Consider the following 72,089-nt stretch of genomic DNA (forward strand, 5'->3'; position numbering starts at 1 on the left):
GGGCTCCCCAGAGATAGAGGAAAGTACGAGAGGTACCAGGGCGAGGCAAGTAGGAATCTTTATGTGTTGCACTAGCTGCTTGAGGATAAAATTGCCCCCTGATCCGGAGTCCACCAAGGCTAGAGTATGAAATTCCTGAGTGTCCATCTTGAGAGAAACTGGAAGAGTGAGAGGGGGATCGGGAGATGTGAGGCCTAGGAGAAGTCCCCCAACATGTCCTAGGCCCATGCATTTCCTGGGCATACCGGGCATTGAGCCAGAAGGTGCCCTGCCTCACTGCAATACAAGCATAGTCCTGTACGATGGCATCTGAAGTGTTCTTCAGTAGTGAATCGGCCTCAACCCAATTGCATGGGTTCTTTGGAAGCAGCCTTGGCTGGGTTAGCCATATTTTTGGGAGAGGGCGAGCACTGAGGAACTCGTGTAGGCAGAGGAAGTCTCTTGGGAGCATGTAATTCCCGGGATCGCTCTTGGAGTCGGCAATCAATCCACCCGGCCAGCTCGATGAGAGCATCCAGTGAGAGGGGCAGTTCTCGGGCTGCCAACTCATCTTTAATCCGACCAGCCAGGTCCTCCAAAAAGATTAAACGTAGACAATCCTCGCCCCAGTGAAGTTACGATGCCAGAGTGCGGAACTCGATAACAAAGTCAGTTAGGGAATGGGAGACACGACTGAGGTGGGGATATGATAGAAGTCTACAAAATAATGAAAGGACTTGAACAAGTTAATGCAACTTGGTTATTTACCCTCTCAAATAATAGAAGTACCAGTGGGTACTCCATGAAGTTAGCAAGTAGCTCATTTAAAACAAATCAAAAAAAATTAGTTTTTACTTAGTGCATAATTAAACTCTGGAATTCATTGCAGAAGAATTGGTTACAGCAGTCAGTGTAACTGGGTTTAGAAAAGATTTGTATAAGTTCCTAGAGGAAAAATCCATAAACTGCTATTACGGTAATTAATAAGCAATAGTAGCTTGTGATTTATCTAATTTTTAGGTACTTTCCAGGTACCTGTGACTTGGATTGGCCACTGTTGGAAACAGGATACTGGTCTTGATGGTCTGACTCAGTGTGGCATATCTTATGTTCATATATACCCAGAAAATATGCTTTTAATAACAGCTAGTATCATTTGCATTCCTGATGCAATCTGTGACCACCCTTAAAGCACATAAGCTGAGCACTCCTGCGTCAATCAGCTCTCAGATAGTTCCTTTTCCAACGTCACTCCACACGTTTCCATGGTTTAATGGTTGCAGGCCCTTGCTGATCCAAATGCAAGTCATGACTTGTGGGGAATCAGGAAGAGCTGCTGTCCTCTATGCTGTGCCTCATGTGGTGTAAGTCGCGTTTACAGTTAGTGGTGAGCAGGGCAGGTTGCTCCTACACTCTCTATGGCCTGCTCTTTGTATAGCATTAAGGCTAGAGAAACTGTTGTCAGCTGATGGCTTCATGAGCCTCCATGCAGCCTCCATAGTAAATGGGACTCAGTGCTGAATGTATAGGTCTACTGCTCCCAGAAGTCTCATGTGGTTGGCATCATGGCTGTTGTGTTGGTCTCTTGCCAGAAACTCATTTAGTGCCACCTAAGGCCTTGAGGAGCCCATGTCAGTACCTCGGACAAAGTAGGTGTCACATATGCCTCTGACAGGTATGTTTTATTTGTCCAGGTATAGATAATAAGTGCTGCTGTTGGACTCTGACAACGGACAAGCATCCACAAACATCGGTGTTGTTTGATGACAAACATTCCAGGAACATATTCATAGCCCATTTCTAGATGCGCAAAGTGCGGCAGTTAGTTCGCACTCAAAAGATAAATGTGTCACTGGGTGACTCGGTCACTGATATGCTCTGCAGGCCTCTGTCAATCTCTGTGTCTGGGGGTACTGTTGGACTCGGCGTTCCCTCCCTTACCACTGCAATCCATACCCCTGAGCAAGTCGTGTGTGCATTCATTTTGCACACACTATTTCCACTCTTGAGAAGGGGCGCCTCGGAAAGTTGACCGTATGGGCTGCTATATGAATGGCCTCACACCTTGTACTCTAAAGGTTCCCTTAGTCCGCTCACTGTTTATACCTAGCATTGAGAGAGGGGTGGAGGTGTGAAAGTTGCCAGCGTGACACATCAAATATGCAGTCTTACGGGTATTATTTGACATTTGCCTTTAATGCACACCATCCACCCCCCCACCCCCCGCCACGGAGGTTTTTCCACCTACTACTTGGAGTGGGCCAAATAGTTCAGTAATTTGGGGGTATGCAGGCCACCCAGAGCTTAAGCTGTCACAAAGGCTTGCCACTTTAGGGAAGGTGGTAGTGGATGTTAAGAAGCTGCCCACTGAACGTGGGTGAATGTGGGGATGCTGAATGGCAGGAACATAGAGTGTCAAGGACCACCTAATGCCATCGATCTTGGGCTGATTAAGATGAATGGTTTGAATGAGAGACTGACAGTGCAGGGGGTTGTGTGTGTGTGGGGGGGGGGGGGGAGGGTTGGTTCCTTAGTAGGTGCCTGAGGCCTGGCAGCAGTCCTATTTGAGAATCCATTTTTCCAGTCACTGGTCTCCTAAGCCTTCTCTCTGTAAATCATATCATTCAGAGTTGACATAGAGGCTGCCAGGCCACATTATTGGACACTCACTCTGTCTTCTGTATATGCCTGTCAGGTTAGGGCTACCTTCTTTCTTCAGCATGTTCCCGCTCCTCCTCGCTCTCCTGGGTCTGGGCATCCATCAGGAAGGCCCTCTGCAAAAGGGCTCCTGTGCTGAGGGTCCTTGGGGCTTGCTGGCTGGGCTGGCAGCTTCGTGGGTGAGAGCTGTGGAAACAAAACATAAGACATAAGTACCAATGGCAGTAAGTATCTTTTTTTTCATTTGGCATCAGAGGTGCACTTTGCTTCGTAAGCATTGTGAGTATCTTATGCCAAATGGTGAGAACACCTATTACAGCCTGCCCATTTACAGGTGAGGTGAACTTACTGTCTGCAGCACACGTGGTGTCCAGCTGCTCAGCCATGCCCTTCAAGACATCCTGTCTCAGCCTTTGCACCAATCGCTCCTCCATGGTGGTGAAGATGATGGCACAAGAGACTCCTCCTATGGTCCACAGTATATATTTATTTCTGCTCTTGATGTCCCGGTACCTGTGGAACACCTGCTCCCCACTTCATTGGACTCCACTGTGCCTGGAGATCCCTGGGATATGTTGCACCAGGTCTGGCCCTTGGCTGCCTTCAAGATCTTGGCTTCCATGGCATAATGCTGCAGGACCCCTGCAATGACCACCTCATTCTCCTACACACTGAACTTGAAAGCCCTGAGATGAGGGCGTCCTGCGGCCTGGCCGATAGAAGGGGTGCCACTTCCGCTTCTGGAGAGGTATCCTCACTCTTCCTCTCACTCCCCTCTCCCCTCCTTTTCTCATCCCCACCCCTACCCTGCCACCTCCCTTCCCCTCTGCCTTCTCTCTCAATCTCTAGCTTGCTGTCCTTCTCCCTCCGTCCTTGCCTGCCTAGCCTCTTCCCTCTCCTGCCTCCTCCTATCCCTTCCCTCCTGCCTATCTCTACTCCTGTCCATATCCCAACTCCTACTCCTCTTCATAGCACTCCTGCCCTCATCCTCCCACCTCCTCTCTTCCCTTCTCCCCCTCCTCTCTTCTCCTCATGCCTCTCTTCTCCTCTCTCCTCTAGCCTCTCATGCTCCATCCTCTTCACTCCTTCTCACTACAAACACCACTCCTCCACACTCCTCCAGCAACCTTGCTCCTCCACTCATACCTACTCCACTCCTCCACAAACACCTCTCTTCTCCACTTGCACCACTCATCCTCCACTTCTCCACCATCACTCCTCCATACCAAAAGACAGAAACACTGGACAAAAACTTTCACTCCAACAAAGTAGACAAAAGACCAGATGGCAACAGAAGATCACTCAGGTTCAGAAGATCACTCAGCTTCAGAAAAAGCTCTTACTACCACTAAACCACTAACCAACTCTCCTCTCTCTCCCATGCCTGGCACACCCTCAAAGAGGCAGCTACAGGAAGCCAGGATATATAAACTGAAAAAATAACACACCACACCCTAATCTATGCTAGCCGTGTAAAATGATGTGGCACACATTATCACAATGCACAACAGTGCTGACACTACTGTCCATGTGCTGACACAATGCACTGTGCGTTATTTACCTATGTGATGCAGTAGGCTGCAAATTATCCTGACCACGCCCTTTTTTATCGCGGGAGCTATTTTAGCTTTATTTATAGCTTTTTGATGAATCTTGGCCTAACAGATTTAGCTTTCAAGAATGGTGAGTTTAATTTTTTTCTACAATAGTCTACCCTTCTAAGTTTTAAAAGGCTACTGAACCTGCTTGGAAAAGTAGCAATGACTCTCTGGATGCGTTGCTTGCATGGGAACATTTAGGGAAACTTTAAAAATAGGCAACAAGCATGACTGTGTTTCTTCATTAATTTCTGAATAGTGTTAAAAGAGAGGGTTTAAAAGTCCAAGATTTCCAATTGTAAACAAATCAAAGAGGGTTTTTAAATGCTGTAAATGGTTGATGGTACTATTTAATGACATTTGGAGGATTGGGTAGCCTGCAATGCATTACAAATACTCTATGTTTCTTTAGGTTACATTGTTGTATCACCGGCACCAGATACATGCAAAACCTTTTGCACAATTAATGCAAGGTTAAAAAAAAATGTCTCTGATTATGTTGTCTGCTGGATGAGGGACTTTTGGGATTCTGAGTTGAAATTAATTATTAGGAAACATTCTTTTTTTCCAGTTTGCTATGTTTTATTCATATATTTAATTTCATTTCAATTTAATTACTTTATAATTATTTGTAAACTTGATTACTTGCAGTAATTAATTAAAGTTCCTAAAAAAAATTAAGCATTTCATTAGATGTTTTCCTCTGGAGTGTGTGGAATATGAAGAGAACCAACACAGAGAGACGTTCATTGCGGAGTGGTTTCCAACAGTTTGGTTGACAAAAGTTTTCATTCTCTTGCACGTGACCTTTGGACCTTTTAAAATTACCTAAGCCAATTTTGCCTTGAGGAAAATATCCCAAAGGCATGGCATAACTCCTTTCTTTGAATGTGATCTTTCTAAAAGCTTCCGAAGAACTTGATTGAGAATTAAAATCTGAACTCTACAATGGTTGTGCATGGGAGAAAACCTCCTATGGCACCGGTAGCCCCTGTGACATAGTATGGGCAAAGGCTATCGGCACCATTTTGATTACTGGCAGCCGACGGCGAGATCACTCCGGACCCCCGCTGGACCACCAGGGACTTTTGGCAAGTCTTGGGGGTCCAGCGGGGGTCCAGGAGCGATCTCCTGTACTTGGGCCTCGGCAGCAAAATAGGCGTGCCGGCGCGCGAGGGCCCTGCGCTCGTAAATCCGGAAGGATTTACGTGCGCAGGCCTTTTAAAATCCGCCCCATATTGAATAGCACTGGTCCAAGTACAGATCCCTGAGGCACTCCACTGTTTACCCTTTTACACTGAGAAAATTGACCATTTAATCCTACTTTCTGTTTCCTGTCTTTTAATCAGTTTGTAATCCATGAAAGAACGTCACTTCCTATCCCATGACTTTTTAGTTTTCTTAGAAGCCTCTCATGAGGGACTTTGTCAAACGCCTTCTGAAAATCCAAATACGCTACATCTACCAGTTCACCTTTATTCACATGTTTATTAACCCCTTCAAAAAATGAAGCAGATTTGTTAGGCAAGACTTCCCTTGGGTAAATCCATGTTGACTGTGTTCCATTAAACCATGCCTTTCGATATGTTCTACGATTTTGATTTGAGAATAGTTTCCACTATTTTTCCCAGCACTGAAGTCGGGCTCACTGGTCTATAGTTACCCGGATCGCCAGCCCTCTCTACTTGCCGATGGTGGGGACCCATAGTATCCCTCCTATGGGTAGCATCAACCCCCACATTGGCCCAAGGGTTCACCTCCGGCACAACACTTTCTGGTTCCCAGCTTCCCCTTTTCAAGACCAAAGACTCAATCGGTTCTCAGGAATATGGATATTAGCCTCAGCATCAGACTCATCCCCTTTACCATGTCAGCTTTCCTTTAACCAAAACTTTAACCTTGTGGCCAGAACAGCAGTCTGCTTTCCTGATTAATCCCCAGTTCATACTCGTCCTGTTGCCTGTCCAAACACCACTCTGGAACATTCCGTATACATATCATGCACTGATTACTGCATTGCCTTTTATGGAGAACACATCAAGAGTTTGAAGTTGATCCAAAATGAGGCAACACAACTGCAGACTGTGGTATTCACTGGCATACATTGCCACATTGGATTTGCATTAGCCTTATAGAGCATTGACCTGGCATATCTATGGGGGCATTTGCGCTCATATCTACCTGAGTACACGTTGGGATCTGAAAAAGACTGATTGTTGGTGATTCCATCTCAGAAATAGCAAGGTATTTATTTATTTATTTATTTAGCATTTTTTTTATATACCGAGGTATAGCAGAGTTGCCTTCACTCCGGTTTACATACAGAACAACATGTTACATTGAACGATGTTTGAAATTTAAAAATATCAAAAATTAACAATAATGAGCAAAAACATAACAAGGAGAATGAGTATAACAGGATAACACAGGGTGGAAACCCTGAGTAGGTGAACAGAGATATCTGGGAGCATTGAAAACAGAGGACATCTGCATCATGAAACAGGGAGATTGATTGAAGGAGACTATACAAAGGAGAGCTTTTTTCTACAAGGTGCTATGGAACAGGTTCCCATGTAAGGGGAGATCTATTCACAATTTTCTTACTTTACAGTGACAATGAAACACTTGGCTGTTTCAAGCTGTCTTTGATTCCTAGAGAGATAGTACCTTTTGGCCCTGTGTATCAGATGGAGTCCTGGAGACTTCCCATCATTAATGAATCCAAAAGATTGGATAACAGAAGCTGAGAATACCCTCCCCGTATCCCAATAGAAAAGAGATATTGACATGAGCTCAGGGAACTTAGGGACTTCTCAAGGGCCAAAAGCAGAAAAGTCAAGTTTTAACTTAGGGATTCCCTCCTTAGGGCCCAGTATGGGGAAGAAGTCAGTGAGGACCCAGTGATTCCCTTCCCCCGACCCCAGTGCAGAAGGAAGTCAGCATGGACCAGAAGATTCCCTCTGTATATATATATTTTTTTGCAGATTGCTTATTACTATTATAATTATTCAATTAAATTAGTTTATAGTAAAGTACAGGGAGAAAATGCCATTTTAAAATGCATTTGTGAAAGCAGCTGTTATGTTTTGGTATGGATGTGAACCCTTGACTGAGGTGACAGATGACTCCACCCACAGGGAGGAGCTCCATGGGCCTCAGTCAGTAGGCGCGGTCTCAGTGGCTTTAGGACACAGCTGTAAGAGAGACTTTATTGTAGAGAAGAAAGAGCAGAACACGTGGAGCCAGTTCTTGTGCAGAATCCGTGGAGCGGAAACTGCAGTAGAAATACAGTTCTTGAGCAAAGGGTATGCCCAGGGTGGTACCTCAGATGTGAATATCTGGTAGTGACCTGCGGAGCAAGGTATGTCAGACACCCTTCTCGGGAGTTAGGCAATTACCTCAGGTGTGCAGATCTGGTAGTGACCCGCGGAGCAGGGTATGTCAGACACCCTTCTCGGGAGTTAGGCAATTACCTCAGGTGTGCAGATCCGGTAGTGGCCCGCAGAGCAGATTATGCCGAGGATGATTGTACAATGATGGAGATACTGAGGTAGTCAGAGGTACAAAAGCTCAGAAGGTTCCTGAAGAGGTTAAGGCAGCAATCTGCAGCACAAGCGAAGGTGAAGCAAATCCTGCTGAGGAGGACGCGGTAGTGGCCCAAGGAACGGGGTACACCGCAGGGAATCCCAGCAAGGCTTGGTAGAGTTGATGTACAAAGAAAGAACTCATGAGACACGGTTCCACGGGGAGTCCTGAGGAGTACAACAAACAGGAGTTCAAGTCAGGAAGGCCCTCCGAGGAGCGGATAGCCCAGGAACGCGGAAGAGGAGCGGGTACTCAGAGCATTCAAACAAAGCCAGGAACTGGAACCGGTAGTCCAAGTGAAGTGGATTCAGCAATGAGGAAACTTCTTGCTAACTCATCAGTGCATAGGGCTGATCTGCTTAAGTACAGGTAGCGAGACTATGTCATCCGGAGGGAACGCCCCTGAGGTTCCCGCCATGACATGTACATAGCTGGGCCGTGCGCGTGCGCGCACGCCTATGTGACACCAGAAGCAAGATGGCAGTCGGCAGCGCCCACGCCATCCCGGGAATGCCAGGGAGTTTGGCGGTGACTGGCGGAAGCCGCCACTCATCCTAGATTTGATAGTGCAGCGAAAAAAGAGGTGAGCATGAGAGGTCGCAGACGGCTGTGACCGTCGGGTGCAACAGAAGCTTTATCTTCATATGTAATGGACTGAGAAATTGGTAGGTTTATAGCCTTCCATCTTATCAGTGACTACTTTCATTGTAAGATGCACTACATTAGATTTATTATTAATGGAATACTTCACAATTGAAATATATTGAAACAACGTATGATTTCATGGAATGTTTACAAGAGGAAACTCACTGTAACAAAAAAGACTTCCACTGTACTCTTCATGTTATCTTTTTCCATATCTGTCAAGCCTGGGTGCACCGATCTAGTGTTGGATACAAGGTACATATGCTTTTTATGGAGGGCAATGTTTTATTCTGAGTAGATTGTCTACTCAGATTATAGTGCGAGCAAACGGTCATGCTCCCAGAAAAACCATGCTGGAAACAGCTGCTTCTTGCCTAATTGGGATGATTCACAAGAGGGAACAGGGAGAGTGGGTAGCCCACATTAGGCTGCCAGAACCCCACTAATGTTTGCAACAGATCTGGAAGGGAGGTAGGGAAAGAGCCATCAATGCAAAGTGCTATGCTGCTCCGGAGGTTCGACTGGCAGATGAGGAGAAGAGAGAAATCTGCTTCAGTGTGGCTTGCCAGCGTTTATAAAATCAGATCATTCAGCTTTTAAAAACAGCTTCGCATTGCTATAACAGAGAAAAGGGAATCTAGAGTAAGAGCTATTGGGTAATTATCAATTTCATGCTTCTTTAAACCAAGGGGGCCTAATTTATGAAGGCTCTTTTCCTATTCTGTCACCATGGTTAAAAAAAAAAAAAAAGAAAAAAGAAAAAATCACACCCTAAGTCCACCTGCATAGTCAACAGTTAAAAAAATGGAATGTGTTTGAAAAGAAGAAAGGAGACAGATTGACTGAGTTGAGGTTTCTTACATCCAAGTACATGGTGTCCCAGAGCATAATGTAGCTGGTATTGGCAGTGCCGTGCCATGGATTGTAAATCTCTCTTTGCTTGAAATAGTAAAAGAAATAAGCAAGAGGCCAGAATGTGATTACTGAGGAATATAATTTGGTTTGAGTAAGTCAGAAAAATCACACAGTGTGCTGAAGTTAAAAAATTAAGCTCGGCTACAAACAAGCGCACATACCTGAGGGACATATTGGGTTGGAAGTGTGCTAAGATCAGAAAAATTACTGTCATATTTTTGTTATTTGGAAGAAGCTTGTCTGACAAATTTTGAATAATTTGCAATTTAGCAACTGGAGACTCAGGAGAACCAATCAGTAACAAATTGCAGACATCCGACTGTGAAGTTATCAATGCAAAGGATCATGATAGTAGGTAGTAGCACGTGGTTTGCTGAGGCATGAGTGGCATTCAAGAATATTACACAGATAATGGAAAATAAATTACATTTCTGAATATTTGAGCATCAGATACTAGTCCCTGATCAAAAGTGACCCACTGCATACAAATGTAAGAGAATTACTGAATAAGGCAGAGAGAAAGAGGCATGCCTCAGCAAACTGAAAGTTTTGTTCAACATGCTATAGAGTATTTCTCATTTTAATTAGCATATAGTAGTTTATGGGCAGTGATGAGTGAACTATAGTCACTCCATAGATGCCTTAATCTCCAACCCCAAAATGACCGGCTCAGAGGAATTCAACCAAATTTGGACATGCCTATTCTGAGCCTGCAAAGGCCCTCCAAGTCAAGTCTGCTTCCCCCTGCCAAATTCTCTAGTGAGACGTCTGTCAGTTTGCAACATTAGTTCTTTCTATGGAATCTTTCTGGGAGGTCTTAGTGCTTTCTTTGAAATTTAAATGGAAGGCCTACTGGGTTTTCTGTTTCATATGTGGCGTTTCCATATAAGTGACTACATTTATGTTAACAAGCTGGGGAGAATTGGCCGGCGCCATCTTAAAAAATGGTGCGGGCCATCCATTGCTCCTACCATGTGATAGGGGCCAACCAATGGCACCGATAGCCCCTGTCACATGGTATGGGCAAAGGGCCATTGGCGCCATTTTGATTCATGGCAGCTGAAGGCCAGAGAGTGGGAGATCGCTCCTGGGACCCTGCTGGACCACTAGGGACTTTCGATAAGTCTTGGGGGGGTCGGGCAAGTCTTAGGGAGTCGGGAGGGTAGGGGGTTGTAATTAATTAAATTTTAAGGGTTGGGTTGGGTTGGGTTTGGGTTTGTTTTTTTTAATGTGCTTTTTCTCCCCCCCCCCCCCAAAAAAAAAAATGGTAAGAAAACCACACGTAATTTCGTGGGATTTCTTATCATTTTGATGTCCCCCCGAACCGTGATGAAATAGGAAACAACATCTCTATTTCCTATTTCGTCTCAAACGAATGCACCTTCCTAATATTGGTTTTAAAAAAGACCAGCTTTTCCATCATCTAATCTGTCAGCCTTGTCTGATGAGGGCTCATTATGTCTCCTAATATTGACAACACACTTTCACTGGACACGCTAGTTGGTGGATAGAAAAGGTAATGCTGAACCTCCTTGGCCAGATCAGGCCATGGCTTGTGTGCCTGAACAATATGCCAGCACATCTGTGTCCATGTCCTTGATGGGCTCTGTTAGCATGTCACATACATTTCAACTGGGGTCTCCTGTGCTAGGCTGGAGCAATGGTTTCTCTTGCCAGCTGCTTTAGCTATTTCTCTGTTAGGAGAGAGTTCTGTGGGGGCAATGTGGCTTTGATGTATGGAGTGGGGGAGGTGTGCTGCTCATGCTTGCACTATTTTCAGGTGTGAGTACTCTTTTCTGCACTATACCCCCACTGTGTTTCTATCAAGGTGGTCCAGCATTTCCTCTCCTGCTTATCAACTAGTGCACGGGAACTGTCAATGGCAGGGGACATCTGAAGGCCACCTCATTCACGGTTAGCACCAGAGCTGGTGTAAAAGCTGGTTTTCCTTAAAATGCCCTTCCCTCTGTTGGGGGAACAGGGTGCATAGCACAATGAACAAATGCCCACACATTTTGTCTTTAGCACCTTGCTATGTTGTTGCCACTCTTGCTGCTGCCGCCCAGCCCACTTCTTTTGCACTTCCTCTCTCCTGATTCAGCTCCTTGCTGTTTTCTTATACCAATCTTGTGACCACTCTCTTCCCCCGACTAGGCCTCTCTGACTGCATTGCGTTAACCAAAACTTAAAAGAAAATAGAAAAGCAAAACTTTCTCTTGCCCTGGCTGTTTTGGGATCCTGGAGCTTTGCTTCTACTGCTGATCAGCTTTGTTCGTGCTGACCTGGCCATTCCTTTTTCCCTTACTGTATCCTAGTTCAGTACCTTGCTATTTTATCGCACCGCTTTTGAGGCTTCTGTTTTGCTTCTCTATTAGTTCACTATCTTGCTGTTTTGGTTTAGCATACTTGCAGCCTTGTAAAGGGTAGCGGGTGTGTGAGCCCTTAATGCTGTGGCATAGTTGATGCAGCCTCAAGGGCGAATCTCCAAGGCCTACACCAGCAGCTGGCACATGCGCTCTATAGTCGGTCAGTCTGGAGCTTCACCTTTACCAGCCACCTCCTCCACAGGTTGAGCCCTTGGGTTCTGGTGGCCGGGAGGACTTAGGTATCCAGGCAGCAGGCAATCAAAGTTGAATCCAAGCAAGATATCAAAATCTGAAGAGGCAAGCCAAGGGTGAGCATAGACATAGTGAAGACACTGGACAGGACGAGTAAGGAAGATGAGGCTGGATGAGGTGAAGAGGAAGACAAGGATGGATGAGACAGGACTGGAAGACAAGGAATCAGGAACACTGACAACATGCATTGCTAGGCAGGAGAACCATTGCTGAGGCAATAGCAGGGAGTGCTGCCGTGATTAAATAGGAAAGTCCTGCTGATATCATTACGGGTGTTGCAGTGCCTTTCCCATCAAGGGCCTTTTAAATATAGGCGCATACTGTTTGCACTCACTTAAGGGAAGGACCCAGAGGAGCTGGAAGATGGTGGTGTCCAGCCACAGTGTCGATGAGTGAGCCACAGAAGCAACCCTAGTTACTGGAGGTGACACCCTTGCCACAGAGGAGCTGGTACTATGTCAGGGTTGAATGAGGTGGCTCGTGGGGCCGTCCTGCGAGCCACTGACTGTGACAAGCCTCATCTGGTCCTCCCACCTTGTCTCTCTCTTCATTACACTGGGGTGTTCTGGCTCCCAAAACATCCTCCTCCCACTTTGCCTTTCTCCTAGTTCAGCACCATGCTATGTTGTTCTGCTTCTTGCACTTCCATGGTGCCTTTCAGATCTCATGCCACTGCTGTTATCATTTTGCACTAACATTACTTTGAGATATTCATGCCACTGTTGTTGGTGCCCTTTGCACATCTTACAATGCCTTGGAGCTTTGATACCACTCTCCTTGTTGCCTCGCCTTCACTCTATGCCCTCTGACCTGCACAGTTGCTTACTCCCTGCTGAGCTTTGACCTCTCCACAAGCATACACACTCACTTCTCTCTTTCAAGCCCTAACATAGAAATTAACTAAACAAGAGGCAGACAGAGACTAGTAGAGGGGTGTTCACCCTCAAAAGCAGACCAGAGGATGACTAAGCAAAAGAAAGGAAATCAATCTATGAAACAAAATCACAAGGCACTTCACTCAGAACTTGTAATAATTCTTCTCTCTCTTCTAAATCCTGTCCTTCACAACCAGATCCAGTATTTCTCCACTCTCTGTACACAGCCCTAATAGCAAGACCTTGTGGAAAGCTTCCTTTTCAATATTTCTGATGTTAGAGGTGAAGCGGAGGGAAAAGTTGAACTCAGCATGTGAAAAATAGTGCCCCCTTACTGGATCTAATTCCTCACATGCGCTAGTATTGCATAAGGAAGCTTGCTGGGCAGACTGGATGGGACGGATGGTCTTTTTCTGCCATCATATCTATGTTTCTATGTAAACAATTAGAAGGCATGCTAAATTGTTTCCAAATTATATTTTTGTAATTACATATTCTGCATCTCACTAACTTAGTGGCAAATATTCAATGAACCTCTTAACTTCCAAAGTCAGTGTTTACCTTCAGCCTAGTAGTAAATATCAATGGGAGGAGCAAAACAGAGCTAACACAATATGCACAAAATGTCACTCAAACACTATATGACTTATCAAAGTTGAAGCATATTGTAAATGTTGTTAGTATTTGAATGGCTAGCTTATATCCAAAAACATATCAAGAGTCAGAAATCAATTATAGTGATCCACCCATAGAAGTACTAAAGCCAGTATTTTTTCACTTTTTGTAATATGCAGGTAAAAACTGACCTTGTCAAGAAGACTTTGTAATGAATGAATACAGTGTAAGAGAATAATCTGTAGAAGATGTTCTGACGGCCACATTTTAACATTGCAAGTCAGTTATTCTTTGTTGTTGTTTGACCTTTGTAAGCTTTTATGCATTTATGATATTATGTATGTTAGCTCAATGGTTTTATGAATATGCATACTCTTCAGCCTATATATACCAATCTAATCTTCAAGCACAAAGGACCCACATAGTTTGTGTTTGAATATCCGAATAGTTATGCAGGTGAAAAAAATGCACATAGTGACTACAGGTAAACATTTTTAAAGCTTCTATGATCACTTGTATTTTTCTCTGCCAATCGAGTTATTCGCTCACAAATCCTTTTTTGTACTGTGACTAATGTTTTGCATGTTATGAAAATACCAGAATTCTTTTAGCCAGCTGAAAATTCACTGCAGCAGATGTAGCAATTTTACCTGCTTAATCTCCATTTTTTTATTTATTTATCTCTTTATCTCTTTATTTATTTATTTATTTATTTATTTCATTCAATTTATATGCCACCTACACTAAGGTACTAGGGAGTTTTATATGATCAATACATAAAAGCTTTCCAAAGTCAAACCAAAGAAAAACTGACTCTGATGTACATCTGTATAAATATCTGCATCATTCAAGTAACAGTGCTCTCTGCGATGATCGAAGAGTTCTTGCAGGATTATAAATATTCATCATCTCATTTGCCCAAGGCATAGTGTTGCATTTGATTGTCCATGGGCTTCCCCTGTGAACTGCCACACTTACCCCTTGCGCTGGGTCTTGCTCATCATTCCCTGATGTCGCCACTTGGCCTTGCTCTCCAGCGCAGTGAGAAGTCTGCACCTTGATGTGGCAGGATGCTGCCAAAGTTCCTCACGCAGGACTCACCGACACTCACCCTGACTTCCCCTAAGGCGCATCCACCCGACATTCTGTCCTTTAAATGGCACATAGTGGAAAAGGCCCACTGGTGCTCCTTGATGACCTCCCACCACTAGGATTATAAAAGGTCCTCCTGTACACCTCTTCCTTGCCTCAGCAACAGGTCTCTCTACTATTTAATAGTGCAAATTGCTTCAGTGTTCTTTGTTTTCAGTGCCTGTGATCCTTATCTTCAGTTCTTCAGTTCCAGCATCCTTGTCTTCAGTTATTCAGTTCCAGCGTCCTTGTCTTCAGTTATTCAATTCCAGTGTCCTTGTCTTCAAGTCTTCAATTCATCTCATTGCTCTCTGCCTGTTCTTCTCCTCATCTTTCTGCCCTGCCTATCCATCCCTCCTTCCCTTCATACAGAGGTATTAACCTTAGTCTGACTCCTGGACACACCTGACAGCCACCTGCCACTGACCACCAGCTGTACCTGAACACTGCTGACCGGCACCTGCCACCAACCACTGCCTGTTCTTGGATTCTCCAGACCACAACCTGCTGCTGATCAATGCCAACTACTGGATTCATCTGACCTGTGTCTTCCTTGACCCAGTGACCTTGACGGATCTCTCCACCTTCAGTAGAGGTCCCTACCTAAGACCTTCTGGCCCTATTAACCAAATGTTCAGCCCAAGGGGAATGCGAGCTGGTAAAGGCATAGCTCCAGTTGGGCATCTGCCTCATCTTGGTCCACCTACCGATGGTGGGGACCTGCAGAATTCCTTCCTGCAGATTGCATCAACTACACCTTGGCCTAAAGGTCCATGAATTCAACAAAAATAATTTAGTATAAGCAAATTATTAGCCAACTTGGTAGTTTTATACTTAACTCTCCACTGCTCTGGAAGCCAGTGAAGGTCAAATAAAACAGGGGAGATGTGCTTCTTGAAATTATGGCCAGAAATAAGATGAGTGACAGCATTCTGAAGAAAATGGAGTGCTCTCAACCCAGAGGCAGACAGGCCCAAATAAATTGATTAAGTTCCAGTAATCAGGTGAACCACAAATCTGAAATTGCAGGGTAGATTAGTGCCCTAAAGCTGCATAGTAAAAGGAGTTTATAAAAACTGGATTTGACAAAAGACTTTATATGTTGAACAAAAGAGAGCCTCAAATCGATGATAACCTCTAGGCTTGTTGCCTGTGAAACAATTTGCAACTTTCCTCCATCAATTTTATTATGTGATAGGTTTGGACAAGACTTGTTACATCTATTCACCATCATTTCTGTTTTTGAAGATTAAGTGCAATTTTGTTATGAGTCAATCAACTCCGAAAACAAGGATATACAGAGGGAGATCATGGTAGAAGTATCACACCGAGAGTAAGAGGATGTAAAATTGTACTTCATCATCATACAGCCTAAACCCTTCACAGAGTCCAGCCAAAAGTTTGCATTTTGTCACTGTTAAACAAAAATGCAGATAATGCTGAAGCCATGCGGGTCTTCCATCTGCAACGGATACCATTGAGAAGGGATGCACCAAGACCAACCCATTGTTGTCTCCCAGCCACTATCAAGACCACTACTGATGACATCAAGATAAGAAGGTTAAAGAATTTCAGTGCTGAATGATTGGCGAAAACTGATTTGGAGAGTGTGCTGGGGGCTGGCTGGCCCTAAGGGAAAGTTATGTTTGGTTATTTCAGTGCAGGGCTTGAGACTACCACTAAGCTTCAATGGACTGGGGGTTGCACTGTCTCAGAAACTGAGTTGAGGGGTCTGGTTGTACCTTGTGGTGGTTGCAGCTGTTATTTCATCACAGAGCTGAGGAATAACACTATGGCCAAAGGACTGGGGGTTTATAGACTCTGATGCTGCTCCTAAGTGTATATCTGGATGTGAATTACTTCTGAATTGAATACAGAGTGGTGCCTTCTGCAACCAACAGGAGAAGGAAATGGAGCCACAGAGGGTTTGAACTATAAAGGATACAGTGTAAAAAAAGGAAGGTGGTGAGCTGAGAGCTTTGTGATATAATCCAGATGGCCTTAAAATCTATTCAAAGTTTGGACTGTGCTTTGTACATGAAAATTCTTCTAGTTTTATCTTGTTGGATTACAATAAACATTTATTTTATTGGAGCTCAAGTCAGGTTATGAATATGAACTGTGTTTGAAGTGTTCTCACCTAGTCTAGCCTTACAGGTGATAAGAACATAAGAACATGCCATACTGGGTCAGACCAAGGGTCCATCAAGCCCAGCATCCTGTTTCCAACAGTGGCCAATCCAGGCATAAGAACTTGGCAAGTCTGATATTAATCTTTGTACTGCTCCAGTCTGGCTTCCTGTAGAACATGCGCTTGCACAGCTATTGCCATTGCACTCTATTCTGGGCCTCCCCATCATCTTGCTATTGCTCTAATACTATATTTCTAGCAACCTATAAGTTGTTCCTCACTTTAAGGTACTATTGCAAATATATATATAGACATGTGACTATATGATATCCAATATCCCCAACTGTGCAGCATCCTGAATACCCACCCCCATTTCCACAAAGAAGTCAGACAGCCAGGGTTCAGAAATCCAGGAATAACTGGATTATAGTGGGCTTTGGCAGAATAAGGTCTGTGATGAGGAGACACCCTCTCTTCCCACTGTTACCCTTACATAATACCTTTTCTACACTGGATAGCGAAGAAGCTCCAGCAATAGAAAACAAAGTGATATCTGAAAGAGATGTAGTCACCTAGTGTAGCCAGAAATCCTTAAACATGTCATAAAAGGAAGCTTCTTCACCTGGGAGAGTTTGTCATCAGCGAAACCAATTTGGGAAATAATTTTGATGTGGATGCATGAGTTAAATGCCTTCTAGGTTTTTATTTTATAGCAAGGCCTTGCCTGGCTTGCTGAGGATATTAATCTTTGTACTGCTCCAGTCTGGCTTCCTGTAGAACATGCGCTTGCACAGCTATTGCCATTGCACTCTATTCTGGGCCTCCCCATCATCTTGCTATTGCTCTAATACTATATTTCTAGCAACCTATAAGTTGTTCCTCACTTTAAGGTACTATTGCAAATATAACAGTCCCTTGGAAGCCATATAGAAACATAGAAACATAGAAATGACGGCAGAAGAAGACCAATCGGTCCATCCAGTCTGCCCAGCAAGCTTCACACTTCTTTTTTCTCATACTTATCTGTTTCTCTTGGCTCTTAGTAACCTTAGGTTCTATTTCTCTTTCACCCCCACTATTAATGTAGCGAGCAGTGTTGGAGCTTCTTCCAAGTGAAATATTAAGTTTGATCAGTTGGGTAAGTGGCAGCATAGCTCTCTGCCGTTGAAGCAGAGAGCAATGCTGGATATGTGTGAAGTATTAGTTTTTCTTCTCCCCTGCCATTGAAGCAGGGAGCTATGCTGGATATGCATTGAAAGTGAAGTATGCCTTGAAAGTCACATTAACTATCATCAAATATTGAAAAGACTATTAATTGGTAATTGAATAAGCCTAATAATTGGTAATACCTATAGCCCATAAACCCATCCCTGTTTTGATTTTTTAATTGGGAGATGGCAGCCCTCCATCCTTCCACTCCGTGAAAGTGGAACACCAACCACTGGCCACTGGCATCCCGCTCCGTGAATGCCTCTGTGGCTACTGCTGCTCCATACAGTGTTTTGCTGCCTGCTCTTTATATACGTCCTCTAGACCTGATGGATCCACAGTGTTTATCCCACGCCCCTTTGAAGTGCTTCACAGTTTTGGACTTCACCACTTCCTCCGGAAGGGCATTCCAGGCATCCACCACTCTCTCCGTGAAGAAATACTTCCTGACATTGGTTCTTAGTCTTCCTCCTTGGAGCCTCAGCTCATGACCCCTGGTTCTGCTGATTTTTTTCTGACGGAAAAGGTTTGTCTTTGTCTTTGGATCGTTAAAGTTTTTCAAGTATCTGAAAGTCTGAATCATATCACCCCTGCTCCTCCTTTCCTCCAGGGTGTACATATTTAGATTCTTCAATCTCTCCTCGTATGACATCCGATGAAGATCCTCCACCCTTCTTGTCGCCCTTCTCTGTACCGCTTCGATCTTGTCTCTGTCTCTTTGAAGATATGGTCTCCAGAACTGAACACAGTACTCCAGGTGAGGTCTCACCAAGGACCTGTACTCGATATGCCTCTCTCTATGCAGCCCAGCATTCTTCTGGCTTTTGCTATCACCTTGTCGCATTGTTTCGCACACTTCATATCATTAGACACTATCACCCCAAGGTCTCTCTCCTGCTCCATGCAGATCAGCCTTCCCCCCCACCCCCCCACCCCCCATCGAATACAGTTCATTTGGATTTCCACTCCCCATATGCATGACTTTGCACTTCTTGGCATTGAATCTCAGCTGCCATATCTTCGACCACTCTTCCATTTTCCTTAAATCCTGTCTCATTCTCTCCACTTCTTCTGGCGTTTCCACTCTGTTGCAGATCTTAGTGTCGTCCGCAAAAAGACAAACCTTACCTTCTATCCCGTCCGCAATGTCGCTCACAAAGATATTGAACAGGACCGGTCCCAACACCGATCCTTGCGGTACACCACTTAAAACCGCTCTCTCTTCAGAGAAAGTTCCATTTACCATCACACCTTGTCTTCTGTCCGTCAACCAGTTTGCAATCCAGGTCACCAACTTGGCACTCACTCCTAAGCTTCTCGTTTTATTCACCAGTCTCCTATGCGGAACCATTGGCATTATCCACTCTCTGGATAAACTCCACTTTTTTGATTGGTCGCAAGCAAATTGTTTGGCCACCATGGTGCCATACATGTATTTGGTCCCTTAAACATGTCCTTAGAGATGGATATTTCTTATCTTTTCCTGAGCTAAAGATAGGTTTCAATTATTTTCCTCCCAATATTATAATTGAGTTCAGTTATTGTCTTGTATCCTTGCTTCTTTCTTAGATTTAAGTCTGGCATTCTAGCCTGTCCAGTTACTGTCATTGTTATCCACTCTATCCTCAGAAGGACACATTGCTTCTCATAACTATAAACACATTAAGATTATAACCCTTCCATGTTGCACCGGTCTGGAGCAAATGTGGGATAAGACTTGTTCCTGCCTTATGAATTCCCATAGATCTTGTTCTGGGGTAAATCTTTTCCCTTTCATTTTCTCCAACTCAATCAATGTTTTTTCTTGCTGATCATGCTGTTTGGGACTCCATGGACTATGCATCAAGCTGGCTTATCTACTTCACATGCATGCTGGTCCTGTGGATCCCAAGAAACAACTCTTTCTCTTATTTTGAACCATTGCTCCCTTACCAATGCTTTTCACCAGGAGGTTTGGGCTATGATTTCACAAATGATTCATTTATCTTGCCCATTGGCCTATAAGATTGTTCTTTCAAATCTTTCGTTGTTCAGCCCCCTTTACCTCCTTAACAAAAGAAAATACTTGATTTTTTATTGTGGACTGCCCTGCAGATGATTCTGCATAATTGGAAGAATCTTGGCAATCTAAATCTTACTTTTTTTTTTGAGAAAGTGGTGGCTGGTTGTTACAATTGCCTCTCTAATTGGCTGGTAATGTAGAGATCAGTTGATCATTATTTTCATATTGATTGATCCTGATGTGAAATATATGTTGTATTGCCTCACACTGTATGTTTTCTGTTTAACACTGTTAATGTAATGACTTTGTTCCTGTCAGATGTTTTTCCATTATTTTTATGTTGATGGAAGCTCCTTTCACTTTTCCTTCTTTACAGTCTGAAAACTAATAAAGATATTTGAACTAAAAAAAGGAAAGCAAAAGGTCAAGCAGAGGAAAGGATTGCCAAAGAGGTAAACTGAGGTGACAAAACATTTTTCAGATATATCAGAGAAAGAAGGGAGACCCAAAATAGAATAGTGAAATTGAAAAGTGAGAAGGAGCAATGTGTGGAGAGAGACGAAGAAATAGCAGAAGAATTAAATAAATATTTCAGTTTGGTATTCACAAAAGAAAATCCTGGAGAAGGACCATTGCTGGTATAGAAGACCAAAGATGGGGGTAGGGTAGATGAAATTCCATTTAAAGAAGAGAATGAATGGGAAGAGCTAGGAAAACTGAAAGTGGACAAGGCCATGGGACCGGATTAGATACATCCCAGGATAATGAGGGAGTTCAGAGATGTTCTGGCGTGTCCACTGAAAGACTTGTTTAATATATCCCTGGAAATGGAAGTGGTACCGTGTGACTGGAGAAAAGCTGTGGTATTCCTGCTTCACAAAAGTGGTAACAGAGTGGAGGCTGATTAGGCTCACCTCGGTGTTGGGAAAATAGAAGGACTAGGGGTCACTCCATGATTAGCAAGTAGCACATTTAAGAGTAATCAGAGAAAATTCTTTTTCACTCAGCACACAATTAAGCTCTGGAATTTGTTGCCAGAGGATGTGGTTAGTGCAGTTAGTGTAGCTGGGTTTAAAAAAGGTTTGGATAAGCTCTTGGAGGAGAAGTCCATTAACTACTATAAATCAAGTTGACTTAGGGAATGGCCTCTGCTATTACTGGCATCAGTAGCATGGGATCTTCTTAGTGTCTGGGTACTAGCCAGGTTCTTCACTGAGAGGGTGGTGGATGCCTCGAATGCCCTTCAGGAGGAAGTGGTGAAGACTAAAACTGTGAAGGATTTCAAACGGGCATGGGATAAACACTGTGGATCCCAAAAAGGCTAGAGGATGGCAATAAATATAAAAGCATAACCGGCATGGAGTGGTAGTTACTATCCTTAAGAGAAACATGGGGGTAATCTGCATGGAGCAGCAGTTTCTACCCTTAAGAGAAACATAGGGGTAACCTGCATGGAGTGGCAGTTACTACTTTGGAAGCTTGCTGGGCAGACTAGATGGACCATTTTGGTCTTTTTCTGCCATCGTTACTATGTTACTATGGTTTGGCCTCTGTTGGAAACAGGATGCTGGGTTTGATGGACCCTTGGTCTGACACAGCATGGCAATTTCTTATGTTCTTATGTTCATAAATTAATGCAGATGGTGCTGAATGAAAGGTCAGTAAACAATCTACTGTCAGGAGGATTGCTGGACCCAAGGCAGCATGAATTCCCAGGGGAATGTCCTGTCAGACAAATCTGATTGATTTTTTTTTAATTGGGTCACTAGAGAATTGGATCGAGGAACATCACTAGATGTGATTTACTTTGATTTCAGCAAAGCTCTTGATACGGTTCTGCATAGAAGGCTTGTGAATAAAATGAGAAACTGGTTGACTGATAGGAAATGGAATATATTCTGAAAAGAAAACCGTGTTAAGTGGAGTGCCACAGGATTTGATTTTGGGACCGGTTCTGCTCAATATCTTTGTGAGTGATTTTGCGGGATGGATAGAAGGTAAAATTTGTAGCCACGCTACATTTAAAAAGAAACTTAAGACTTGGTTGTTCAAACAAGCATTCCCTTAGAGCTAAGAGCAGGAAGAAAGACATTTCAAATTATTCGTTCTTTCCCCAGCCCCTAGCATATAACTTCCTGAAGAGATCAATATTGAATTGTATTTAATCATATAATCATGTTATTTATTTATTATATAATTATATATACATATAATCATTTTGACAAACATATAAACATTTTATTTATTTATTAACTCGCATGTTATTTATTAACTGTTTAACAATATATACTAATTTGTTACTTTGATTAATCTGTTCAATGTAAACCGCTAAATGAAGCGATAGTTTCTGTTCCTTGTAAACCGGGGTGATATGTATATTATACAGGAACCTCCGGTATATAAATCCTTTAAATAATAATAATAATAATAATAATAATAATAAATAATAATAATAATGATACTAAGATCTGCAATAGAGTGGACATGTCTAAATGAGTAAAGAGAATGAAAAGGGATTTAAGAAAGCTGGAAGAGTAGTCAAAGATTTGGCAGCTGGGATTCAATGCCAAGAAGTTCAGAATCATGCATTTGGGGTGCAGTAATCCAAAAGGGCTGTATGTAATGGTGGGGGAGGAACTGATGTGCATGGACCAAGAGAGGGATCTTGGGATGATATTGTCTGGAGAACTGAAGTTGGTGAATCAATGTGAAAAGGCAATAGCTAAAGCCAGAACAAAGCTGGGCTGCATAGAGAGAAGAATAACTAGTAAAAAAAAGAAGATAATGCCCTTATACATGTCCTTGGTGAGGCCTCAGTTGGACTGTGTTCAATTCTGGAATACATATTTCGAAAGGGACAAACTCAGGATGAAGGCGGTCCAGAGAAGAGTGACCAAAATGGTGTGGGGTCTGTATTAGGGATGTGCAGACCAAAAGTTTAAGTTCATAAGTCCATTAGTCGAAAGGGGGTCCCATTTGCGGTCAATATGGACATATAGAGAATTCCATAAGTTGAGTCTATGTCCATATGTGCAAATAAAAATTTAAACCCCTCACCCGCCTTAATCCCCCCCCCCAAGACTTACCAAAACTCCCTGGTGGTCCAGCAGGGGTCAGGATGCCATTCCTGAACTCCTTTGCAAGGAGCACGTGACGTCGGCGTCACGTCGGAGTGACGCGGCGTCACGTGATTCCCCTCGGGTTCGCTCCCGGAACCCTCGTTGGGCTCAAAAGACACTTTTGGCCAGCTTGGGGGGGCCTCCTGACCCCCCCCAAGCTGGCCAAAAGTGCCTTTTGAGCCCAACGAGGGTTCCGGGAGCGAACCCGAGGGGAATCACGTGACGCCGCGTCACTCCGACGTGACGCTGACGTCACGTGATTCCCCACGCGTCCGCTCCCGGACCCTCACGGAACTTTTGGCCAGCTTTGGTAAGTCTTGGGGGGGGGATTAAGGAGGGTGAGGGGTTTAAATTTTTATTTAGATCAACAATCGCGATTTCCAACGTATTCAACATAGCTATGTTGAATAAGTTGGAAATCCGATCGTTTAAGCCTCATCTTTTTTTTAAGTTAAAAAAAAAAAAAAGTTGCGTTTTCCATTTAAGTTCAAAACGAATGCACACCCCTAGTCAGTATGAGACAATTTCTGAGGAGAGGCTGTCTGATTTGAATGTATATACTCTGGAAGAGATGAGGTGCAGGAGAGATGTGAAACAGGCCTTCAGATACCTGGAAGGTTTTAATGATGCACATTCAACAAACCTTTTCCATTGGAAAGAAATCAGTAGAATTAGGGGTAATGAAATGAAACTCTGGGGAGGACAACTCAGAATCAACGTCAAGAAATATTTCTTCAGGAAGAGGGTGGTGGATGCCTGGAATGGCCTTGTGGAGGAGGTAGTGAAGATGAAAACAGTGAAAAATTCAAAGGGGCATGGGATAAACACTATGGATCCCTAAAGGCCAGAGGATGCAAATGAAGAAAAGAATGCATTGGGGTAACTTGCTGGTGTGACGGTTACTTCCCTTAACCAATAAGCCAGATACTTTGATGCAACTCCAACATTGCTCTCTGCTTCAACAGCAAGGCATAACGGGGAATTGGATTCAAACAGCAACCAAAGAGGGCCCTGACTTATACGATCAGGGAAACTGATAGGCATGGGGGTAACGGGAAATTGGATTTAAACGGCAACCAATGAGGGTCTGGAAAACTGATAAGCATGGGGATAACCAACACAGCACAGCAGACACTACTATAAGCTTGCTAGGCAGACTGAATGGAGCATTTGTCCTTTTCTACAGAAATTTCTATGTTTCTATGTAGTATGCCTCGTTAAATCTTCATGCATTTGAGATTCCGAAGTGCAATATATGTGTGTTTTGTGTTTCTATAGATGAGAGAAATATATGTGAAAAAGAGAATTTCAAAGCATGTGGAGCATATGACGAAGTGGAGGAGTAGCCTAGTGGTGATAGCAGTGGGCTAAGATCTGGGGAGACCAGCGTTGAAGCCCCACTTTCACACTTTGTGACATTCGGCAAGTCACTTTACCCTCTGTTGCCTCAGGAACAAACTTACAGCATCATTTATCAAAACACAATGGGCTGCTATCACATGCATTAGGGTGTTATTGCACGCAATAACTCCTGCATTCCAACAATGAAATTTAAATGAGGGGAAAGGGGTGGGGTTTAAAACATGTTGGGCCTGGTTGCACTGCGGGCAATAATGTTTAACACATTATCGCCGAGAGTAGCGCCGGAAATAACTACACCTTTTGCAGGGGTGCTATGGGGTGGATAGTGTGCGGTACGGCCACACCCAGAGCAGGCCAAAATGCACCACCATGATGAGGCCAGCTGCACACTATTGTTCCCCGCTCCTTTTTTTTTCATGCTCATCATTCCACTATGATTAATCCTGGGGTTAGATTATAAACCCTTTGGCAATAGGGAAATACCTACAATACATGAATGTCATCTGCTTTGAAGTGCTGAAAAGCAGAATATAAAAATCTAAATAAAAATATGTCAAATATTAGTGTGTGGCAGTTGACTGAAAGAGATGACATAAAGTTATGAAACAAAGAGCTAGAGATCTGGAATCAGAAAAGAAGAACAGTGTGACTGTTGTAAAAGTTAATTGAAAGGTGATTCAGATCAGAAAAGTGGCACTGACCTGACAAATATGTTTTTGTCTAAGGCAACTTGGGCCTAAGTATAGGCTACCAAATGTGCTCTGTTTCATACTAAGAACTTTTCAGCAATGGGAGATCCAAGGAGTTGTGAGCTAGGGCAGAGAAGCATGATATGGGTCTTCCTCCAGAAGAGGATCAGTTGGAAGGTGATATAAGAAGAACTTTCCACCATGCACTAGAAAGAGTCATAGCTTGGAGCCAGAAGGGTTCTAGGCCGACTTGTGTAGGTATTTGCTGGGAGCCAGGTTCCATTGTTTGGATAAGTAGAAGAGGAAGAAGTCTCTTTTGCAACTGGGAAAGGTTTTGCTGGGATCTTCCAACCACCTGAACTAAGTGGGAGGATTTGTCCTCGGCCAGCCTGTCAGTCTGACACCAGAAAGCCTGTGGGAGATGTTGTAGCACTTTCAATGAGAGAGAAGACCTAATTTGAATAAGGACTAGATTTGCTCCATTGATTTTTTAGAATGAAAAAAAAACAAACTGTAAGCTATTTTTCTGACTGTTGTATCTTCTGGCCTTTTCCCTTGAAAGGGGGAGGGGGTTGCATTTGCATGGGAAATTCCTCGGTATGGGTTATCATAAGACTTGGAGATAACTGCATGAAGCAGCAGTTGTTGCTACCCTTAAGAAAAACACGGTGGTAACCTGTATGGGGCAGCAATTACCACCATAAGAATCTTGCTGTGCAGACTGGATGGACCATTTGGTCCTTTTCGACCGTCATTATTATATTAGCCCAAATTGCCAGCCTACAACAGAAATAAATATATTCAAGTGTTTGTCTGCAAAATACAGGGTGGCTCCTACTTCTGTATGTTCCAAATATCTGTGTCTTTTCTTCTAAGATGAATGCCATTATTTTATTTTCGCTGAATTTCTCCCACATAGACAGCAGCACAAGTGCCATGGTACTAACAGGGAGGTGATGAAAGTGTTTTGGACGTTACGATTGTACATGTAGTACCTAGCTCAGGATGGAAGACATGCCTGGACGCTACGTTCAAACTGGAACTCTGCACATGCGGCTTTCTCCCCCGCCATTGAAATTAGATTTTCCTCATCTAACATTCAGCTGGCAAGATCTGGAGGGGCTTTACAGTCAGAGCCACATAAGCTAGGGTTTTGTGCTTTTGAAGCTTAATATCTTGGCACCTTATTTGTTATAAACATGCCTTGCAAGCAAAAGAATGACAGCAAATATGCCCTTTCTATGAACAAGTACATTTTGTGACAAGTTTAGTTCAACACTTGAAATTGCAGCTCTTACTTTTTCCCACTTTCTCAGATCCTGTTTATGCATTCTTGGTATTCTGATGTAGTTAGGGGCATAACAATCTAGCATTGTCTCCATTCTACCACTTTTTTTTTTTTTTGATCCAATGTTTTATTTACTTCCCATCTGGTAATAGAAAATATCAAATTCATTTTTTTTCTGTTGAAAGTGTTTTATTATGTTCCAGTGTGACCAAATGAAGTTAATTTACAATCCGTCTTAAAAAAAAACCAAAACGCAGAAGATCATTTTTAGCAAGTTGTAACTCCCAGAGTTTCATTTTCTCTGATTTAATAATACGTGTCTGCACTACACTCTGATCCGTGATAAATTCTTGCTCTAAATACTAATCACATTCAAGAAATTGAAAGCAGGAAACGTCTTGAACAAAACTGACTTCTTCTTTCTTTTTATTTTTTCATTAGGCAAAGGCGAATTTCCTGCAAGTATCAAGGGGAGACATTTAAGGTGCATTCTTAATGGAGAGGAGGTGAGAGCTGGGGAAGAAAGTCGTGATACACGCTAAGGCAATAATGACTTTTCTGTAAAGTGCATGCAAAAGCCAAGCATAAAGTATTCTCTTCAATGTCTCTTCAGTCTGTCTTTCAAGATTGCAGTCACTCTTAGAGTCATTCAGTTGGAGGTCCCTCCTGGTAAGAGTAGAAGGGAGGTAGGAAGAGTGGCCTGGTGGTTAGAGCAGCATTTGTATCCCACTTCTCCTATTGACACTGCTTGTGACCTTGGTCAATTTATCTCCCATTGCCTCAGGTTGCAATTTATCTCCCATTGCATACAGGATGTAAGCGTAAGCGTTTTGGAGCAGGTGCTTATCCAATAGCACTATAAAAATAAAATTCTAAGTATTGTTATATTGGAGTCATCTTGTACGCACGTGATTTTATTTTTAATAGATTGGTCTTAAAACTTGCATTCAATACAGGAGCCAGTTCATCCTGAGAAGTGAAGAGAGGTCAGTGCTATGCCAGGAACAGAGGTTGGGTAGCAGATGAGGAATGATAAGTGAGTATCAGAGAAAAATAATGACTTAGAGGTCAATATTCAAAAGATATTCATAAATCAAATTGGCTAAACTCCCCTTCCCCCCCACCCACCCCCCTGTCTGGCTAAATCCTGTCCATATAAAATAACAGCTTTAGACAGATGAAACGAGGGAACTGGACTATTTTCTCAAATGTAGCAGATTAGAACGATATTCAGTACTAACCCTTTACTTTTGTCAGCATAGGTATGACCACACAAATGTTTGTCTTAAATCTAACTGCACACGGTTAGATTTAACCAGATATTCAGCTGCCACATCTGCCAGTTAGTGGTAGCTAAATAACCGGCCAAAAATTGGATGATTATTCTTACCCGTGTAACTTCAATGCTCAGTTCCTCTTTAAAAATCTACTTCATGGGGGTAATTTTTTCAAAGGGTTGAAAAATTGACTAGGATTGAGCATCTAAGCTGAGGGTCCCAAAGAAGGGACAGCTGCAGGGATGAGCAGATGGGAGTTAGGAAGGGATTTAGGGAGGCGGTTACTGCTAATTTCATTACAAGGCACCTATTGTAGGTGCCAAATGGATTGCAGTCCTGAATTTCAGCTCCTACAGTATGTTTTGTAAGCACCTAAATGCTAACCAAATGTTTATCTTCAGTATTCTATTCCCTGGAGAAGGACTGCATATTGTTGGCAAATGTATAAATTGTATAAATTATAAATTGTATTCTCTGGTTATGACTTTCTTGTTTTATCTATCCTTCCTACTGCCTATTTATTTTACCCCCCGCCCAGTTACATTCTCCTTGTTGAAATGTATTTTCCAAGCTTTAAGTTATTATGTGAACCGGTATGATCTACCCACTAATGCCGGTATATAAAAGTTTCTAAATAAATACATAAATAAATGTACATGTCGTAGTGGGGTGGAAGTGACTCCATTTACAGAAGAAAATGTTTGTGTGACGTGAGAAAGACTGAGATTAGACAAAGCCATGGGGGTGGATGAGAGGCTCAGAAAAGTTCTGGCAGGTCTGCGGAAGGATCTGTCCAAGAGATCCTTGGAGATGGGAATGGTTCCTTGTGGATTGGAGAGGAGATTAAAAACCACAGGCCAGTTACCTTTACCTTGGTGGTGGAAATATTAATGGAGGCTCACCATAAGGAAAAAAGTAGTGAACAATCTGCAATCCTGTAGGATCCAAGGCAGCATGGTTTCTACCAGATGCAGATTATGTCAAGCAAACCTGCTTGATTTGTTTTTTGACTGGGTGACAAAAGAATGAGATTGAGGGCATACACTGGATGCGGTTCTTCAGTAGAGGTTCTTCAGTAGAGCTGACTTCAGTAGGAGACTAAATTACTAACTGAGCAGCCTACGGACAGGTCCCAAGATGGTTGACTGGATTAGAAACAAGTTAGGATGGTACCTTTTAAAAGGGCACATACGCCCATGTGCATGCATGCGAGAGCGTGCGGCCACATGCACATGATTCTTATATTGTATGCGCCAGTGTGCGCATATTATCTAAAATAGGCCTAGGGTATGTATGTCTGCTCCTAATTGTAAGCATTTACATGAGGAACTGCTATTTGCACATTTTCCTTAGGAATTGTCAGGTTTAACACGTGCTAGTGAGCTCATTTTATAGCATGCGTGAAGGGAATGACCAGTTTTCCCAGTTAGTCCACCATTTTACCCAGTCTGTCTCTAGGACATCAAGAACCTCCTAGTTCCTTAGCTTGCACCCCCCCAGTTTACCCAGACCCCTCACACAGTCCATGTTTGGCTATAAATAGCTTTATTCTGACTTACACCTGATAAATCGCAGAAGTATATATGTGTAGGTAAGCGCCATACACATGCTTCATTTGCAGGATATGAAATCGCAACTTCTGCGTGTATACGTTGGCCCCGACCCAGAAGACCTGACTTGCCCCAAACCTGCCCTTGTTTTATGCAATCAAAGATATCCTCGCATTGGTACTTGCATGTGTGTGAGGTTTATTCAATAGCCCCAGTGTGAATAAGCACTACTTGCATGTGCATCTACTATTTTATGCGTGCACGTCGCTTTTAAAATTCACCTTTAAGTGATAGGTGGCAGAGGGTAATAGCACATTGAAAATAGAAACACGATGACAGGAAAAGACCATACAGCCTGTTTTTCCACAGAACTGCTCAACTCTGAGAAGAGAAAGGTGATCAGTGAAGTGCCTGAGCAATCAGTTCTAAGACTGGTTTTTGTTTAAAATCTTTGTGAGCAATATTGTGGAGGGGTTTGAAGAAAACCTTTTGTCTAGTCATGGATGACCCTAAGAACTGCAACATAGTAGACACCTCTGAGGAAACAGACAGACTGAGAAATGTTCTAAGAAAGCTCTGTATTGATCCATGGTGCAAACACACCTTGAGTACTTGTGCAATTCTGTTTGCCCCATCTCAAGAAAGTTATTGCAGTACTAGAAAAGGTACAGAAAGGGGTGACCAAAAAATATGAAGAGAATGGAATGGCACTCCTATGAGACAATGCAGAACAGGTTAGGACTCTGCAGCTTGGAGAAAAGACAGCTGAGAAGAGATATGATAAAGGTCTATAAAATTGTGAATGGATTATAATGAGTAATCAGGAAGTGGCTATTTACCTGCTAAAATAGTACCAGAACTAGTGGACACTCCATGAAGCTAATAGGTAGCACATTTAAATCAAATTGGAGAGTGCATTTTTTCACTCAATGCACAATTAAACTGAGGAATTTATTGCCAGAGGATGTGGTAAAAAGCAATTAGCATAGCTGGGTTTAAAAAGGGTTTGAACAAGTTCCTGGAGGAAAAGTCTATGAACCATTGAACAAACACTATTAGCCTTGTAGACTTGGGAAAGCTACTGCTTATCCCTGGATATGTGCAAGAAGGATTGGATCTATTCTTTGCGATCCTGTCGGGTACTTGTAATCTGACCACTCCTCATAACATAAGAAAATACCATACTAAGACAAAAGGTCCATCAAGCCCATCTTCCTGTCTCTGATAGTCAAACAAGATCTTTCTCCTTGGTACTCCACCATCTTTTCGTTAGGTCAACATGAAAGATTCCCACCTTTATCAAGTCACCCAGAAAGTTCAGTAAAAGTCCAAATAGCCAGTAATACTAGTGTGCTTACTGCCTGAACCCCCTAGGTCCCCTGCTGACTAGGGGTGTGCATTCGGATTGACCGCATTAGTAAAACGCAACTCATATTTTTTTTTTACTTAAAAAATTGATTCGACATAAACGATCGGATTTCCCACATATCGAACATAGATATGTTCGATATGTTGGAAATCGCGATTGTTGAGCCAAAATAAAAATATAAACCCCCTCACCCTCCTTAATCCCCCCCCGACTTACCACAACTCCCTGGTGATGGAGCGAGGAGTGAGGACGCCATTTCTGCAATCCTTGGCGAGAAGCATGTGACATCGGCGGCACGTCGAGTGACGCCGGCGTCACGTGATTCCCGGCTCGTTCGCGCCGGACGGCTCGTTCGGCCCAAAAAGAACTTTTGGCCAGCTTGGGGGGGCCTCCTGACCCCCCCAAGCTGGCCAAAAGTTCTTTTTGGGCCGAACGAGCCGTCCGGCGCAAACTCGCCGGGAATCACGTGGCGCCGCGTCACTCAGACGCGACGTCACGTGATTCCCGGCAAGTTTGCGCCGGACGGCTCGTTCGGCCCAAAAAGAACTTTTGGCCAGCTTGAGGGGGTCAGGAGGCCCCCCCAAGCTGGCCAAAAGTTCTTTTTGGGCCGAACGAGCCGTCCGGCGCGAACTTGCCGGGAATCACGTGACGTCGGCGTCACGTGATTCCCGGCTCGTTCGCGCCGGACGGCTCGTTCGGCCCAAAAAGAACTTTTGGCCAGCTTGGGGGGGTCAGGAGGCCCCCCCAAGCTGGCCAAAAGTTCTTTTTGGGCCAAACGAGCCGTCCGGCGCGAACGAGCCGGGAATCACGTGACGCCGCGTCACTCGACGTGCCACCGACGTCACATGCTTCTCGCCAAGGATTGCAGAAATGACGTCCTCACTCCTCGCTCGATCACCAGGGAGTTGTGGTAAGTCTGGGGGGGGGGATTAAGGAGGGTGAGGGGGTTTAAATTTTTTTTTTGCACATATGTACATATACCCAACTCATTGGATTTTTTTTATGTCCATATTGGCCGCAAGTGGGACCCCCTTTCGGACATAAAAAATATGAACATAAAATTTTGCTCTGCACATCCCTACTGCTGACCCTGCCGGTCACGTGAACGCCTGCATTTCCTTTCGTTCTTCTCTTTATTTATGTACTTGAAGCCTGCCACCATGCAGTAGACGTGATGAACATATCAGAAGAAGTCCTTCCTAGTGACCTGGAAAATGGCAGCAGATTAAGGCCATGTGTCCCGCCCAGTTTCCCTACATAAGAATAATTCAGATCCTTGCTGCACGGAGACAATGCTCCTCTTTTTGGAAGCATGATACCGCCACGCCGCCGGGCTGAGTATGTTGACTTTTCTTTCCTTAATGGCTGCCTAATGTTCCAGGTCATTTAACACAGAGAGCTCTAAATGGACCCCAGCACTCGGGCTACTCATTTCCATTTCCTCCACCTGCTACTCTCTTACCTGCATTCTGCACCTGTCCTAAAGGTGATTACATTTTCTCATGGAATTAGCGGATACTGCTGCTGCTGAGCCTGTTAGGCTATTCCAAGCATCCGCCACCCTCTCAGAAGGGAAGTACTTTTGTGCCTACCCTTTAACTTCATATCATGACCTCTTGCCTTTCAATTTCTTTTTATATATAAATAAACATCCATAAACAAAAAATCTCATAATGTGATCAATTTTTTTTAATTAAACTAACAATATATTTCTTGATTAGGTTTCCAAAGTTGCACTTCATTCATCAGATTCAATCGAAAAGAACAGACAGTGGCAAAAGATGATGCTTGAACATTCACGTGATTTTCAGATTACATTACAATGGTGTGTATGTGCTGAGTGTTAGGATCGGTGAGTTAGTGGGATCTTGGCCCGAGGTGAGAGATGACGCTACCCAGGGAGGAGGAGCTCCCACTGGGGCTCTCCATCAGGTCTGAGCAGCTGACAGCACAGCCTAGAGAGAGAGTATGATGAAAGATAGGCTGGGATGTGGATGCAAATACCAGAGCAAGGTCTCACTGAGGAGAAGTGCAGAGCAAGCCCAGAGAGTTGTGAGTGCAAGGCAGAGCACAGAAGGAGAGTCGATGGGATGGCCCCAGGGAAGGGGGTGGAGCCGAGAGGTGAGTCTGCACAGGAGAGTGATGTAGGCTTACCCGAGGAGTGGAGAAACCCGTAGGTATGACTGGCAAGTAATGTGACTCAAGGCGCTACCCCGAGAAGCGGGGAAGTATGGCACTGTCTCTGAAGTACGTAAGATACTGCCCGAGGAGCAGGAAGTATGGCACAGTCTCTGAGATACACAAAGTGCTAGCCCGAGGAACGGAGAGCACGGCAGAGTCTCCAAAGTACACAAGGCGCTGGCCTGAGGAGCAGGGAGCGTGGCACAGTCTCTGAAGTACACAAGGCGCTGGCTGGAGGAGCGGGAGGCATTGCACCGTCTCTGAGATACACAAGGCGCTGGCCCGAGGAGCGGGAGGCATTGCACAGTTTCTGAGATACACAAGCGCTAGCTCAAGGAGCGGGGAGCGTGGCAGAGTCTCTAAAGTACACAAGGTGCTGGCCCGAGGAGCAGGAAGCACGTCACAGTCTCTGAGATATACAAAGCGCTAGCCCGAGGAGCGGGGAGCACGGCACAGTCTCTGAAGTCCACAAGGCCCTGGCCCGAGGAGCGCAAGGCATTGCACAGTCTCTGAGATACACAAGGCGCTGGCCCGAGGAGCGGGAGGCATTACACACAGCTACAGTACTCGCCTAAGTCCCAGCGGCTGGGCTCCTACGGGCTCCTCCCGGGGGAGCACCGGCTTCCAGGGTGAAGATCATCATTCGCATCCTGCCTGATATCTCCTCCCGGCCTGCTTGTACACTGAGACTATAGTCCACCTCTCCCCAGTCTCCTGCAGGCCGGCCCAAGGGTCCACTAAAACCGTTAATCCATAAAATACTTGGTGGTCTAGTGGGAGGCCCAGAAACAACCTCTTGCTCCCAGGCCGGCACCAGCCACCCTTTTGACCTTACCACATGACAGGGGCTACCAGTGCCATTAGGCATCCCTTGTCACATGATTGGGGCATTCGACGGCCTGCACAATTTTCAAATTATAGTGTAATTGACTGGTACCAAACACATCTGTTCCTCATTATATCCATGTCCCAATTTTTTTTCACAATTCCTCTCTATCTGTGCAAGTGTCCCTCATTATTGGGGGGAGGGGGGGGGAGTGAAATGGTTTCATCTTCCAGGGCATGAAATTCTAAGAACCCAAGTGGGCAATGGTCTCCTAGTTGTAGTGGAAAATCTCTTCCCCAAAATTCCTGAGGTCCAATTCTCCAGTTCTTCGAATCTTCTTTTCCTTTGCTCTAGCTGATGGGGGTCTTCAGATGAAAAACAAAATCTCTTACTCTTAGTTTTCCTTTTTTTGGATGGTAAAATGGAATCTTTTGGAAGCAAAATCTCTAGTACATTACTCAGTATGGACTTCTTCTTTTCCCCAGTCCTGGACAGGAAGGGCGGTAGCAAAACTTCATTCCAAAACAAAACTGAAAAAAACAAAAAACCCTCCATAAAAATACTCAGATTCACTCAGCATACAGTCATCACTGTCCAACCACTGCGGTGAGATGGGTTCAGCAGGTCTTCTTCCTTGCTATCTGTTCCGAATCTGCTAGGGAGTTAGCAATAGGGATGTGAATCGTGTTTCTGACAATTGAAAATATCGTACGATATTTTCAAAGTCGTCAGAAATCAGGGGCTCCCCGAAACTGATAGGAAAACACCACGAAATTGTTCGTGGGGTTCTCTTATCATTTTGGAAGGAGGACGGGAAAAACGGCACACTAAAACAATGGCGCCGGCCGTAATGGATGGCCGGCGCCATCTTTAAAAATGGCGCGGGCCATCCAGTTCTCCTACCATGTGACAGGGGCCGGCCAATGGCACGGATACCCTGTCACGTAGTAAGGGCAAAGGGCCATCGGCGCCATTTTTATTAATGGCAGCCGATGGCCCAAGAGCGGGAGATCGCTCCCGGGACCACCACTGGACCACCAGGTAATTTTAAAATGTTTTGGGGGGGGGATCGGGAGGGTGGGGGAAGCTAAGGGGCGGTTTTAAAGGGTCGGGTGGTATTTTTGTTTATCGGCTCGGGCGCAGCCGATAAAAAAAAAATGATGGGACCGAACGAAAAAAATCCACAATGTGAATCGGAACCGATTCCGGTTCTGATTCACATCTCTAGTTAGCAATCTGTTCAGAATCTGCTTGGGAGTTCTGTTATAGTTGTGGGTGGATCCTTGGGCTGGTGGCAGATGACCACGCCCCCGGGGAAAGATCCCGAGAGGGACCACCGGTCAGGCTCAGAGTTTGGAGACAGACACATACTAGTTCTTTTATTAAACAATATATTGAACTACCAGAGGTGGCAGTAGTGAGCTGGGCTGTAGTCCCTCAGATACTGGAACAGCGATCCCTGGTGGCTGAGCTGTAGAGAAACTGAGATATAGTGAGTAGGCAGGGTATGCAGATGGTAACACTCACACAATGTCCCAATAAAGCCCAGGCGCTGGAATGTATAGGCCCTCGAGGAGCGAGTACCTGGTTCCAGGGAAAGCTCAGAGAGAACGATGGTAACTCACTGATGTAGCTGATGTAGTTGGCAGTGATGACTTCCAGGCAGAAGAGTATATGAAGCAAGTCTGGAAACAAGGGCCCTCGAGGAGCGAGTACCAGTTCCAGACTGTCACCTGAAAAAGAAAGGAGAGAGCGAGGCCCCCGAGGAGCGGGTACCTCTGGTAAGTCCGAGGAGGCAAGGTAGCGAAACCCTTGCTAACTCGATGTGCTAGCAAATACTGAGACCTTAAATATCCGTCATGGGTGATGTCATCTTTGGGGGACATTCCCGAGGTTTGCGCCATTGCCGTTACTTTATTCGGGGCCACGCCGTGCGTACGCCCCTAGGCCTTCAGGAACATGGTGGATAGCAGCGTCGAGCTGGTCCAGGAACGCTCGAAGACTTGCGGCAGAAGAACACCGCGGCAGCCAATCTTCCCGCGGTCGGGGTGGGAGGTGCCAGAGAGGTAAGGAGGGTGGAGAGAGGGCGTTGGGCACCGACGGACACAACACTATCCTTCCCAAGACAGAGGATTTCCTTTCCTGGGCAAGGAGTAGGGGATCCAGGAAAACCAACAATTTGAGTCCCAAATTCCTTAAACTATAATAAAAAATAGGAGAGAAACCCTCATCAACTAGGTTTTGGACTGGAGAAGTAACTGTTGTCTTCCTATCCTGTGCAGTGAAGGATGATGGGCCCAGCCTATCAAGAATAAGGAACTAATAAAAAATATAGATCTCTTTTAATTTATTATAAAAAATGCCACACCGATCTACCACCCTGTCTACACTTAGCAAGCAGGTGTATATTAATACAGCTACTACACTAGGGTGCTGTCAAAAAATAGCTTGCTTCACTCCTACTCCTTTAACCTAGTTCTTAATCTAAGGTCAACTAGTGGAGATCCAATGAAGGTTTTCCACATGAGCATATATATGACCCAAGGCCCTGGGTTGAATATTGAGCTTTGGGGAGGGAAGTGTTCTCCTTTTTGCACTTGATTCACTGCTTAATGATGAAGTTTCAGCTTTCCTTTGGTCACTAGAGGAAGTCGATTGATAGAGATCTTGGCTGCTTGAAGTGATAGCTTGGTGAGATCCAAGTTCTTTATAGATTGCTATTTCTGCCTAATGAGGTCAACATTTTGGGAGCATTGTGATAAATCTGCAAACATTTAAGACCATTGATTAAGAGACTTTCATTCAAGAAATGCATGCATTCAAGATGGTTATGGGTGTTTTGCATGCTATTTAACATTTCTTTCTTGTCCCGTTATTATTGATTGGTTCTTGAAGCACACAAGGATTTTTTCCATTGCTTTGACTATGTCTATCCCAGTTGTTTTACATTTGTATAGCCATCCCTTCCCCCTGGCAGGACTGGAAAGGGTAGGAATCCTGATAAAGAGCTCTTGTTGATTAAGAAATAGATCGCTGAAAGAAGGGAAAACAGATCTGCTATAGAAAGGCATTTTATTCATTGATTTGTTGTTGTCAATGCTTAGCATTTATTACGGAGTTAGAATAATTGAACATACTGAAGACAGAAAAAAATATATAGATTCAATGCACAGTCGCTGCTCTTATTCTTGATGAATAGATGCTGCCTCGTTTCCCGACTTCCCAGAACTAAGGTACTGGCATCTTAATGAAAGTTTTGACGTGAGCCTTCAAGGTCATGCAAAAAAATCATTTTGTTTAAGGAAGAAATTATTCCATCTATGCCCAATTCACAAGAAATGATCCCAAAGTATTAGTACTATTATTACTAGTACTATTTATCATTTATAAAGCATCACTAGACTTCTGCAGCACTATACAAATACACATACAAAGCTGTCCCTGTTCCGTGGAGCTTACAATGTAGCCAAGACAAACATGCATTTATTTATTGTATCATTTCTTCATTTACATGACAGACAAGAGTTCATGGAAAGTGTATTTATTGTAGAGAAGTTGTTAGGAGTTAAAAGCAGCTTTAAAAGGTGAGTATTAGACTGGCAGTGAGTGTGGCCAGAGACAGATCATGACATACTGACTCAGGGAGTCTATTCCAGATATATGGTGCAACAAACTGGAAAGCACAGAGTCGGGAATTTGCAGTAGAGCAGAAGAGCACAGATAATAACAACTTACCTGATGAATGGAGTACTAGAGGAAGAGTATGGGGTAGAGAGGTGAAGACAGGTGATGAGGAGCCGCAGAGTAAGACACAGAGCACCAATGCAGTAACATGGGAAGAGAGGCTCCATGGTCATAGCAATGTTGACAGAATAGCCATGCTGTTGAATTTTGAATAGGCTTTAGTGGAGAAAGCTGGTTCAGTGGGAGGCCTGTTGCAAGTTGCAGCAATCTGAGCATTTTGGTAGCATAATTAAATAGGTAAGGACACATTTTAGCAGTGTTATAGAGGAAGAAACAATACACTTTAGTGGTGTTTTGGATGTGTGTAGAGAAGGAGAAAGAGGCATAATCACAAAACTCCATCCTTCTGTCCAGCGTGGATATCAGAGCAACACGGGATGTGCCAGAAGTCAGACCCAAGATACAAGTTCCTGACTGGCAAGAAATGTTTTGGGGAGCGCAGGTGGAATGGGATGATAAGATTGTATTTGGCAAGGAAGGGAGGGTTCCAACTGCAGCAGTCCATTTTTTGACTTGGGAGAGGGAGAGGGGGCCAGAAGACTCAGCGGGTAGGGGGGGCCTTGGGTATCTTTGAGGTGAGAAGAGTGGAGGTTGGGGCTGCAAGGTGATCAAATTTGCAAATGACACAAAATCATTCAGAGTTGTTAAATCACAAGCAGATTGTGATAAATTGCAGGAGGACCTTGCATGACTAGAAGTCAGGGCATCCAAATGGCAGATGAAATTTAAGGTGGACAAGTGCAAGGTGATGCACATAGGAAAAAAATAACCCATGCTATAGTTATATGATGTTAGGCTCCATATTAGGAATTATCACCCAGGAAAACAATCTAGGCGTTATAGAGGACAATGCATTCAAATTGTCGGCTCAGTGTGCTGCAGCAGTAAAAAAAAAATGAAACAGAATGTTAGGAATTATTAGAAAAGGAATGGTGAATAAAATGGAGGATGTCATAATGCCTCTGTATTGCTCCATGGTGAGACCACTTCTTGAATACTGTGTGCAATTCTGATTGCTGCATCTCAAAAAAGATATAGCTGCACTCAAGTTGCACCATATAGGGTGGCCAAAATGGTAAAGAGGATGGAACATCTCCTCAATGAGGAAAGGCTAAAAAGATTAGGGCTATTCAGCTTGGACGGCTGAGGGGGGATATGATCGAGGTCTATAAAATCATGAGAGGACTAGAACAGGTAAATGTGAATCAATTATTCAGTCTTTCAGATAATACAAGGACTAAGGGGCCTTCCATGAAGTTAGCAAGTAGCACATTTAAAACAAATTGGAGAAAATTCTTTTTCACTCAGCATACAATTAAGCTCTGGAATTCATTGCTGGAGGGTGTGGTTAGGGCATTTAGTGCAGCTGGTTTAAAAAAAAGGTTTGAATAAGTTCTTGGAGGCAAAATCCATAAACTGCTATTAATCAAGTTGACTTAGAGAACAGCCACTGCTATTAATTGCATCAGTAGCATGGGATCTTCTTAGTTTGGGTAATTGCCAGGTTCTTGTAGCCTGGATTGGCCTCTGTTGGACAAGGATGCTGGGCTTGATGGATCCTCTGTCTGACCCAGTAAGGCAGCTTCTTAACATTAGAGTTCTTATACATTATTCAGCTATCTCATCTGCACGCCAGATTGCCCTCAAAGTGCTCCTACATTATTATCTATCTAAATTTTAGCCGGATAGATATTTATCCTGTTAAAATTTAGATGGATAAGTGACAATGATATTCAGAAGAAGGCATTTACCCAGATAACAAAAAAGAAAATCCCAGCTAAATACTTTTGAATATTGGCCCCAACGCGTTTAATTCCATTCAGCAAAATTGGCAAAAGTCTTCCTGCTGAAAATGTTTTTACAATTTGGATCAATGGAACCGTTCGTGATGGCACATAGGAAAAAAAGGTTAGACTCACACACCAGCACAAATTATTGCTCGTTGTAAACACTGCCTACGTTCTGTGCTATATTTCTTGGGCTCTTTTCTTTTTTTAAACGAACAGATCACAGCTCTTTAGGCCTGCAGGCAAAACAATGATACTTAAATACTGCAAACGTCCCACCCTTTTCTACTGCTAGAGAAAAAAAGATTACTAACGTATGGACTAGATGATTTGCCATGAAGTGCATTTTTCTCCATATCCATCTGTAATAACTCCATTTGTCTTGTGGCAGGAGACTAATTTTCATCTGTGATGAGACTGGGATATTAATGTTAGCTTTTTACCTCTGCATCAGTTATTATGTTCATTGCACTTTTCTCTCCAAGGGATTGTGAAGCTGGTATAATGAGCTCAATAAATAAAAAATAAAAGAGGACTCAATTTGAAAGAAGCTTTTTAAGCTACAGAATATCTTAAATTGTTATACGTTTGGCAACTTTAAAGCCAGAAAGGAAGCACTGCAAGCTTAGGACTTTCCATCCTTGACATAAGAGCAATCAAGCTCTCGATTATGCTCCAACAGCTACAATATGGTAATCCTGAAGCAGTAAAGAAAGGTCATTTTCAAGCCCTGATGCACAAGAATTTCCAAATAGCACAGATCATTTTCATCAGATACTTGATATCAGCTCCAGAGAAAATTATCTATATTACCCAGGGTGGACAAATATAAACCTTATTTGACTTAAGCACTCAAGGACGGAATTAATGACAGCCAGAATTTCTAGAGAGTGCAAACCATATTGTGCGAGCCTCTATATATTCCCATACGAGATTTCTTTTTTTTTTTTTAATTTCTGATCTGAAAATCATTTATTTGGAGAAACATAATGTTTATATAGTTTTAAAAGGCCTATTTGTGCAGGTGCACGAAAAGAATCCGTTAACACACCTTTTCAATAATGCGTGTTGTGGCAGTGGATTTAGGGCCTGATTTACTGAGTATTTTCCCATACCCACAGATAGAGATGTGAATCGTGTCCTCGATCGTCTTAACGATCGATTTCGGCTGGGAGGGGGAGGGAATCGTATTGTTGCCGTTTGGGGGTGTAAACTATCGTGAAAATCGTTAAAATCGTGAGCCGGCACACTAAAACCCCCTAAAACCCACCCCCGACCCTTTAAATTAAATCCCCCACCCTCCCGAACCCCCCCCCCCAAATGCTTTAAATTACCTGGGGATCCAGCAGTGGTCCAGAACGGCGGCGGTCCGGAACGGCCCCCTCAATTGAATCCTGTTGTCTTTAGCCGGCGCCATTTTGCAAAATGGCCGCCGCAAAATGGCGGCGGCCATAGACCAAAACGATTCGACGCAGGAGGTCATTCCGGACCCCCGCTGGACTTTTGGCAAGTCTTGTGGGGGTCAGGAGGCCCCCCCAAGCTGGCCAAAAGTTCCTGGGAGTCCAGCGGGGTTCCGGGAGCGATTTCTTGCCGTGAATCGTTTTCCGTACGGAAAATGGCGCCGGCAGGAGATTGACTGCAGGAGGTCATTCAGCGGCGGTCCAGAAGCCCCGCTGAACGACCTCCTGCAGTCGATCTCCTGCCAGCACCATTTTCCGTACGGAAAACGATTTGCGGCAAGAAATCGCTCCCGGAACCCCGCTGGACTCCCAGGAACTTTTGGCCAGCTTGGGGGGGCCTCCTGACCCCCACAAGACTTGCCAAAAGTCCAGCGGGGGTCTGGAACGACCTCCTGCATCGAATCATTTTGGTCTATGGCCGCTGCCATTTTGCGGCGGCCATTTTGCAAAATGGCGCCGGCTGAAGACAACAGGATTCAATTGAGGGGGCCGTTCCAGACCGCCGCCGTTCTGGACCACTGCTGGATCCCCAGGTAATTTAAAGCATTTGGGGGGGGGGGGTTCGGGAGGGTGGGGGATTTAATTTAAAGGGTCGGGGGTGGGTCTTAGGGGGTTTTAGTGTGCCAGTTTTCCTGCCCTCCCCCTTCCCCCGATTTACGATTTTTTAACGATAAATCGGGGGAATTGGTATTGTATCGTGGCCCTAACGATTTTTGACGATTTAAAATATATCGGACGATATTTTAAATCGTCAAAAAACGATTCACATCCCTACCCACAGAATAGGAAAAAAGCCTTAGTTAATCAGGTCCTTAGTGCACTATTCACAAAAGGCTTTAAAAGCTTAAATGAATAGTGTATGATGAGAGCACATGTGTATTACAGATCATGTTAGCTTGAGCTTCTAGAGCAAAAAAACTTTAACTACACTTCTAGTTTTAAATTAACTGCCATGCTAATACAGATTTGCACATTGACACAAACTCCACTATATTTAAAGGTGACATTTTCAAAATATCCACACTGGGGACAGAAGTTACAAAGGCTTTTCCCTGGAGGCTTTGCCGATTTTCAAAGCGGAAGTATTCGTTTTAAAACTTCTCTTGCAATTGCTTTTTCTACAGGCAGATTTATTATTTAAAAAAAAAAATAAGAAGAACAGAGATTTAAACATGCAATCGATGTCCGTATTTCTCACTGACCTAAACCCGCCCTCTGAAACATCCTCCCTACCAACGCAGGGAAAAGCACGCACTATGGGACAGTGCGCAAACTTGCAGCTGCATTGACGGAAGGCAATGCTCGGACTTTAGGCCACGTCAGAAAGGGAGAGGCTATGCTGGCTCACCCCAGAGACAGTCGCTTCGCTCTGCCTGGACAGGTTAGACAGAGACAGCTGAGGCAAAGGGCCTTCTGTCATATGGTGGCCTATTTGGCCAGCACCTTGTTGCAAAGATCTCTCTACTTTCTATGCAAGTCCTTGTTATCCCTGTGGTGGTGGAGGATGGCATTGAGCTTGTTGCCCATCACTTGCCACATTTTTTTTGCTTATGGTAAGCATTAACCTGCATGGATGTGGATGCAAAAAGATGATTTTGTGCCTTGACCATATCATTCACAAGCATGGATACTTCCTTTGGCAAGAAATTTGGTATCCTATACTAAGGACCCTTTTTGGCAGTCATTGTACTACAGAGAACACGTGCACAGTTATAAAATACTGACTTTGTGCATCTATTGAGGGTAATTGGTTTGAAATTTTTTGGCATGGTAATCATATGTTATTAGGTTCATATTATAGGTTTAAAGTGCATGCTATTAGGTCCATATTTATAAGGAAGAGCTGATTTTATTGTTTTTTAATGAGTGATTGATTAGGAATGCTTATTATGATTTATAGGTCGAAGTTTGTTGCTACATCTATTGTTTTATGTATTTTTGTCATCTGTGTAATATTTTTCCTTTGTATTACACTTTTATTTTTTCTTAGAAAGGTGATTAAGTCAATAAATTAAACTAACGTAAGTTCTATGTACATTGCCTGTGTACACACACTTTTAGTGAACGTATTCACTAATAGCCCCGGCTTATGCTTGTACTGCACATTCAGAGCGCATTCAGAGCATGTCAGAGCTTTTTCTAGATTTTATATAGTCTGCTCAGCCTTCTTCTTACCAATATTAATAGTTTTAATGGGTTGAGCATTGTGAGGTTTCTTTATTCTATTAGAACAGAGGACTTTTTAAAAGTGCAAATTATGTGTTGCTTTTGTTATACCTCCCATCTGTAATTTGGAACTTAATGGTGCAGATGTTTTAAATTAATGCAAGAGCAGATAAAAATTGTTTTAGAATATGCATCAATGTGCCGCTGACTGTTTGGGATGCTAATGGCTGCCAGGCTTTACCTGGTGTGTTGTGCCTTTTAGGACTGGATTTGACCATTTACACATTAACCTCTGTGTGTGTGAAAAATGTTCAGCTTTTTAATGTCAGTGCTAGTCAGCACCTGACCCTACCTGCCTTTTACATTTGATTCCAATAATTGGTCCATATCATGATAGATGTGAGGCAGCTGCAAGAAGTGAGACAGTTTAGGTGTAAACTGCAGCCAACTTTCACCTCCGCTAACATAACCTGTAAGTAATGAGCAGCCAGCTGAATCCACGAGGCAGTGGATGTAGGGCCAGGTTACTTTAAGGAACGGTTGTGTCAGTAGTTGCTTGGCTGATAAAAAACATCGCCCTGCTCCTTTCCTACACCCTGGGACATTGGTTTGGCTAAGCATATGGAGTGAGATTCATTGGCAGGGTGGGGATTTTTTTTTCCTTTCTCCCTCGCTAAGGATATTCTGGGAGAGAGCAGGCTTTGTAGCAAGAAGTAGGCCCCTTTGGCAGTTAGGATGCTGGAAAATGAAGGCAATCTTTTACTCCTAGGGACATTTCTGGTTAGTGCCCCTAGCAGGAAGTAAACCATGTCTTTTTTTACAGTCTCTTTCAATTCTTTCTGTGATGTTCAAGAAATGCTGACCTTCCATGATAAATGCTGTATCTGAGTTTGGCAGAATATGACATATGTGTGAGGGGCTTGCAACATTTCATGCTGCTACTACTGGCCAATTGTGTGTGCATTTTGCATTTATATAAGGGGACTTGCTTAGCATTTGTTTGCTCTTTCCTGACTCTGCAGGGAGTAGCATTCCGTGATGTGCTTGATTCAGGATGCTGCATTTTCTATTGTGTGGTGCAGTTCCTACGGGAGTGAGACTATTTTAGATAGGGGATATCCCCTGCCCACAGAGGGGATTTGAATGGCTATGCAGGAGAAAACTGCATGCATGGCTTTCTGGCATTTCTTGCTTTAAACATGAGAGTAACAGAACATAAAAACTGTTTAACGAATCAGAAAATTGCAACACCTATAAAATTACACAGTCTTCTTCAGAGCAATTTCTCTGATATGCATTTTCTTACCCTTGCACAATTATTACCACATTAGAAGGCAGAAGATTAAATTTACCTAGACAGGTATTACAACTTGAAGAGGGATGAACACATTGTTTATAGATGTAAAGCCCTCTGTGATAAATTCAGAATTTGATTTGTTTGTATTTCTTTGAATGTTTCAATGATCTAAATATTAGATGATAAAGCTTGCTATGATGATCATTGATTATCAGAAGCTGCTGTTACTATGTTACATTCTGAACATTATTATTTAGTAACTGTTATCACTCTGAACATTATTATTTAGTAACTTATCACTCTGAACATTATTATTTAGTAACTGTTTCAAAAAGTGACATAAGAACATAAGAAAATGCCATACTGGGTCAGACCAAGGGTCCATCAAGCCCAGCATCCTGTTTCCAACAGTGGCCAATCCAGGCCATAAGAACCTGGCAAGTACCCAAAAACTAAGTCTATTCCATGTTACCATTGCTAATGGCAGTGGCTATTTTCTAAGTGAACTTAATAGCAGGTAATGGACTTCTCCTCCAAGAACTTATCCAATCCTTTTTTAAACACAGCTATACTAACTGCACGAACCACATTCTCTGGCAACAAATTCCAGAGTTTAATTGTGCGTTGAGTAAAAAAGAACTTTCTCCGATTAGTTTTAAATGTGCCCCATGCTAACTTCATGGAGTGCCCCCTAGACTTTCTACTAACTGAAAGAGTAAATAACCGATTCACATCTACCCATTCTAGACCTCTCATGATTTTAAACACCTCTATCATATCCCCCCTCAGTCGTCTCTTCTCCAAGTTGAAAAGTCCTAACCTCTTTAGTCTTTCCTCATAGGGGAGTTGTTCCATTCCCCTTATCATTTTGGTAGCCCTTCTCTGTACCTTCTCCATCGCAATTATATCTTTTTTGAGATGTGGCGACCAGAATTGTACACAGTATTCAAGGTGCGGTCTCACCATGGAGCGATACAGAGGCATTATGACATTTTCCGTTTTATTCATCATTCCTTTTCTAATAATTCCCAACATTCTGTTTGCTTTTTTGAGTGGATTGTTTTTTGACTGGATTGTTATGCAAAAATTGTAAACAATTGAATATTAGATTACAAAGTTTGTTATGATGACTGTCTGGAGTTGATTTTATTGCGCTATCTATCCTATGAAGATTATTATTTAATAGAAGTTTGTAGATTTGGCCATATTATGAAAGTCCCTGCTTAGCAACCAGAGTATGCAAATCTGCCTTTTATTTCCCAGGAAATTGCTGTATAATATAGTTAAAGTCAATGTCCAGACTCCATCTTGGAATAAGACTCGGAGATCAGTACTAATCCGGCCAGGAGAGCCTTCTCTAAATAAGGATCTGTGTTTAAATTTTCATCCCCTGAATGAAAATAGACAGTGGCTATTGTCAAATTGGTTTGTGGTTGAACTGATATAAAATAGTAACATAGTATATGATGAAGAAAAAACAGGCCAATTGGTCCAGTCAGTCTGCCCAGCAGATTGTTTAGGGTCGTAAAAGTTTTACCGTGAAGGTGACCCTCTTGCCTTCTATTAAGGGTGGTAACTGCCACTCTGCGTAGGTTACTCCTTGTTGAAATGTTACACCTAAAGTCGACATGGTTTGCCCGGTTCTTCGTTTCTATCCTTTAGCCACGTGGCTCCTCTGTGTTTATCCCACACCCTTTTGAATTCTATTACAATTTCTGTTTTCACCACCTCTACCAGGAGGGCATTTCATGCATCCCACCGCCCTTTCAGTGAAGAAATGTTCCCTGACGTTGTTCCTGAATCTATCCCCATCAAGTGTCATTTCTTCAGCTTTCTTTTTAATAGAAAATATTAGGGATGTGAATCGTTTTAGGACGATTAAAATTATCGTCCGATAATTTTAATATCGTCTTAAACCGTTATGGAACACAATACAATACAGATTCTAACGATTTATCGTTATAAATCGTTAGAATCGTGAGCCGGCACACTAAAACCCCCTAAAACCCACCCCCGACCCTTTAAATTAAATCCCCCACCCTCCCGAACCCCCCCCCAATAACTTAAATAACCTGCGGGTCCAGCGGCGGTCCGGAACGGCAGCGGTCCGGAACGGGCTCCTGCTACTGAATCTTGTCGTCTTCAGCCGGCGCCATTTTCCAAAATGGCGCCGAAAAATGGCGGCGGCCATAGACGAAAAAGATTGGACGGCAGGAGGTCCTTCCGGACCCCCGCTGGACTTTTGGCAAGTCTCGTGGGGGTCAGGAGGCCCCCCACAAGCTGGCCAAAAGTTCCTGGAGGTCCAGCGGGGGTCAGGGAGCGATTTCCCGCCGCGAATCGTTTTCGTACGGAAAATGGCGCCGGCAGGAGATCGACTGCAGGAGGTCGTTCAGCGAGGGTTCCGGCGCCTCGCTGAACGACCTCCTGCAGTCGATCTCCTGCCGGCGCCATTTTCCGTACGAAAACGATTCGCGGCGGGAAATCGCTCCCTGACCCCCGCTGGACCTCCAGGAACTTTTGGCCAGCTTGTGGGGGGCCTCCTGACCCCCACGAGACTTGCCAAAAGTCCAGCAGGGGTCCGGAAGGACCTCCTGCCGTCCAATCTTTTTCGTCTATGGCCGCCGCCATTTTTCGGCGCCATTTTGGAAAATGGCGCCGGCTGAAGACAACAAGATTGAGGAGCAGGAGCCCGTTCCGGACCGCTGCCGTTCCGGACCGCCGCTGGACCCGCAGGTTATTTAAGTTATTTGGGTGGGGGATTTAATTTAAAGGGTCGGGGGTGGGTTTTAGGGGGTTTTAATGTGCCGGTTTTTCGATTTTTCGATTTTTCGATTTTTAACGATTTTTAACGATTTTTCACGATATTTTACCCCCCCAAACGGCAACAATACGATTCCCTCCCCCTCCCAGCCGAAATCGATCGTTAAGACGATCGAGGACACGATTCACATCCCTAGAAAATATTTGATTCTTGGGCATCATTAATACCTTTTAAAGGTATGGATCATGTCTCCTCCGACTCGCCTCCCCTTCAGGACTTAACCTTCAGCCTCATCTCATAAGTCTTTTGGTGGAGATCCCACACCATTTTGGTTGTCTTTCTCCGGATCCCTTCCATCCTGCCTCTATCCTCTTTGAGATAAGGCCTCCAGAATTGAGCACAGAATTCCAAGAGAGGCCTTATCAATGTCTTCTTCTGGGCATTATGACCACCTTTTTAGTGCTGGTTATGTGTAATGTCCGACATCCCTTTGGCTTTAGTCACTGCCTTTCACATTGCTTTGCTGCCTTCAGATCATCAGACACTATCAACCCAAGGCATCTCTCTAGCATCAAATATCTACAATTTTCCATTTAGTCAGATAACTTTTCAGTTATTCACCTAAATGGCTTCTCAATATCAGCCTCAGAGGTTTTACATTTTAACCTTGTAGCATTATGCATTCTGTTTTCTTCACATTTTCTTCTAGGCGTTTCCTCTAGGCTATATAATGCATTGTTTTAATATGTCAAAAAATAAATAATGGCTCAACTCTCATGTATTATATCCCAAAAACCACCCCTGCAATCTTGAGGAAAATTATTTAGAAACAACTCCTAAAAAAATGGGAATTAGTATCAGAAGTCAAAGTGCTCTTTCAATCCAATCTCCAGGCTCTTGCCCACAATGGGCTTCAATCAGCATTATTTCACGTCATTTACTGCTTTCCCTTCATAGCTACATAATTTCTACTCATTTTATTCAAAGTATTCATACTAAAATTACTTATCTTTAAGCTATTAGCTTGTTGACCATGGGTCAAGGTAATGTGTTGTGATGCAAGGGGTAAGGGTGTTAATTTGAGGTTGTTACAGAGTGAACAATGCTGGATTTTTAAGTTGTGAACAGCCCACCCCAAAGGCTTAAACAAAGAAGTTGATTGGTCTGTGTTCATGTAGGGTATATTGAGTCTGATTGATAGGTTGAGGGAGAGGCGGGGGGCTGTCTTTAAAAATGCACTTCCGGTTTTAGTGGATAAACGTTTTTTGCCATTTTGTGAGCTGCGATGTGCAGCCAGGTTTGGCCGTAAGAGAGTATGTACTATGCTGGTAGCTTAATTAAATGTTAAAAAGAGAATATGAAAAATGTATTAGTTGTTGTGTTCTTTCTTTGCAGAGAAAGTTTGGTCCCCTGAAGAAGGCATGTACTAACGCCGAAACATTGTGAAAGAGATTGAGAGTTTGTAAAGAGACTCGTTAGAGAGCTAATAGCTTAAAGACTCTTAGTTCATTACCTTCCTATTCAAACTTTTCTGGGCAAGACAGACCTAGTCAAGTTTGAAAATCACCACATCCAAGTTCAAGCCAATCCGGACACTTCTAGTTGCTCTGATTTTACCAATTCCCTGACTCAGTTTATCACGACTTATGGATAGTGTAGCCCCATTGAAACAGCCCATGCTCTTGAAATGTTCAGCTTTGAATCCCTGAAAAAAAACATCCTGTCACCTTGAGGGAAATTGAATTAAAGCAAAGATGCACAGTGCGAAGAAGTTTTTAGGCTGTACTTCAGGCCTATAAGGCAGCTTTTGAGGCTGCAAGGAGACTTTATTTTACCTCAGGCTCTTTAAATCATCCTTGTGAGATATTTACTCTTTGGAAACGTTAGTAAAGAAAAATCGTAACACTAGAGAGCCAGTTCACTTTCTTGATAGTGAGGTCTCTGCAGACTTTTGTATCAGCAAGCAAAACAATGGTGCATTAAACCTCAATTCAATGCTGTGTTTCCCGCTATATGTGCATCTTCCAAAGCAGCCCTCTGGCAGGACTTTTGCAATGTCAGAGATTCTGAGATAACAGATCTATTGTCTCAGCTTAGAGCTACTCCCTGTTCTCTAGATCCTTGTCCAGGCCGAATTTTGAAAAAGACCTTTATAGACAATTACATCTTTTGTCAGTACCTCATTTTCTGAAGAGATGGTTCCTGATCTCCTTAACAAAGCTTCAGTTCAGCCTGTGCTGAAACATCTTGCCAACATCCCGTATAGCACGCTAACTATCAGCCCATTTCAAACATCAAATTTCTTGGAAAACTTCTCAAATATGTTCTTTATTCAACTTTGAGGTTTTAGCTAAATATGACATTGCAAATGCTTTCCAATTAGCTCATACATACCTTAAACAGTACAATCAAATAACATGGCTTCCTGAAAAAATTGAAAGCTACGTTATTTGATTTGAAATTAGCTACAACTCAAGTTGTAGCTAATTTCCCCCAGTAGCATCAGGACATTAATACATAGCCTGATGGCCCTGACAAAGAACCCTCCCCAAATTTGCCTAAAACCCTGATGGTCTCCACAGACTCCCATGTGCCACCCACCCCTGCCATCCCTAAGGGGTAGCCATTATTTAAAAAAACTTTTTAAAAAGCTTAAAAGTTGGCACAAGTCCCCACCCGCTCCAAGCCCTCCCTTTAATAAAAGCATCTGCCCCTTGGAGGTTGAATCCCCACCCCAGATGCCCCCCTTACCTAAAAACCTTGTTGGTCTGGTGGAGACCCAGAGCACCCCGAGGATCCTAGGCTGGGATGACACCGACAGGTCCTTTGCTCCAAAACTTAATAAGGCAAAGGATTTGCCAATATCATTCTGAAATAGGGCGGACGCCAGACCCTGATCCTAGGGTATGCCAGACCTCTATTGGACCACTAGGGACTGATTTGTGAGTAAAGGGGGTGTGTGGCCAGGGGGATAGTAGTCTAGGGTAAGGGTCCCAGTATTCAAGGGCCAGACGTTTTTATTGAAGGGGAGGGGTTGTGGTGGGGCTGGCACTGACTAAAACTATTTTAAAATTATTATTTTGAACAATGGCTGCCTCCAGGGATGACGGGACATTTCTTTACCTCATTCCTTAAAAATAGAACCTGGCAAGTCAATAATAGAACCCAATAGGCCCTTTCTGCTATGCTTTTTCATATCAGTCTTCAACCATTAGGACAGCTGATAACTTCCTTTGAAAATTAATGTTGATAACATAAAGTTATTTGCTGGATGTAGCCTATCTGAGACCATGGCTCATCTTCGAGCAATTGTCTTAGCTATTAAAGACTAGCTTCTAACCAGAAAGCTTATTTTAAATTCCAACAAGATGCTGGCTGAGTCAAGTGACCCCGGTGCCAGAATGTCATCTATTACAAATTGATGATGGAACCTTTCCAATTCAGACAGAAGTATGCGATTTGGATATCTGGTGGGACACTGTAGCATCAATGAAAGTTCAGATAATAAGATTTTAATGTCAGCTTTATTTTAACGTAGATTGCTGCATCACCTAAAGTATATCCTGGATCAGGAAGATTTTCGTATAGTAGTCCAATCTTGTGTCTTAGTCACCCCAGACTATTGAAATGCCTTGTATGCTGGGATCCCCAAGTCAACATCCTATGCATTGCAGCTGTTATAGAATGTGGTGTGCACGTTGTTTCTAGTTACCCTTTGCATGACCATATTTCTCAGCATCTTTGAGCTGTTCATTGACTTCCGATAGAGTAGAGAAAACATTTTAAGATCACTGTGCTGATTTTTTAAGTTTAAAATTGTAATGTCCCGAGTTACTTGATTGACCTGATACACAAATATGTTGCAGGCACGTCCACTGTGTTCTGCTTTCCAGTCTCTATTGGTTATTCTCCCCTTCCAAATTAGCTTGGGCTTCAGGATACTCCTAGCTGAGCCTTTTCCATTATTGGCCCCACTTTACGGAATAACCATGCCAACTGAATAGACACATTTCTGATTTTAAAGATTTTCGTAAGCAAGCCTAAGCATTTTATTTGGTTCTAGCCTTTGGCTAAGAGTTTTAGTTTGTTTTTTTACCTGTTGCGGACATTTGGTAGTTCTGAATGAATTTTATGTCTTGTATTGTTTGGTCTGTAATATTGTTATATATTTATTGACTTGTAATGTGCCTAGAAAGTTTATATTGATTATGATACAATACAAGGAATTTTAAATAATTACATTTTTTAAACTATTCCAGCAGGGCAGGCATGAATGGATATCAGTCCTGCCTATTTCTTCTGCCTGGGAACTTCTATGGAAGGGGGTAAGTGAAGGCTGAGGTGGTTCCTGGCCTCAGCTTTTTCTTAGGGGCCAGAAGATGGAGATCTGGGAAGGCCCTGGTGTCTTTGCAGGGGATCAAATGGGTCCAGATTGGTTATGGCTGGGTTTGAGTCAGCCCAGCCAGGTAGGCCCTGGGTCTGGTTAATGATAGTGCCCACATATTTTTTCCTCAGGAAAGAGGGTGTACATTTGCTAAGAGAGTACACCATTTCTCAAAACAAAAGCACATGAAAATTTTGGGGGTTTGCATAGGGATGATGAATTTGTTTTGGATAATGCAAACCAAAATGAAAATTGGTTGTTTTGGTTCAGATTACGTATTCGTTTGAAACAAATGCATATCCCTAGAACACATTCCACATCATGTAGACATTTAGCTATATTAAAAGGAGTAGTGTTTAGCTCAGGGAGGAAAAGTATGTGCAAGGAACACATTTTCAACATCACAGGCATACCTTTCCAACACAAACATCTGTGGGTATCTTGTACCCATGGCAAGTCTCAAAGTGAAACTGTGTGCATACTTTCATTTTGAAAGTTTGTGGAGAGCCTGCATGTAAAAAGTAACCCAGTAACAGAACTTCTCTCAAAATATTCAAGCGGTGGTGCCAGCTGTATCAAAATGACCACAGAAGTGGAAGCTGATAAACCACACTAATGTAACTCAAATGTGAACACCAGGGGTGAAAAAGATTTTTGGCTCATTTAGTAGACCTCAGACATGTGCATAATTGTAATGCTAAGTAGCATGAGCGTATATGCACCAAGCAGTATAATCATAGGTCTTAAATGAATTTTCTTTGCTTCGTGAGAAAGTCCAATTTTGAAATTAAGACCAAATAGTGAAGATCAAAGGTGAAGATCAATAGTCGAAATCATATATATCACACACTTTGTCCTAATACAACACTTTGAAAATCGCACAATAATGTACTGTTTCAGTGTTTCTCTCAACTGGGTTTGCCTTTAATAACAGTACATACACCATTCTTGCATGTAGTGCCTGCTTGGGGCATCGGTCTTTGATGTGTTTTTTTCCTAGGCTGTAGGTTTCTCTTTTACCTTTTTTTTTTCCAAGTAGAATAATACTCTCCATTCATTCTGAATTCTGATCAGTCAGTAATACAACCAACGTAACTGAAAGAGTAGGGGATGAAATTCTCAGGATTTACACCTCCATTCCTAAATAGAACTGACTGATTATTTTTGTTCATTTAGTCATTACTAAAAATGTTACATCAATATAACAGCTAAGTAGAATTGTCAATAGATAACAGTCCACTTTGGATGGAATGCTTAGAAATTTGCATATAAATGGGATTGCATATTAAATCCTCTGAAGGTAAGTGGGATCCAATGCCCCTCAGGAAATCAGATTTTTTTTCATATTTTCATTTGTCTGACAAGAGTTATTGTACCACAGATAAAATAAAGTTGGTAGGGCCTTTGAATGAAGAGCCATTTCTTCCCAGTGCGTTCTCGTGACTGACAAATCATAATTATGAATGACATTTTAAAATGTTAATGATGAAAAATACCCTTATTCTTTCATGGCATTCACAACAATGCTAACTCAACATAAGGAGGGTAATTTTACAAGTCTTATGAACAACGTATGCAACAAATCTGTGCAAAAGTTAGGAAAAATGTAAAAGGGAACATTCGCTTTGATAATTTTCCGGCCGAAAGTACCTGCATAAGTTACATCTGCTATCCAGGGTGTGTAAATTTCCCTGCAAGCTTACGTGCATACATTTTTTTAAATCATAGAGTATGCATGAAAGCGAAAATGCCATTCCAACCATGGCCCCCCCTCTCCCCCAGGGAATGCTCTGCACTGTCTAGGTAAACTTATTCACAAACATAACATACACTTGTAAGTTTACTCACACATAGGACTGGTAGTTTTATAAAACTCAGTTTCTACCCAAAAAATAATGTTTTCTGTATGATAGAACACCACAGTTGTATTCATAACCAGCGGATTGAAGCCTTGATGGTAAGTCATTGAATAGCAGCTAATCATATCTGTGATGAGTTGCGATGAGGCATGTGGATTTTGTGGGGCCCCATTGTATGGAGGACATTTGGCATGTTGTTTTTTTTGTAGTTGGAGCAATGATGGATAAACAGATTCTGGAGCAACAAAATAGGAAACAAGATGAAATTTCCTCTTTAATTTCATTTTATTCTGATTGAGACACAATTGACAATCATATGAAATTTTATTGGTTTTCACCTTTCGGTTTGTAAACAAAGAAGTGATCCTGCAGGCCTATGGCAAGGTCCAAAGCCAGAGCTTTGCCATGGGAGGCCATGTCAGGACTTGTGGACATTGTGAAGCTCACCAAATCTAATTGCTAAAGTTTTCCTTTGAACTGTGAGTTGGCATTCATAAACTTGTAAACTGTTTCTGTTAAGAACAAGCTTTCCAACCTGAGGCCAAATTAGCCTTCAATATTGTTCTACCAAGTCTTTGGGAAATGTTTGATGACAGTATTTCATTTTAAGAGACTTTCATTTTGCATAAAAAGTAACAAAAGCTTGTTTCAAGACCGGGGTATAATGATCGCGCTGAGAACCTTTTGGCATGATAATTCAGTCGATTTTTCCATGCTCTTGATGCCTTTTAAACTTTAATTTTATGGTTCAAAGTTTTGAGTAAAGTTGTTTTACTCTCCGCTGTGTAAGATAAGCCTTTCACCTTTGGCTTTCCTGAATGTCCATGCAAGCAGCAGGAGGACTGATCGCACAGCTACAGCGAAAAAATGCCCACGCGATTTGTCCTTGGCGCCCGGCTATTTCACTGCCACCATTGCTTTTCCTGCCCAATCTGATCCACCTCTCCTGCCTGTCCTGCCCGTTTTTGGGGTCTAAAAAGAGGAAGTCAACAAAGAAAGATGAAAACGTTCTTTCCCGCTGCTCTCTTTATGACTTGGGATCTTGGCACCACTGTGGCTGTTGCTCCTGGCTTGCTCCTAGTGCCCTGCCTCATTCTCCGTTCAGCGCCTTGCTGTGCTGGCACCAATCCTTTTATTTTATTTAGTGAAAAGTTCTTATTGTCCTCATCTTCCACAATGTTCACTTGGAGTACAAGTGAAACATGCATAGTAATTCAATAAGACAGGACTTATAACATTAGTAACAATAATAACATTAACTAATTTACACTGTTCTACCATAGGCTTCAGCAGTATATACAGCTTTCACTTGTTTATGAAAAATGTTCAGATATCTCTCCATTCATAGTTCTGCAGGTAGTGCAGAAAAACAGTGAAAAAAAAAAAACGTACTCGTGATACCTGCAACCTATATGCCTGGACTGAGTGAGTCGTCAATAACTGAGTATTAGTGGAACGTAATTGACATTCAGTGGAGTGCAACTCCAGAGTGCTCGCTAAGGAACAAGGCACACTTGAATACAATAATTTGTGAACCAAAACTATAGTATTACATCCGCTTCTAAGCCCAATCGGTAGCTAATGTAGGTTGCGCTATGATGCTCTGTACGAGCTACACCTGACAACATGTGGGCACCAGCATACTGGGTCATTTGCAAGGCATAAGACCCATATATAGACTATTCCAAGTCTAACTGCCCATATAATAAGGCCTGTAGAACTGAGTTAAACAAATCACCAGGCAACAGCCTTTTAAGTGGCTTAAATAGATTTCAGTTTAAAATAAGCTACCTTGATTATTTATTTTATATGATTGTTTAAACAGAGATCTGAATCTAATAAGACCCCCAAGTTTTGGGCTACACGTTTATTTATTTATTTATTTATTTATTTATTTATTTAAAGGCTTTTTTATACCGAAGATCATGTACAAGTACATATCGCTTCGGTTTACAGAGAACCAACAGTAGGAAATTACAGCAAACAAAATGAAAGAAAAATCAAACATGGATTACATAATAAGGATTAAGGGGAACTTCGAGAAGGCAAACACATCCGAACTTAAGAACTATAATGTAGGATCAGGTAATAAGGACTTTAAGTAAATGCTCTTGAGAAGAGCCAGGTCTTCAGTTTTTTTTTGAACGTCCGCAGGCAGGGTTCTAGGCGGAGTTCCGGGGGAAGATTGTTCCATTGTATGGGACCAGTAATTGAGAAGACTCGTTTCTTGAGAGCTGACTTGGCAGGGGGAACATGAAGGGTACCTAGGTATGTTGTTCTAATTGGTCTGGAAGCTGAGTGATGTTGAAGAGGGCAAGATAGTTTGAGCGAGGTTAGGGAGTGAATAGTTTTGTGGATCATGGTTAGAGCTTTATACAGAATTCTGAATTTAATAGGGAGCCAATGTAAGTTCATAAGAATAGGAGTGATGTGTTCTCCTCTGCTGGTATTGGTTAAGATCCTGGCTGCAGAATTCTGTAGCATTTGAAGTGGTTTGGTAGTGATAGCTGGAAGGCCGATTAGAAGGGAATTACAGTAATCTATTTTTGAGAATAAAATGGCTTGGAGAACTGTTCGGAAGTCCTGAAGATGAAAGAGAGGCTTCAAATTTTTTAAAATAAGTAATTTATGAAAACATTCTTTTGTTGTGTTGTTGATGAATCTTTTTAAATTCAGCCAATTGTCTATATTTACTCCCATATCTCTTACATTTGTGGTGGTGGTAATTTGGAGTGAAGGGAGGCTGTGGATCACCTGAGCGGAATTGTTGTCCTCTTGAGTGATGAGTAGAAGTTCCGTTTTTGACGTGTTGAGTACTAAATTAAGGTTGGTGAGGAGGATGGTTATAGACTGTAGGCAGCTGTTCCAAAATGTGAGCGTTCTAGCGATTGATTCTTTGATTGGTATCAGGATCTGGACACCATCCGCGTAAATGAAATGAGTAACCTTTAGATTTGTGAGAAATTGACAGAGTGGAAGGAGGTAGATGTTGAATAAGGTGGGGGAGAGAGAAGATCCTTGGGGGACTCCGAATGTGGCTTTGACAGGGTGCAAGTCTTTGTTGCTAATTCTGACCTTGAATTTACTGTTGTTGAGGAATGACTTGAACCAGTCCATGGCTGTTCCTGATATACCAATGTCTGAAAGGCAGTTAATGAGGATAGAGTGCTTCACCGTGTCGAAAGCTGCAGATATATAGAGTAGTGCCAGCAGGTACGGGGTCTTTTTTATCAAGGCCTGTGAGGATTCTGTCTGTTAGAGAGATTAGGAGGGATTCCGTGTTGAGAGATTTATGGAATCCAAATTGGGCGGGAGCGAGAATCTTATGTTTCTCTAGGTATTCCGAAAGTTGTTTGTTCACTATTTTCTCCATGAGTTTGGCGACAAAAGGGAGGTTAGCAATGGGGCGATAATTGGCTGGGTCCATTGGGTTCAAGTTTGGTTTCTTGAGTAGTGGTTTAAGAGTGGCGAGTTTCAGTACATCAGGGATTGATCCTTGTGTTAGAGAGCAGTTAATAATCTTCGCTAGAGGCTTGGAAATAGTTTCTGGTACGGTGAGCAGTAATTTTGAGGGAATGGAGTCCATCGGGTGTGAGGAGGGCTTCACCTTTTTGAGAATAGATTCAATTTCAAGGGAGGTGGTTGGTTCGAAAGCTTCTAAGTTTGCTTTCTGGTTTAAGTGGGAGACGGAGGGTGATGGTGGTCTTGTGTTTGAGGATGTCAGTGGGGCTACTAGTTTGAGGATTTTATTTTCAAAAAATTGTGCGAGTTCTGAGCATCTAGATTGGGCTTGGCAATCTGGGATGACTGGAGAGTTTGGTTTCGTGAGCTCTGTGACATAGGAAAACAGTGCTTTGGCATCAAACAAGAAATTGTGAATTTTACTCGCATAATAGTCTTTTTTTGTACGAAGGATGGTGTTTCTGTAGCTGTGCATGGAAGTTTTGTAATCTGTTAGTGTAGAAGTGGAGGGTCTCTTGCGCCATAAATGTTCCTTACGTCTTAGTTCTTGTTTGATTTATTTTCAATTCCTGTGTGAACCAAGGTTTTTTGTTCATGTTGGAAGGGTCTAATTCTTTGGTTTTTAAAGAGCATAGTATATCTGCTACCTTGTTTGTGATGTTGTGCCAAGAGGTGAGAGCAGCATCTGCATCAGAGAGATCAAGATTCACCAGTTCTTTCGATAGCTGAGACCTGAGGTCATCCAGGGAGCATGAGTTCCTGTAATGGATTGTAGTTTTGGATAAGGAGGGAGCTGGGTTTTCTTTAATGAATAGATCAGTAGTGATCATCCGGTGGTCTGACCATGGGATGGGAGAGCAAAGAGGCAGGGAGGTTTGAGTGAGGTCTGAATTTATGAAGATTAGGTCCAATGTATGGCCAGCTTTGTGAGTGGGACTATTAACAATTTGTGTGAAGCCCATGGCCTTAGTAAATAAGCCCATGGCCATGGGCTTCACACATAGCATTGGAAATTGCGAACCTCCATAATATATATTTGGCACATAATCACTCTGATGCCTCCCTCTGTATTCTATGCCCTGGGTTTTGATGCCACTCTTCCTGCTGCCTTACCCCTTAATCAATGTCTTGGAGCATTGTTGTAACTCTTCTTGCTGACTCACTCCGCACTCTATGCCTTAAGATGTAAATGCCAATGTACGTGCTGCCTTGCCCCTCATTCAGTATCTAGAGGTATTGATTTTTTTTTTATTGATGTGAGTGGATGTGTGAGTGGGTATATGGGTATGTCTCTTGGGCAGATATGAGTGAGTGTGTGAGCAGGTAGCTGTGAGTTAGAGTTTTAGAAGATAGGTGTGGGCATGGTGGTGTTTTGGAGGATAGATGTGGGTGTAAATGTGTAAGGGATATGCGTGAGGTGGTAGTTGATGGGGTGGAGGAGTGAACCTGTGAGGGAAAAGAAAGTGAGTGCACATACTGTCCTTCTTCCCCAATCAGATGCAACCTGGAGGTGACTGTATATTAGGGATGTGAATCGTTTTTTGACGATTTAAAATATCGTCCGATATATTTTAAATTGTCAAAAAATCGTTAGGGCCACGATACAATACCAATTCCCCCGATTTATCGTTAAAAAATCGTAAATCGAGGGAAGGGGGAGAGCAGGAAAACCGGCACACTAAACCCCCCTAAAACCCACCCCGACCCTTTAAATTAAATCCCCCACCCTCCCGAACCCCCCCCCAAATGCTTTAAATTACCTGGGGATCCGGCGGTGGTCCAGAACGGCGGCGGTCCGGAACGGCCCCCTCAATAGAATCATGTTGTCTTCAGCCGGCGCCATTTTTCAAAATGGCCGCCGCAAAATGGCAGCGGCCATAGACAAAAATGATTCGACGGAGGAGGTCATTCCGGACCCCCGCTGGACTTTTGGCAAGTCTTGTGGGGGTCAGGAGGCCCCCCCAAGCTGGCCAAAAGTTTCCTGGGAGTCCAGCGGGGTTCCGGGAGCGATTTCTCGCCGCGAATCGTTTTCGTACGGAAAATGGCGCCGGCAGGAGGTCGAGTGCAGGAGGTCGTTCAACGACCTCCTGCACTCGACCCGGTGGGTCTCGCAGGATCTCCTTGAGGGAAAGTTCACAGGTGTGCCCACCACGATCAGATCCAGAAGTATGCTGGAACAGAAGGACGCTGGAACAGGTCTGGAATGGGACTGGAACAGGGCTGGAACACAGACTGGAATACATAGGCAAACTAGAAATCACGATGTGATCGACCCGATTGCCAAGGCAAGGAAGTGATGGCAGGAACTTCCTTTTATGCTGAGACTAATCAGGGCGCGCCGTGGAGCTAGGATCCACCCCTGGCCCTTTAAGGAACCGGGCGGTCCGCACGCCCGTGCCTAGGGATGGGGCCAATGTCATGCAGGACACCGAGCCCCGCCGTGAGGCCTGGCTGAAAGAGGAAGGCTCGGCGACCGCCACCGTGGGACGCCGAGGCCTGGCTGGATTCGCTGCCACTGCTGTGGAGGCCAACCCTGGACCCGCGGAGATCTTAGCGAGGTGAGCAGGCCAGGGCACGGGCCGAGTGTGGACGGGACAAGCAACAAATTATCCATTGTGCATTCCTGTTAGCATGCCAGCTCATTAGAATATGAGATTGAGCTCCCAAGAAAGGGGATGTGTGGGCATTCAAAAAGACATGCGTCCAAACTGGACGTACATTTTTTGACCACATGATTTTGCATCGGCCCCAAAGAAACAATTCAGTACACAATACAGTGAACTGCTAAGGCCGGTAAACTAGAACAGAGGAATTATAAGTTTCAGAACAAGCAAGTTTAAAGAAGAGATTGTTTCTTTTTTTATTTTTTTTTAACTGTTATTTTTCTTATCAAGACCAGAAGAAACCAAGGGACCTATATACTAGGGGTGTGAAGTGTTTTTTTTTTCTTGTCATTTTTGTTCCATGTCATTATTTTCTTGATTTCATTTTTAAAATGGTTCTTTTTTTTTTTTAGTTTTTCTCTCCATCTTATTAGTATGCACTGGAGTTCGCGCACATTAAATCTAAATTAGTGCGCACTAAGTCCAAGTAGTGCGCACAGGGATGGTAAATTTCATAACAGTGCACAGGTGCACATGTGCGCACATTCATCATCCTACACCCAGGGTGTAGGGTGATGAATTATTGTTATTGTTGAATTATTGTTATTATTGTACATGGTATTGATGAATTATTGTACATAGTATTGATGAATTATTGTATATAGTATTGATGAATTATTGTTATTATTGTACATGGTATTGATGTATTATTGTACATAGTATTGATGAATTATTGTTATTATTGTACATGGTATTGATGTATTATTATTGTACATAGTATTGATGAATTATTGTTATTATTGTACATGGTTAGCAATTTTTCATAGAACGTACATTCTAATGGAACCCTGCCTACTAACATTTAAGAAAAAACTCAAGACCTGGCTATTCCACCAAGCCTTCCCGGACCCTTCAGACACACTAACCTGCTCATGAGCAACAGAACCTCGATCCTCCTCTAAATACTACACAAGCATTAGTACTTTCATAATAGCTCTACTAGCACTAGCACGGACTTTTAGGCCTTAGTTTCCTAATTTATTACCCTTTTAAGCCTTTCTTTCCAGCTGTTTAAGCTTCCAAGTTTTGCAGTCCTTGTTAAATGTAACTTTGTTTCTCCTGATTATAATAAGTTGTTTATGTTTACTGTTTATGTCCCTGTTCGATGTAAACCGATCTGATAAGGTATTTAACCTTGAAGGTCGGTATAGAAAAATGCCAAATAAATAAATAAATAAAAGGTAAAAAAGGTCTAATTATAGTATATCAAATAGTTGGAAATACAGTATTACGTTAAATAGTTAAGGTTTGCCAAGTTATCAGTATATAGCAAGGTTTTGCTTATGGGTTTAGACAAGTATCATGGGTGTTAGGGATCTTTCAGAGTGGTGTGGGGTAGGTTAGTGGCAGTGTGCATTTTGGTAGACTTTGGTGAACAGCCATGTTTTCAGTTCTTTTTTGAATGTCTTTTGGCTTGGTTGTAGTCTTAGTTCAGTCAGTAGTGTATTCCATAATTGGGGGCTTGCGAGGGAGATAGCGCGTTCATATATTGATGTCAGTTGTGTGGCTCGGCGGGGAGGGGGGGGGGGGATTTCATGCTGTAAAATAGTCTGTGTGCAATTTTAAGTGGGTGCATGCCTGTGCATCCAAATGCAGCTTCTACCATGTAAGTGAGGGGATTTTAAAAGAGACGCGTGCCAATGCCATTGCCAGTTTTCCCAGTTCACCCAGTTAAGGGATTGGACTTCCAAATCCTCCTAGTTTAATATCTTTCCTTCCCCTCTGTTAGACCCGACCCTTAAAACCCCACTGATTTGTCTAGATTTTTTTGTTTTATAAGTTACACCTCATCCATAATAGAAGTAAAGTTATATGGCAGGGGACCCCAATGTGAACCCAGTGGGGCAGATTTTCAAAGGCTACTCGTGTAACATACATGCGTAACCTGAGAAAATCTGCCCCCGTGCATGCCGAGCCTATTTTGCATAGGCTCGGCGGCACGAGCAAGCCCCGGGACATGCATATGTCCCGGGGCTTCAAAAAAGGGGCGGGAAGGGGGTGGGTCCGGGGGCGTGGCAGCAGTCCGGGGGCAGGTCCGGGGGCATGGCAGCGGTCTGGGGGCGGCTCAAGGACAGTCCCGAGGCCTCCTTCATGCGGCCATGCCGGAGGTTCACGCGCCGGCAGCTGGCCAGCACGCGTAAGATACGCCTGCTTTGGGCAGGCGTAAGAAATAAAATAAGGTAGGAGGGGGGACTTAGGTAGGGCTGGGGGGTTGGATAGATAGGGGAAGGGAGAATAAGGTGGGGGGGGGACCAAAAAAAAAAGTTTCCTCCAAGGCCGCGCCGATTTGGAGGGAATGGGGAAAGCCAATCGGGGAGCGCATGTTATAAAACCGTATTACAAGCTAATTTCAAGTTTAAAACCAGGAATGCACAAGCACTGCCCAGACCTTGCCCATAACCTGCCCCTTTTTTTTTTTTTTTTTTGAAGTTTTCATTTACCTGAGCAGCAGCAAGTGCCTGCATATCCAGCCGACTTTTAAAATCTGCGTCTCTTAATTTTGGCATGCGTCGGGCTTTTAAAATTCACCGTTTGGTCCAGTAAGTGAGCACTAACTAAGATAAAACTTAAAAAAAAAAAAAAAGTTGGCTGCAACAAAATGAAATGAATGCACATCCCTACTATTCATTCACTAAACTATATCTATGCAATAACACGTCTGATGAGGATAACTTTCGAAACTGCTTGTGCTTGCCCATATACCCATGTGAATGGGTGTGCAAAAAATTGCTACAGTATTTTATAACCTGCACACAAATGATATACGCAAGTTATAAAATATGCATACATATGAATGCAAAAACCACAAGCCGAGCAAGTTCAAACTTATCCAGATAAGTAGCGACACTTATCCAGATAAGTTCTGATTTATCTGGCTAAATAGAGGCACAACCTGGATGATATATGAAAAGCGCTACTTGTCAGTCTAAATAAGATAGACAGATAAGTCTAGAAAAGCACTGTATAGCCGAATAGGTCTTAAAACGCTACTTATTGCGCTAAGTCGGTAGCTGGATAAGTCTGAAAGTGCTACATATCTGGCTAAATCAGAAAGCCGCATAAGTAGGGCTTTTAGACTTATCCAGCTAACTGACTTAGCTGCATAAATAGTGTTTTAAGATTTATCTGGCTAAATAGAGCTTTTTGGTAAGACTTATCTGGCTATCTACCTTATAAATGGGCTCTGACTGACGGCCCGCAAATGCGCAGTAGAGAGCAGCTCTACCGCGCATGTGCGGGCGAGCACGTCGGTCAGAGAGGAGCGTTAGCTCTTAAAAAACATGGCGGCGGCGAGGCGAAGTATCGGCGGCGGCGGCAGCCGCGGCGAGGCGAAGTATTGGTGGCGGCGGCAGCGGTGAAGTATTGGCAGCGGCAGCGGCGAAGTATTGGCGGCGGCGAGAAGAAGTATCGGCGACGAGGAGCGGCGGAGAGGGAGGGAGTAGGAGGGGGTAGGTGAGAGAGAATGGGGGGGAGGTGAGAGAGAGTGGGGGGAGGTGAGAGAGAGTGGGGGAGGGAGTGAGAGTGAGTGGGGGGAGGGGGTGAGAGGGAGTGGGGGGGAGGAGGTGAGAGTGAGTGGGGGGGGGGGAAGGAGGAGGTGAGAGTGAGTGGGGGAGGTGAGAGGGAGTTGGGGGACGGGGGAGGTTCTTCGTGGGGGAGGGTGTCAGGGCCTTCGCCGCAGGGGATTGCAGGGGGCCGGGGGGGCGAATGAGTGGGGTAGAGACCGTGGGATGTGAGTAATGTGAAAGGGTAAGACGTTTGTGAGGCGCCTGAGGTGAGGAGGGGTTGTAGATGAGCTGAGAGGGGATTGGAGGGGATGAGAGTGAGGATGGGATTGAAAGAGGGTGGGGAGTGACTGAGAGTGAAGGGAGGGGAAGGCAGTGGGAGCAGAAGGTGAGTAAAGGACTGAGGGGTGGGAAGGGGGTGAGTGACTGAGGGGAAAGGGGGAATGAGGGAGAAAAAGTGTAGGAGGGTGCTGTGTTCGAAAATGGACCGAAAACAAAAATGTAATGTAGCCCATTGTGACGGGCTTAACGGCTTGTTATACATAAATGGATAAGTCCACAAAGTGCTACTTAGATGGACAAGTAGCTTTTCAGACTTATCCGGCTAAGTAGCACCTGCTACATTGGAATTTAGCCAGATAAATGCTGCTGCTTATCTGGATAAGTTTGAATTTTTCTGTCTAAGTAGCAGCAAAGGAACTACTTAACCAGGTAAGTCAGAGGTTAGCTGGATAACTATGTGCAAATGATATATCCGCGTATTTTTACTTCCAATTTTAAAGGGATATGTTAGATTTTACAAAATTTATCACATTTACTCCCCATAAGTCGGCTGTTACATGCACAGGTGAAAGGATTTTCCAACATGCTTACGGCAATGAACTAACCAGTTTGCCAATTAGTCTACAAAACTTTGCCCAATCCATCTGCACCTCATGAAGACCCTTCTGGAATTTTAGCCTGAAGTATTCCTGTTTCACCCAGACCCTTCACCCTGTCATGTTTTCATTTTGAAGATGTTTACGATCATTTACTCCAAATATAGAGTAGGAGTAAATATACGAGTGGCAAGTGCCCAATTTACATTAGGGATGTGCAATTCAGGAACCCAAAAACCAAATAAAATTTTCCCAAAATTTCGGGAAAATTCAGTTTTCAGGTTAGTGCATACTAACTCCCATTAGTGTGCACTAACATTAAAATGTTAGCGAGCACTAACTCCTGTTAGAGCCCACTAACCCGAAATTCGGGTCCCCCAAATTACAAAGGCTTGAATTGTGGGAAATACGAAATTTCCCGCGGTGGGCCAAAAATGAAGCCTGAACCAAAAGGTTCGGGCTTTGCACATCTCTAGTTTTCATGCTTATAAAATAGCAACTTACGGAACTATGTCCCTTCCCTGGAATGCTCCTGACTCAGCCCTTTTTTGCATGTGCAAATTTACTCACTGACCCTGATGTACGCATGCATGTTGAGGTTTCTAAAATAGCATATTCTCACGTTTATGCTATTTTTGCACACAGAAGTGCTATTTTTTTACACATGCAACATTTGAAAATTCACTTTTAAATGCCTATTTGTGTATCTAATGCACATTATGAATTAATGGTATTAATGTTAACACAATTATTGGCATTACAATTAACACAGCAAAAAAAAAAAAACACAAAAAGACCTCATCACAAAAAGGTCATTGAGCCATATCACATGCAAATTCATACAAAGCTGCTTGTTAAGATTAAAATGGTTTACTGCAAAACACATAAATGCAATCAATCTGTGATAATCCAAACAGATTAATTACAACTCAAAAGGTAAAATTACATTATTTAGAAAGCATTGAAAGGCTACCATGTCTGGTAATGTCTCAGTTGCAATCATCCCAATCTTCTTAAAAGGTTGTCTATGAGTTGAAATAAAACCCCTTTCCCTGGGAGTTAAAAGGTTGTTTTGGGCAACGTGACTTACCCCAATCCTGAAGAAGATCCCTTCCCAAGCAGAACACCACCAGCTGTTCTGATGAGGAGCTGGTGCCCTAGGGTCAGAGCGCATTCACCTTCCAAGCATGAAACTCTCCACAAGCAGGCATATCCGTCCCAATCTAGAACTTTCCAACCCCCTACCCCTGAAAGCTCCTTTTTTCTCCCCTAAACCACCACTTCCAGATCCCCTTACTCCATAAATAATGGTCAAAGTGTCTTTGGGGAAAGCGTGATTCCCACTGACCTGCTGTGCTCTATGGATGTGCCCACTCCATTTTTTTGTTTTGATCTAATTAATTCATTTTTCAGGGTTTTTGTTCAGTTTGTTGTTTTGGGAGTTTTTATAGTTTATCTTTTATAATTTTCAGCAAATAGTATGCACTATTTTCCAAAAATGAAAAAAAAAACATGAAAATATTTGTTTTTTTCCCCTCATTTTTGGATGGTTTGAAACAAAATGAAAATGGACTTATTTATCCCATTTTACCCATTCATATCAAATGAATGCACATTCCTATTCCATTCTCTCTGCGATGTGAAATGATGTCGTCTGACCGATGATCTACCTTGCCCCCATGTTTGCAGATTAAACTTTTTGAAAAATTGACCCCCGTGCTCCTTTTTGTTCACTCTTTTGTAAATTTTGGTATCATTTGACCGTTTCCCTGAAAAAAAACTATTTTAATTTAATTTTTTTTTCTTTTTAACATATTCATATAGTACATTTTAAATATGGAAATTAATTAACCTATCTACTGTATGTATTATTCAATATCTATTATTCATGTCATTTGCATTTTAAAGGAGAGAAACTGTTTTGTATTTTGCAAACCAGAATCATTACTCTGCATTATCCTTAATACAAAAACTTTCCTTTTCAAAGATTTTTCAATACCTTTCTGAATACTAAATGAAATAGAATTATATATATTAGAAGCGTTTCTTTCTGTTCCCTTGTGCCTTTCACTTTGACTGTTTTGTGAAACAAGTATTCTGGTACGCGTGCTATGCAATTCTACACAAATCATGGAGGAGGAAGAGGTCTGTTACAATCACAGTTTAAAAATGATCTGCAAGAAGAGAGCAGGGATGCTGAGGTGAATTAGCAAAAAACATATGTGGCTGCATTTTCAAAGCTATTTCCGTGTATAAAACCCAGACTTATGTACCAAAATAGCTCATGACTCAGTTTGTGTGACCGTACGTGTGGAACCTCAGTTGTGTGCATACGTTTATGAGAACGGGCAAAAAATGTTCCAGTGGGGGTGAAGTTGGGGGTGGAGGACTTCAAACTTACGTGCAAACATTTTCATTTGGAAAATAGTGTGTGAGTTCCCATGCACATGTTCTGCCCTTGATGGAGCTGGGGTAACTTGGTACGGGCGGGCTTGGGTGTGATACTCAGGCACTGAGGAGACACATTTTCAAACCAAACTTGCATTTTGAAAACCTGGGGTAAGGTCTGCTCCTTACAGGTTTGCACTGATTTTACCCCATCATGCACAAATGGTACATCATATGCAGAATTGCTTGTCTCTTTTGCTCCATTGTTAATTTATAGCTTGTAGGTAGAAAAAGTGCATCCAAACATATGAAACCACAACTTTCCATAAAGCTGCTTGCTTTACAATGGGAGAGAATGGAAATGTAATGATGTAGAACCCTTCAAGGACTTGATGATGCCTCAGGAACAAAACTCTAGTTAGCATTCAGTGAACAGCTAGAATGGGGTTTCTCTTTATTTTCTTGTAAACCATGTCAAACGAGATTCAGTGTCTGTCTTTGGCAAAATCATCTACAGTTTTGTTATGAGGCATTTTAACTTCTACAATTTGTTCATGAGGCATGTTGTGTCTATTAATATGACTTTCTATGAGTATGAATAAGATACAAAAACACGCTTCAACGGCAAGGGGAAATGTGGAAAAAAGGATTTGCATTCAGACAACAGCCAACAAGGACTGAACTGCACAGTCTGGGTAAACAAATAAGCGTGGGGGTAGCTTGCTTATTGTGGTGGTTACTACCCTAAATCAATTAAGCCTGATACTGCACTTTTTTTTCTGATTCACTATATTTAAAGTTCAAGGTTCTTATTGAAAATATTGTTTTTTACGTTACGTTATGCTTTACACTCCTTGTTATTTGTAAACCGGGTTGATGTGATGCCTATCATGAAACTCGGTATAACAAAAACAATAAATAAATAAATAAATAAATATACAGCATTGCTCTCTGCTTCAACAGCAGGGGGAAATGTAGAAAAGAGGATTTGCATTCAGACAACAGCCAACAAGGACTGAACTGCACAGTCTGGGTAAACAAATAAGTGTGGGGGGTAGCTTGCTTATTGTGGTGGTTACTACCCTAAATCAATTAAGCCTGATACATCACTTTGAATGCATATACAGCATTGTTCTCTGCTTCAACAGCAGGGGGAAATGTGGAAAAGAGGATTTACATTCAGACTACATCCAACAAGGCATGGATCTGTGCAGTCTGGGTAAACAAGCATCGGGGTAACTTGCTTGATGTGGCGGTTACTACCCTTAATCATTAAGCCTTATGCTTCACTTCTGATGCAACTCCAACATTACTCTCTGCATCAATGACAAGGGGTGGCAGGAAATTCGAATCAAACAAGGGCCCTGAAATTGGTCAGTGAAACAGCTAAGTATGGGGAAATAAGTGTGGGAGCTTGCTGGGCAGACTGGATGGGTCATTTGGTCATTTTCTATGTTTGCTCATTTCTCTGTTTCAATGTATTTTATGAGGGTTGGTATAAAGGAATGTGAGTGGATTAACCCTGATGCAAGTGGCAGAGCCCGCCAAAACATGAGCTTATATTGGGTAACTTAGCTCAAGAAAAGTAATGGAGATGTAAAATTGTAGTGAGAGTTTTTCATAATAGCAAGACCCCAGGACAGGATTTTGATTAATGAAAGATAAGTGTGTTTCTCAATATTGAATATTTAAAAATTTTCAATGAATACAATAAAAATGATTTATATTAAGATTAGGGAGATTGATAGGGCAGAACTGGCAGATGATTAAATTTTGAGTACTTGCTGCTGATACTGCTTGGGACCCATTGTGTGGCAAGAGGCAGTGGATAGACAACTAATTAACACCTATGACCAATCTCTGATGCCACATTCTTAATTAGTGACAGTATTTGGGCGTAAACATTTTGTACAGTTGATTAATTGAGTGTCTCCTGTTTACTGTTATAATTTTTAAACAATGTGCATGCCTCATACTAACTTTTAACTTTTATAACCACTCCTGAATCATTGGTCTGTAATGTTCAAGGTCATTTGATATGTAATGTTCAAGGTCATTAGGTCTGTAATGTTCAAGGTCATTTGGTCTGTAATGTTTAAGGTAAAAGTATGTTGTGAATACATTTTAACATCAAGGTAAGATATGGAAAGGCAATCCAATTGCTTCCATCTGGAACTTTGCAATTCTGGGCCCTGAATCTGGCCAGCCACTCTCAGGGCCTTATACAACTTGTTTGTCTGACCAGAGTCAGAGTTTAGCCAGAGAAATGTCGGGATTTGAAAATTTCTACTTGCTGAGCATCTCTAAGTAATTAAGGGGGTCATTTTCTAAGGAGTTACCGCAGGAGATAAATTCGCAAATCGCGCTAACAGCCGTTAACGCGATTTGCGAATGCAAATTCTTAATTTAGTATTCAGGGGGTGGAGTTGGGGCGGAGTTTATGTAAAGTTATCGTGTGCGGCGAAACGGCCGCAGTGGTAGTGCAGCTCCTAACGCGGCCAATAGCTACAACCCTTTCATTCGCGATACAGGCCGGTAAAGGAGTATTGCGGTTCACGATATTCCCAGACAGCCCATTTCAGTATCCTGTGTGGGGGGGGGGGGGGGAGAGAGAGAGAGAGAGAGAGAGCTTGATGCTTGATGGACACTCTACCTGGGCAACAACAAGCTAGGTTGAGAGAATGTTGCCCAAATCTCTTCTTGGAGTGAGTTTCCTCACTCCAACGGCCAGCAAATCTTCACTAGAGACCACTGTTCTTTCCGTAGGTCTCATGTTGAATGTGAAAGTGGCCCACAACCCCCTACGCTCATACCTAATCCCCACCTCGAGTTACTAGGTGGCCCTCCCATAGGGATACAAATACCTGTCTAGGGCATGGGCATTATAGGAAGTGTCTCTCTCTCTCTCTCTCTCTCTCTCTCTCTCTCTCTCTATCTCTCTCTCTCTCTCTCTCTCTCTCTCTCTCTCTCCCTCCCTCCCTCCCGGATGCTGACTAGGGCTTATGATCACCACATAGCTGAAATGTATTTCATTTTGGTTATAATGTACATTATTTTACAATAGTGTGTATTAAAACCACAACTTTCCCCGCGGCCAAGCCATCATTTCAGTGAAACCCTATGCTGTCAGAATAAAAAAAAAAAAAAGCTCCCTAGGCTCTCTCTCAATGCCACCCCCCGCCCTCTTGCAGCTACTTGCATTAAATATTAGTGGCCATTGAACAAAGAGTGGCGGCAGTCGTCCCCAGTTGCTCCTTCCCTGTTGGTGGATAAACTCAGAATGAAGCTGACAGACCCGAAGCCGGCACCTTTCTGATGTCAGACCCTTGAGTCAGCCTTTGCCATTTTGATTTCTCATCCTGGCATAGCAGGAGCAACCTCTGCCACCTCCTTGGACAATGAACTTTAGTATTTATTTAATGCAAGCAAGCTGCGCTGAGGGAGGTATGGGGTGGAAGGGGGTACGGGGAGGTCTAGGGGGGTTTAAGAGAATGCCTGGGGAAATGGAGGCTGGGATGGGGGATGAGTGTGCGTTACTGTAAAATTGTGTGCATTAAAATCAAAAGGAAATAAAAGGAAAATGATAGAAAAAAAATATATATACGATAAACAAACTAAAACCAAAATTAAACAACATTTTTGCCATGCGCATGCCTAATTCCAGATCGTATAGTAACTTTTATTACTGCTGCTGGACATTGGGTCAATGTTTTGACTCCATTATCTCTTTGCTGATAATTCTTCCATCCCTAGCGCTGGAGGGGCCGCAGGAGGCCCTCCACATTCTAGCGTGGCTGAGGGCCACACCGGTTGTACCCTCTGTCTGGGAGAGGGCCTTTTGGTTTTAGCTGTTACATAGTGCAGCAGATACAGGTCTGACGTGTATGCAGGTGGTTTTTTTAAAAACGTTTTCAGCATCACGAGCAGTCATTAAGAAGACAATTTTCAAGTAGCCCCTCTAGGTATCACTGTGGAGGCAAAGTAAGGAAACGCAGGGGTAAAATGTTCTTTTTTTGTTTGGTGCTTTTTAATTTTATTTTCAGGTTTCAGCTTCATCGATGTTTATTTCCGTTTTAGGGGGGCCACAAGGGGGCGTGTTTTCTTTTTTCGTTTGTAGGCAAATTGTGCGTGCAATTTGCAGAGCCAAAAATATCTGAAGCCATCAACTCATTCACTGCACTGCATTCATTTGGATAGAACAAGTGCACATTATGGATGTGCATTCATTTAAAATCCAAATCAAAACGGGCCATTTTCGATTCTTTCCAAAAAGGAATGAATCAAATGGTGGAAGGCTCTGACACTCATATCTCCCCCCCCCCCCCCCCATTCCAAAAAAACCCCAAAACATTGTGGCTTATTCGTTTCAGAAAATAGCCCACGCTATTTGCTAAGAGTGAACTCTAATTTCCAAACAAATAAACCTGAAGGAGAAAAAAAAAAGCAGTCAATGAAACAAAATGTGGCCAAATCCCTCCTGCCAGTGAAACAAAATGAACTGGGAAGAAAATCTGAGGCCTGTGCACCCCTAATGCGCATCTTCAGTGCACCTGCCTACCTTGCAAAATAATTCTCATAGAAAAATGAAAGCACCTTCTGCAAAGTGATTGAAAAAGGCAGGATTGAAATGTTTTCAATAAATTCATACAAATGCACTTTCCCTTTGAAAATGTCCCATGGGCAGAAAGGACCAGTGGACTTGACAGCGGCTTTTTCTGCGGGCAGAGCTTTGCTGCGAGCCAGGGTGCCTATGTACCCCATGGTTAGTTCCTGAAAAGGTTTATTCTAACACCCCCATGTGGGAGCTGCTGAGGCTTTAATCTTTTGGTTTAGTTCTGAGCACGCTCAGATTTTTTGGCGCTGCTCTGGCAAAGAGAGAGAGAGAGCTCGGGTGCTGCCCTAAAGGATCCTGATCCCTGCAGAACATCTACAAGCTCCGGGGAAGCTTATGCCATCTAATCCAACCGGATTTTTTTCCTTAGTTGGGAGTGCGCATCAAACCTTTCCTGCGGTGAGTACCGTGTTCTGCACCAGGCCAGTGACGATAAACTTCAGCTACTGAGATCTTGACGACCTGGATTTCCATGGTGAAATGCAGCGTAGATTGTTTTACCACCTCCCTGGGCCCTGACGGCTCAAGTTGTGCACAGGACGAAACAACCACACTTTACTGGCGAGAGGTCGGGCGTTGTGAGGAAAATAAAACTAAGTGGCTGGACTCGGCGGGAAGAGAATGGGCCATGTGTTCAAAGTGCATGTACCTGTGCCTTTCAGTGGAACCAGTGAAAGGGGGAACACCCAGGGCCTACACCCTGAGAGACTGCAGGCTTTATGGAAGGTAGGATGGTACAAGTTCCCCGGATATTAACAAAACAGAACCTGGTCTCCGAGTTTTCTTCCAGCCCAGTCAAAAAGATGCCTTGGGAATGCCTGCCCTCAATTCCTGCCAAAAGTATGTATACAATTAAACAATAAATGTACTCTGAGCGGGATTCAGTGAGGACAATTTCCAGTCAGGCTAAATTAGCCAGGTTAATTGCCATTTGCCTGGATAAAAGCCTTGGAAAATTGTCTTCTAACAGGGTTGGCTCTTCAATAAGCTGCAGCTGCAAAGAGAAAGCTTGCAAGTGAATTGCAGGCTATTAAACCATCTCTCTCTCTAATGCTATGAGCGACTTGGTCCTTCAGAAACAGCTGAAGCTTTTCTATGCTTCTTGGCACAATTATGAGCTAAGGATGTTCAGGGTTTGGTTTTTTTTTTCAGTTCTTCCACTTTTCACTAATTAAGTATTTTTCTCTTCACATCCGCATGCATAATTGACTTACTTTCCGCTCTTGGGAGAAGTTTGTAAGGCTCGATGCTGCTGGTTGCCTGGGTGTGCTGTACACATCCCCAGTCCTTTCCTGTAGAGCCCAGGTGACGTTAGGTTTGGTAAAGCAGGCAGCGTGATGTCTGAAGGGCAGGCAAGTTGTTTTGGGTGGATATTTTTTTTTTTTTCATTTTCTTTTCTGGTGACCTTATCGTTTAAGCAGACCCATTGTCTTTCTTCCACCCGATTCCGGATACTGCAGATAACGGAAAGATGAATACATAAAAAAAAAAAATAGAATAAGG

Source organism: Rhinatrema bivittatum, chromosome 1 (assembly GCF_901001135.1).
Source record: "Rhinatrema bivittatum chromosome 1, aRhiBiv1.1, whole genome shotgun sequence".
NCBI classification, from domain to species: Eukaryota; Metazoa; Chordata; class Amphibia; order Gymnophiona; family Rhinatrematidae; genus Rhinatrema; species Rhinatrema bivittatum.